This window comes from Aegilops tauschii, chromosome 3 (assembly GCF_002575655.3).
Source record: "Aegilops tauschii subsp. strangulata cultivar AL8/78 chromosome 3, Aet v6.0, whole genome shotgun sequence".
Lineage (NCBI taxonomy): Eukaryota > Viridiplantae > Streptophyta > Magnoliopsida > Poales > Poaceae > Aegilops > Aegilops tauschii.
This window is the reverse complement of record NC_053037.3, coordinates 450,522,429-450,594,517: the sequence shown is the minus strand read 5'-3', so window position 1 is coordinate 450,594,517 and position 72,089 is coordinate 450,522,429. Positions and strand designations below refer to the sequence as shown.

Below are 72,089 nucleotides of genomic sequence, written 5' to 3'. Positions count from 1 at the left end.
TATTTCCCTTCTTTCATTCATAAACATATCATTTTCATGGTCTAGCAAATATTGTTCTAAAGGATCACTAGGAGGCACGGCAATAGAATCAAGACCAATAATTTCATCCTTACTAGGCAATTCCTCTTCAAGGTGTTGTCTACGAAATTTAGAGAAATTAAACTCATGAGACATATCACCTAGACCAATAGTAACAACATGCTTTTCGCAGTCTATCCTAGCATTAACAGTGTTTAAGAAGGGTCTACCAAATATAATGGGACAAAAGCTATCTTGTGGGGAACCAAGAACAAGAAAATCAGCAGGATATTTAGTTTTCCCACACAAGACTTCAGCATCTCTAACAATTCCAATGGGTGATATGGTATCTCTATTAGCAAGCTTGATGGTAACATCAATATCTTCTATCTCAGCAGGTGCAATATCATGCATAATTTCTTTGTATAAGTCATGAGGTATAGCACTAGCACTAGCACCCATATCACATAAGCCATGATAACAATGATCTCCTACTTTAGCAGAAATAACAGGCATGCCTAACACAGGTCTATGTTTATCTTTAGCACAAGGTTTGGCAATTCTAGCAGTTTCATCACGGAAATGAATAACATGCCCATCAATATTCTCAGACAAGAGATCTTTAACAATAGCAATATTAGGTTCAACTTTAACTTGCTCAGGAGGTGTATAGGTTCTAATATTGCTTTTACGAACCACAATTGAAGCTTTATCATGATCTTTTATCCTAACAGGAAAAGGTGGTTCTCAACATAAGCAGTAAGAACAATAGGATCATTATAAGTGATAGTCTTTTCTTCAACTTTAATAGGTGCATCTAGTTTTACTTCTATGGGAGGATGATATTTAAACCACTTCTCCTTAGGGAGATCAACATGAGTAGCAAAAGATTCGCAGAAAGAAGCTACTATCTCAGAGTCAAGTCCATATTTAGTGCTGAATTTACGGAAAACATTGGTATCCATAAAAGATTTAACACAATCGAACTTAGGTGTCATACCTGACTCCTTACCTTCGTCGAGATCCCAATCTTCAGAGTTGCGTTTAATTCTTTCCAATAAATCCCATTTGAATTCAATAGTCTTCATCATAAAAGAGCCAGCACAGGAAGTATCGAGCATGGTGCGATTGTTATCAGAAAGCCGAGGATAAAAATTTTGAATAATAATTTCTCTTGGGAGCTCATGATTGGGGCATGAATATAACATTGATTTAAGCCTCCCCCAAGCTTGAGCGATGCTTTCTCCTTCGCGGGGCCAAAAATTATATATATAATTGCGATCACGATGAACAAGATGCATAGGATAAAACTTCTGATGAAATTCCAATTTCAATCGTTTGTAGTTCCATGATCCCGTATCATCACATAGCCTATACCATGTCAATGCATCTCCCTTCAAAGATAAAGGGAAGACCTTCTTATTAATAACATCATCGGGTATACCTGCAAGCTTAAATAATCCACAAACTTCATCCACATATATTAGGTGCTCATCAAGATGCATTGTTCCATCTCCTGCATAGGGATTAGCTAGCAGTTTTTCTAACATACCCGAAGGAATCTCAAAGTAGACATTTTCATTTTTAGTAGGTTCAGTAGGTTGAGGAGCAACTCTTTGCTCTACTGGAAGGGGTGAAGATACCCCGAACAAGCCCCTCATAGGATTACTTTCCATAGTAACAAGTGACAGTAAATTTCAACACACTATATAAATTTTTCCTTACCAAATTCCACCTACCAAAGACGCTTCACTTCCCGGAAACTGTGCCAGAAAAGAGTCTTGATGACCCACAAGTATAGGGGATCTATCGTAGTCCTTTCGATAAGTAAGAGTGTCGAACCCAACGAGGAGCAGAAGGAAATGATAAGCGGTTTTCAGCAAGGTATTCTCTGCAAGCACTGAAATTATAGGTAACAGATAGTTTTGTGATAAGATAATTTGTAACTAGCAATAAGTAACAAAAGTAAATAAAGTGCAGCAAGGTGGCCCAATCCTTTTTGTAGCAAAGGACAAGCCTGGACAAACTCTTATATAGAGAAAAGCGCTCCCGAGGACACATGGGAATTATCGTCAAGCTAGTATTCATCACGTTCATATGATTCGCGTTCGGTACTTTGATAATTTGATATGTGGGTGGACCGGTGCTTGGGTGCTGCCCTTACTTGGACAAGCATCCCACTTATGATTAACCTCTATTGCAAGCATCCGCAACTACAACAAAAGTATTAAGGTAAACCAAACCATAGCATGAAACATATGGATCCAAATCAGCCCCTTACGAAGCAATGCATAAACTAGGGTTTAAGCTTCTGTCACTCTAGCAACCCATCATCTACTTATTACTCCCCAATGCCTTCCTCTAGGCCCAAATAATGGTGAAGTGTCATGTAGTCGACGTTCACATAACACCACTAGAGGATAGACAACATACATCTCATCAAAATATCGAACGAATACCAAATTCACATGACTACTAATAGCAAGACTTCTCCCATGTCCTCAGGAACAAACGTAACTACTCACAAAGCATATTCATGTTCATAATCAGAGGAGTATTAATATGCATAAAGGATCTGAACATATGATCTTCCACCAAATAAACCAACTAGCATCAACTACAAGGAGTAATCAACACTACTAGCAACCCACAGGTACCAATCCCAGACTTGGAGACAAGAATTGGATACAAGAGATGAACTAGGGTTTGAGAGGAGATGGTGCTGGTGAAGATGTTGATGGAGATTGCCCTTTCCCGATGAGAGGATCGTTGGTGATGACGATGGCGATGATTTTTCCCTCCCAGAAGGAAGTGTCCCCGGCAGAACAGCTCTGCCGAAGCCCTAGATTGGTTTTGCCAAGGTTACGCCTTGTGGCGGCGGAGTCTCGTCCTGAAAGCTTGCTCATGATTTTTTCTTCGGACGAAAGACTTCATATAGTAGAAGATGGGCACCGAGGGGCCAACAGGGGGCCCACAAGGCAGGGTGCACGCCCCCACCCTCATGGCCAGGGTGTGGGCCCCCTCTGATATTTCTTCCGCTCAATATTTTTATTATTTCCAAAAATAACTTTTGTGGAGTTTCAGGACTTTTGGAGTTGTGCAGAATAGGTCTCTAATATTTGCTCCATTTCCAGCCCAGAATTCCAGCTGCCGGCATTCTCCCTCCTTATGTAAACCTTGTAAAATAAGAGAGAGTAGGCATAAGTATTGTGACATAATGTGTAATAACATCCCATAATGCAATAAATATCGATATAAAAGCATGATGCAAAATGGACGTATCATAGGCGGCCGCAGCCTCCGCCACCCGCATGCGGTACCGCCAGCGCTCGAGGCGGCCCTCGCGGGCGGAGCGGTACGAGTCGAGCAGCGCCTCCTGCTCCGCCCGCTCCGCGGCGATCTGCTCCTCCGCCTGCAGGTGCTCCTGGAGGAGATGGTGGTTGTAGGCAGCGTCGTCCTGCGCCTCCCGGAACTGCTCCTCACGCTTCTGCCTCATAATGTCCATATATTGGGCACGGGGCTCGCCGATGGTCATGATGCAATGCACCGGCGAGGATGGCGTGGATGAGGGGGTTGGCGCCGGATCGTCGACTACCATGTTCTCCATTGGGACGTCGTCGTCCTCCGGCTGCCTGCCGGCCAGCCAGTCGGCAACAATGGCTGCCATCTCCTTGTGGTCCGTCGTCCGCCCGTCCCGAAGAGCGCTGGAGCGCGAGGAAACCATGGTGGGCAGTAGTGGTGTGGGCACGAGAATAAGAACGGATGCGGATGACTGCGCCTATAGCCGGCGCATCAGTTTATATAGCAATGGTGGGCGAAGGAGGGACGGACGTGTGGCGCCGGAGTATCCGCCTCGGAACCCGCGTATCATTAATGTGGGCGGTAGAAGGACAGACGACACTTGTGTCGTTTGAAGGCGGAGCAATCGCATGCACCGGGAAGCGAGGCGGGCGGCGCTGACCATTTCGGGCCGAAAGCGCGCGCGGGCGAGGGAGGCGGTCTGGGTGGGTCAGGGCAGTCAGACTCGTGCTTGGCAGCGGGTCGGTCCAGCAGCCGGACATGCTGGCTCGCCAGCTACCTCGCCGAGCTGAGCAACGACAATCAGACGATGGACGTAGCTTCCGACCAGGAGCCGGCGCCACTGTCCAAGCCGGTTCATGCCGTGCTCACCATAGAGTAGGTGTGGCCGCACTTCAACACCCTAATGGAGGAAGAGCTACCAGCGCAGGAGGACCTGTGCTGCAACCTCCGTCTCCTCAACGAGCACCGGTGAACAAGCGAACGACAATGTCGTCGCGGACATGTGGCCCTATGATCCTGGCTTCCCGAATGAGCAGCGGGCGCTGTATCAGACCATCCGTAGGCCCGTGAGGCCCTCTCCGTCGTCCTTCGAGTTGTTGCGCTCGCCGTGGCGCCATCGTCTCGCGTTGTCAACATGGTCAACGGACATGAGGATGAGGAGATGACTTTACTTGGAGAGGATGACAGTGGGGACCCACCAGGGCCATAGCCGCACGTACGCAAGTGGCTTCGTATTAGTATATAAAACTATAATTTTTTTGCTTCCTCCTGGTTTCCTGACATCACGGTCCCACACAATTGTCAACCTATGTAGTCAATAAACGAGAGAATTGCACAAGAAGTGGCCTACAGCTGGGACCAAGCAGCTCGAGCAGTATTTGTGTTTTTGAGGTGTGAGCACTGCAGAGTTTTTCTTGAGCGATGTTTAGCCCAGATATTAATTTTTCTCCTCTGAACAACAACGAAAACATCGCTGCAGCTATTAACTGGGCGGGCTGTGGCCCGTCTAGCCCAGGCCAGATATCCAGCCCAGATATTAATTTTTTTTCAAGCTGAAAATGGCTAGCCCAGCTATACATTTTTAGGAATACCCAGGCAAGGTCAAGTTGTTATTCTCCGCCCCGCTGGGCTGCAAATCTTTCCTAGGAGGGATGCATTAGGCTTAACAAGAAAATTGGCTTTAAGAAATAATAAATGGGATGTAATTATAAAAACTGGGCAGTAACTATAAAAAATGTACCAAACACGTAATTACTTTATAAAATATTATTTTTGGATATTGAAAATTTTAATTTCATTAATTGTTGCGAGCGCAATGTTTAGTTGGATTTTTACGTAATATAAATTTATATTGAAATTGTATTTAATCTGACTAGAAATTTTGGGATAAAAATATTTCGGATCCCATTAAAATGTGGGAAATTTTATTGAATTCTGTTTTGAACGGTTGGTTGAAATGGGATGTACTTTTAACAAACTGTAAATGGGCTGTAGTAAATTCCATTAGAATTCAAAAATTGGCTGCACATTCTTACAAATCTCAAATGGGCTATAAGTTCTCTGCCACACACTTGTGGCCTTACTAAGTTGACGCGTCCCCTAAAAAAAGAGAGTTGACGCGTATGCAAGGCTTTGTCAACTTATAGTCAACACACGGTTCTAGCAGCAGTGGCCGTTGGATGTCCATCCAACGGATGCCGTGCTTCTTCTTCAATCTCGCTCTAGCTTCACCCGTCCAAAAAATGATTCCTCCCCCTGACATCTGGGGCGCACCGTTTCGGCAGCTGACCTGTGGGCCTACTAAGTTGACGCGTACCAAGGGCTTTGTTCACTTAGTCAATATAAACGATTCTAGCTGCAGTGACCGTATGATGTCCATCCAACGGCCGTCGTGCTTCTTCAACCTCTGGTCTTCTTGCTCCAGCCGCCCAAAGCAGCGTCGGTCGTGCCGCCTGCTCCTGCCTCCTGTGGCCGGCTGTGCTGCCGCGGAGGCCTCACCGCCCCCTACTACTCCCACCGCTGGCCAGGCCATCCCTCCACTCACCCACACCCCCTGTTATTCTGCGGCGAGGGCAGCCTCACACCGCAGCCGAACCAGTGAACGCTCGTACTCCTCTCCGCATGGGTATCCACTGCCGCGTCTTCCCCGGCTCCGCGTCGTCCCCTTCCTAGGCCTCGCCGTCGTCCACCGCCGTGGTGCTCTCGGCGCGGCGTGGTCAATGTGGTCAACGACTGACTTCCATCGGAAGAGTACTATACGTGGAGAGGCTGACAGCTGGGTCCACGGCCGCAGCAAGGAAGTGCCTCCTTATTACGCGCAAAATAATTATTCCTCCACCTGACAGCGGGGACCCACCGGACGGGCCACCATATTTCGCAAAAAAAACGTTTCCCCCTGACTACTGGGAGCCACCAGCTACATCTTCGCACGCAAGGAAGTGCATCCGGGCAAAAAAAAGATTCGCCCCCCTGACTGCTGGGACCCACCAGCTACATCTTCGCACGCAAGGAAGTGCCTGACAGTCGGGACCCACCTGGTCGAAGCGTACGTAGCGTTGTCATTTTGGTCCCGAACATGTACGTACATACTGGTCGATGTAGAGGCGCGCACGTGTCGTAGTAGAGGCGCGCATGTAGCATGTACACGTACGTACAGCGGCCAGGGTGCAAGAAAGTAAATACGGCCACGTACGTACATACGGGCGGGGTCTCGAACGCCTACTCGCGCGTACGTACAGCCAGGGCTCGTGTACATGGCTGGGTCGGAACGGAGAAACTGCGTCGTCCTCGTGTTCATGGGGAGGCAAAGGAATGTGTCGTGTTCATCGGGAGGCAACGGAACGCGTGGGAGCCAACCGGCTTGGACGAAACAACCGATGGAAACGAGGCCTGGCATACCGCAGAACGAAGGAAACGACCTTGTGTTCGACCGGCCACGTTCGAAACGGGATCCTGTTCATCGGGAGGGGTCTGGCGTACCACAAAACGGAGGAAACGGACCTCCTACGGTCGAAACAGGGGTCATGTTGATCGGGAGGGGTGTGGCGTACCACAAAACGGAGGAAACGGACTTGTGTTGGAGCGCTACGGTCGAAACGGGGGTCCTGTTCATCGGGAGAGGTGTGGCGTGCCACAAAATGGGACTCCACGGGATACTGTTCATCTCCACCGTCGACCCCCTCCAGCCTCCACGGGCTACTGTTCATCCACCGTCGACCTCCTCCAGCCTCCACCTGCGAATGTTCATCCATGGGCTCCTGTTCATCCAGCCTCCACCGCGCGCTACTCCACCGGCTACTGTTCAACCAGCCCTCTCCACGGGCTCCTGTTCAACCACCCCTCCATGGGCTACTATTCATCCAGCCCTCCGTCGCCTACTGTTCATCCAGCCCTCCACGGGGTGGTCCTATTCATCCAGCCCCAACCGGCTCGATCGATCGGGGTCCTGTTCATCCAGAGGCAACACCACGGGGTCCTATTCATCCACCCCCACCGGGAACTGTTCATCCAACCCCCCCCCCCCAGCAACACTCACTGTTCATCCAGAGGCAGCATCGATCGGCTTCAGTTAGCAGCAGTAGCAAAGGAATCACTCGATCGGGTTCAGTTAACAGCCATCGATCGATCGCTCGGGTTCAGTAACGCGTAGCCTGTAGTGCAATCGCTCGGGTTCAGTTAGAGCCCAACGCCTCGCACACACGCGCGTACGTGTACGATAGAAACGCGCATCGCTCGGCCCCCGACCACCCACTGTAACCGGGAACTCCCGAAAATTTTCCTCGCCCTCGCTTCTACCACGGTTTTTTCCGTCATGGACGGCCGAAAGAATGTCATGCAGCTGAGTCTCCGGCCCGCCCAGGATGAAAAGCCCATTTTCTGTCATGATTTTTTGTCATAGAAGTAGGAGCCCACCACATCTATGATGATACCGGGTTTTGTCACAATTATCGTCATAGAATTGTCATAAGTATGACAAAAAAAATTTGTTCGGCCCAAAATGTCACGGATGTGTCTTTTTTTTGTAGTGCCTAGGGTCCGTACTTTCGCTAGTGCAATCTCTCAACAGTGCTAATATAATTGGATCATATAACCATCCCTCAGCATGCAACGAAGAATCACTCCAAAGTTCCTATCTAGCGGAGAACATAAGAATAAATTTTTTGTAGGGTACGAAACCACCTCAAAGTTATTCTTTCCGTTTGATCTATTCAAGAGTTCGTACTAAAATAACACAAAGCTATTCTTTCCGTTTGATCTATCCTAGAGTTCGTACTAAAATAACACCAAAGCAAATTCATATTCATAATACTCAATCCAACACAAAGAACTTCAAAGTGTGCCCCAAGATTTCTACCGGAGAAACAAGGACAAGAACGTGCATCAACCCCTATGCATAGATTACCCCAATGTCACCTCGGGAATCCGCGAGTTGAGTGCCAAAACATATATCAAGTGAATCAATACGATACCCCATTGTCACCACGAGTATTCAATTGCAAGGCATATATCAAGTGTTCTCAAATCCATAAAGGTATTCAATCCGATAACAACGAAATCTCAAAGGGAAAAACTCAATTCATCACAACAAGATAGAGAGGGGAAAACACTGTATGATCCGACTATATTAACAAAGCCCGCGATACATCAAGATCGTGACATCTCAAGAACACGAGAGAGAGAGAGAGAGAGAGAGAGAGAGAGATTAAACACATAGGTACTGGTACAAACCCTCAGCCCCGAGGGTGGACTACTCCCTCCTCATCGTGGTGGCCGCCGGGATGATGAAAATGGCCACCGAAGATGATTCCACCCTCCGGCAGGGTGCCGGAACAGGGTCTAGATTGGTTTTCAGTGGCTACAGAGTCTTGCGGCGGTGGAACTTCTGATCTAGGGTAACCCTGAGGGTTTTTGGAATATTTGTGAATTTATAGGGTAAAGTTGGGGTGCGGGTGGCCACCGAGGTGGGCACAACCCACTTGGGCGCGCCTGGGCCCCCAGGCGCACCCTGGTGGGTTGTGCGCCGCTCGGGGCACCTCCCGGGTGCTGCTCTTGCCCATTGGTGGTCTTCTGGTCCATAAAAATCCACAAAAAGTTTCACGGTGTTTGGACTCCGTTTGATATTAATTTCCTGCGATGTAAAAAACAAGCAAAAACAGCAACTGGCACTGGGCATTGGGTCAATAGGTTAGTCCCAAAAATGATATAAAGTTGCTATAAAATGATTGTAAAACATCCAAGAATGATAAAATAACAGCATGAATACTTCATAAATTATAGATACATTGGAGACGTATCAACCTCCAGGAATGTAAAGCTCTAGCCCCGAATATTGTGCCACCACTTCATCAACCGCGACACGAGCATAGCCAGCTAAAATTGGATTGCAATGGAAGGTTGCTTCAGGGGGGTTTGTATAAGCAATGCCGCCCGCCACCTTCATGGATATGTTCTTCATTTTAAAGTGTAGCTCACAATTAGTCATATCTATGATGTCATCCACAGGGTGTCTATCCAGCAGTGCCTCATCGCCCGGGGCGGAACCCACGCTGCTTCTCGGCATGGATGGGACGGTGCTATCCAATGCTGGATCCGCTAGCTGCTGCCGCTGCTGAGACCCCCTTTCCTGGCTAAGTGAGTCGATTTGTTGCTGCTGCCACTAGAAAGCGGGTGCCAACTCCGTGTGCCTTGATTCTAGGCCTTGAAGGCGGTCTGCTTCCTGTTTCCTCTGATCCTCCTCCAGCTTCCTCTTCTTCTCCTCCTGCTACTTCTTTCTCGCACGACTTCTGTAGTCGGTGTTCCAGTCCGCAAACCCCTCAAACCACGGAACAACGCCTTTGCCTTGTGTTCTTCCCGGGTGTTCAGGATTTCCCAGGGCGCGCGTAAGCTCGTTGTTCTCTCGGTTGGGCGTGAACACCCCCGTTCGAGCCTCTTCTATTGCAACAAGTATACTGAGGTCGGCTCCTTTAAGACTTGCCCGCTCCAAAACCTCGCCTGTCTTTAGGACCAATGTCCCCCCATGCGCATAGAACCAAGTCCTGCACCTGGGGGGCCAGCTCAATGTAACTGGAGTGACCCCTGGATCCACCATCTGTTGCTCAGCGAGATCCAACTTAGGCCGGGCCACCTCGTAGCCACCTGTCCCCAGCTTATGGTGCCATATCTTTTTAGCGGCATTGATCTTGTTTATTCTCGACCGTTCCTTAGCTACTTCCGATTCATTAAATTTCACGAAGGCGTCCCAATGATCTCTTGCCTTCTCCAGTGGTCCCTTGAATTCTGCAGTCTGCTTTCCTGCATCGACATACGCGGCTAATATGTTTCCAATGTATCTATAATTTTTTATTGTACCATGCTGTTATATTATCATTCTTGCATGTTTTATAATCATTTTATAGTCATTTTATATCATTTTTTGGTACTAACCTATTGACATAGTGCTAAGTGCCAGTTGATGTTTTCTGCATGTTTTTACATTGCAGGAAATCAATACCAAACGGAGTCCAAACGCACGAAACTTTTTATGGATTTTTTGGCCCAGAAGACATCCAGTGGGCAGGGAACGCCCTGGTGGGTTGTGCCCACCTCAGGTGCCTCCCGAACCGAATCTTTGCTCTATAAATACCCCAATATTCCAGAAACCCTAGGGGAGTCGACGAAAATCAATTCCAGCCGCCGCAGAGTCCAGAACCACAAGATCCAATCTAGACACCATCATGGAGGGGTTTACCACTTCCATTGGTGCCTCTCTGATGATGCATGAGTAGTTCTGTGTAGACCTTCGGGTCCGTAGTTAGTGGCTAGATCGCTTCCTCTCTCTCATTTGATTCTCAATACAATGGTCTCTTGGAGATCCATATGATGTAATTCTTTTTGCGGTGTGTTTGTTGGGATCGGATGAACTTTGAGTTTATGATCAGATCTATCTTTTTATCCATGAAAGTTATTTGAGTTTCTTTGATCTCTTATATGCATGATTGCTTATAGCCTCGTATTTCTTCTCCGATATTTGGGGTTTGTTTGGCCAACTTGATCTATTTATCTTGCAATGGGAAGAGGTGCTTTGTAGTGGGTTCGATCTTACGGTGCTTGATCCCAGTGACATAAGGGGAACCGACACGTATGTATCGTTGCTACTAAGGATAAAACGATGGGGTCTATTTCTACATAAATAGATCTTGTCTACATCATGTCATCGTTCTTATTGCATTACTCCGTTTCTCCATGAACTTAATACACTAGATGCATGCTGGATAGCGGTCGATGTTTGGAGTAATAGTAGTAGATGCAGGCAGGAGTCGGTCTACTAATCTTGGATGTGATGCCTATATAATGATCATTGTCTGGATATCGTCGTGATTATTTGCAGTTCTATCAATTGCCCAACAGTAATTTGTTTACCCATCGTTTGCTTTTCTCTCGAGAGAAGCCACTAGTGAAACCTACGGCCTTCGGGTCTCTTTCTCGTATTATTTGCCTTTGCGATCTATTTTATTTGCCTTCTATTTTCATATCTATTGAACCCAAAATACAAAAATACCTTGCTGCACTTTATTTTATTTGGCGTTCGATCTATCAATATTTACAACTCTCTCACGTCCATTTGCCAATTTCTGGCGCTGCTACCTGAAAGGGGTTGACAACTCCTTTAATACGTCGGGTTGCGAGTATTTGTTATTTGTGTGCAGGTGTTTTTTACGTAGTGTTGCTTGGTTCTCCTACTAGTTCGATAACCTTGGTCTCATCACTGAGGGAAATACCTACCATCGCTGTGCTGCATCATCCCTTCCTCCTTGGGGAAATACCGACGTAGCTTCAAGCCGCATCAAAAGGAATTTCTGGCGCCGTTGCCGGGGAGACATCATCGTCCAATTCCCCCCTTGTTCCTCAGTAGCTCAGTGGTAGAGCGGTCGGCTGGGGAATCGGTCCTGCAGTTGTCCTACCATACCTTCCTTGCAATTTACATTATTTGCCATTTGCCTCTCGTTTTCCTCTCCCCCACTTCACAAAAAATTGCCGTTTTATTCGCCCTCTTTTTCGTTCGCCGTTTTCTTGCCGCATCTGTTTTTGAGTGCAATCTTGTTGAGTAGTCACAATGACTCAAGAGAACACCAAGTTGTGTGATTTCTCAAATACCAACAACAATGATTTTATTGGCACTCCTATTTCTCCCGCCACTAGTGCGGAATCTTGTGATATTAATACTGCTTTGCTGAATCTTGTTATGAAAGATCAATTTTCCAGTACTCCTAATGAGGATGTCGCATCCCATCTTAACACATTTGTGGAATTATGCGATATGCAAAAGAAAAAAGATGTGAACAATGATGTTCTGAAGATGAAATTATTTCCATTTTCTTTGCGAGATTCTGCAAAAAATTGGTTTTCTTCTTTGCCTCGCAATAGTATCAATTCTTGGAATAAGTGCAAAGATGCTTTTATCACTAAGTATTTTACGCCCGCAAAAATTATTTCTCTTAGAACCCAGATCATGAATTTCAAGCAAGTTGAACATGAGCATGTTGCACAATATTGAGAAAGGATGAAAATGATGCTAAGGAATTGCCCAAATCATGGGTTAAATCTTTGGATGATCATACAAATTTTTTATGCAGGGTTGAATTTTGTTTCTCGTAATCTTTTAGATTCCGCCGCGGGTAGTACTTTTATGGAAATTACTTTGGGTGAAGCCACCAAATTGCTTGATAATATTATGGCTAATTATTCACAATGGCATACCGAAAGAGCTCGTACTAGTAAAAAAGTTAATTCGGTTGAAGAAATTTCTTCTTTGAGTGAAAAAGTTGATGCTCTTATGAAATTGGTTGCTAGTAAAAGTGCTCCTGTTGATTTCAATGATATGCCTTTGTCTACTTTGATTGAGCAAAATAGTGACATCGTAGATGTGAATTTTATCTCTCGAAATAATTTCAATAACATTGCTTATAGAGGTAATTTTAATCCTAGGCCTTTTCCTAGTAATTCCTCTAAGAATTATGGTAATTCCTATGGTAATCAATCTTATAATAATAATAGGAACACCTCTGATCTTGAGAATAATATTAAAGAATTTATCAACACCCAAAAAGTTTTCAACACTGCAATGGAAGAAAAGTTGAATAAGACTGATGATTTGTCTAGAAGTGTTGATAGAATTTCTCATGATGTAGAAAATATCAAGATGAAAATTTGTGTGCCTAAGGTTGAGGAATCAATTGAAGCTCTTTATGTTTCTATGGATGAAAGTAAGAAAAGAACCACTATGCTTAGAGCTAGAAGAGAATTTTTAGAAAAAGCGTTTTCTAGTGATTACTTTCATAAAAATGATGAAGATCTTAAAATGATTGGTGTTTCTTCTATTGATTCCTTGTTTAGTAAAATTAAGATTGATGAAAAAGGGCTGGAGAAGAGTCAACTTTAGTTAGAAGGCGTCCCGATAATTCGGTGGGTGAAAATCTTGTTGAGAAAATTGATAAAAGTGGGTTTGAAGAGGTCAAAACTTTAACTAGTGATGTGCCCACTCTTTTGGATTACAAATACTTTAATTATGATAGTTGCTCTTTCATTGATTGTATTTATTTGTTGCAATCCATGATAAATTCAACCCATGCTTATGAACAAAATAAAGCTTTTACTAAACATATTGTTGATGCTATGATGAAAGCTTTGGAAGAAAAGTTGGACTTAGAAGTTTCAATTCCTAGAAAATTACATGATGAGTGGGAACCTATTATAAAAGTCAAGATTAAAAATTATGAGTGTTTTGATTTGTGTGACTTGGGTGCTAGTGTTTCTACAATTCCGAAATATTTATGTGATGTGCTTAGTCTTACCGATATTGAAGAATGTTCCTTAAATATGCACTTGGCAGATTCTACTATTAAAAAGCCTATGGGAAGAATTAATGATGTTCTTATTCTTGAAAATAGGAATCATGTGCCCATAGTTTTTATTGTTCTTGATATTGATTGCAATTCGTCTTGTCCAATTATTCTTGGTAGACCCTTTTTACGCACTATCGGTGCCGTGATTGGTATGAAAGAAGGCAATATTAAGTTCCAATTTCCTCTAAGGAAGGGAATGGAACACTTCCCTAGAACAAGAATTAGGCCACCATATGAATTAATCATGAGGGCATCCTATGGATCTCGAAACAAAGATGACAAAACTTAGATCCTTGCTTTATGCCTAGCTAAGGGCGTCAAACAATAGTGCTTGTTGGGAGGCAACCCAATGAATAAAATTTATTTTTGCTTTTTGCTTTCTGTTCTTGAGTGTTTGCACAATTATGCTACTGTTATGATTGTGTTTTTCATGTTTTAATTAGTTTTTGTGCCAAGTAGAGCCTTTAGGATCTTGTTGGGTGATAGTTGCTTTGATCTTGTTGGAACATAGAAACTTTTGCGTCCAGAAAAACAATTTTCAAAAATCACAGAATTGGTGAATGCTTCTGAATTTTTTACACAAGATTGATATAAAAATTACCTACATCTTCCTAATTTTTTAAAAAAATTGGAGTTACAGAAGTATTATAAGTTTTCAGATTGCTATAGACTGTTCTGTTTTTTACATATTCTGTTTTCTTTGCGTTGTGTGCTTATTTTGATGATTCTATGGTTTTTTTTATGAGTTTTTGCCATAGAAAAGTCGGAATACAGTAGATATAATGCAAGAATAAATATTAATTGGTTTGCTACAGTACTTATAGTAGTGATTTGCTTTCTTATACTAACGGATCTCACGAAGGTTTTGTTGAGTTTTGTGTGATTGAAGTTTTCAAGTTTTGGGTTATCTTATGATGGATGAAGGAATAAGGAGTAAGAAGAGCCTAAGCTTGGGGATGCCCATGGCACCCCAAGCTATTATCCAAAGAGAAGCAAGCAACTAAGCTTGGGGATGCCCCGAGTGGCATCCCCTCTTTCTTCTAACGACCATCCGTATTTTACTCAAAGATAAATTTTTATTCGTCACATACTATGAGTTTTGCTTGGAGCGTCTTGTATGATATGAGTCTTTTCTTGTTTTGTTTTGTGTTTTTAGTCTTGATTCCTTGCTGGACACACCTATTTAAGAGAGCCAAAATTATGCCATGACTTGTTAGAATTGCTCTCGATGCTTCACTTAAATTTTTATGTGGATTTGCTCTAGTGCTTCACTTATATCTTTTTGAGCACGGTGTGCTTTAGTATTTTTTTTTTGAAGAAATGCTCTCTTGCTTCACTTAGATTTATTTGAGAGTTAGTAAATTTTCAAGAAATTCTCTCTTGCTTCACTTAAATTAATTTGAGAGAAAGAAAATTTTTGCTCATGATCTTCACTTATATTTGTTTGAGCTTATAGAAAGAAACATATGAAAACTAGTTCCAAAGTGATAGATATCCAAGAAGAATATAATAAAAACTTCCATGAAGATCATTGGACAAAATAAACTTGATTCCTTGTAATAGTTTTGAGATATGATGATGTGATATGTGAGTCATGTTGATGAGTAATTGTGCTTTAGTAAGAATATTGGTGTTAAGGTTTGTGATTCCCTATGCAAGCACGAAAGTCAATAGTTGTGCAATGAAATTACATCCTACCTGTGGTGCATTATTCGGTGTTAATTATGCTTAATGATCGCTTATGAGATTATTCGTTTCTTGGTTGGTCGCTTCTCAATCTTTTGCTAGCCTTCATTCTGCACTAAGTATGATCAATACTTGTGCATCCAAAATCCTTTAAACCAGTTTTGCCACATGAGTCCACTATACCTACCTATATGCGGTATTCTTTTGCTATTCTAAGCAAATTTGTATGTGCCATCTCTAATAATAAAAATAAATTTCTCTTTTGTGTGCTCGTACCGCTCGCGAGACGGTGAGGGGTGGCTAATATTTTTCATGCTAGATGTGTTATTCTCACGATGAGTGTTTATTCACTTTTCATTGCACGAGAGTAAGGCAAAGGTATTAGGGATGCCCAGTCCCTAAATGAAAAATGAATTTACTTTATGTTGTCAAATAATAAATTCCTTGGAAAGTGTTGGTATGGAAGGCACCCGCGGATACGGTTAGCCAAGGAAAGTGAAAGTATGGTGGAAAAAGGAATAAACTTTAAATTTTTTTGGGAACCGCCTATGATATATCTAGCATGGAAAGTGTTGGGAACTCTAAGTCGTTTTCGTTGGTGGGAAAAGTATGCCTCTCAAAATGTTTTTATCTCTCAATTTTCGCTTTGAGCTCTGGCACCTCTACAAATCCCTACTTCCCTCTGTGAAGGGCCTTTCTTTTACTTTATGCAATTTTTATTTTGAGTCTCCATCTTCTCTTATAAAGCACCAACTAGGAGGCACTATGGTCGTACTTGAGCATTGGCTGTAGTTAATATGTGAGTGTGTTTCATGAATGGATCAATGATTGAGCATGATGGGCTAGGGATAACTTATTTTAGCATTGATATTTTGAAAGACATGGTTGCTTGTTGATATGCTTGAGTATTTAAGTTATCATGTCAAAACTACACTATTGCTTTGAACCATATAAAACTCCAAATATCCAAGCTATAGAGAAAAGAATATGAGATGGCATGTTAGGCAGCATTCCACATCAGAAATTCTATTTTTTCATTTACCTACTCGAGGACGAGCAGCAATTAAGCTTGGGGATGCTAATACGTCTCCAACGTATCTATAATTTTTTATTGTTCCATGCTATTATATTTTCATTCTTGGATGTTTTATAATCATTTTATATCATTTTTTGGTACTAACCTATTGACATAGTGCCAAGTGCTAGTTGCTATTTTCTGCATGTTTCTTACATCGCAGGAAATCAATACCAAACGGAGTCCTAACGCAGCGAAACTTTTTGTGGATTTTTTTGGACCAGAAGACATCCAGTGGGCCGGAGAAGCACCTGGGGGGTGCTCCGAGGCGAGCACAACCCACCAGGGCGCGCCAGGAGGCCCAGGCGCGGATGGGTTGTGCCCACCTCGGGTGCCTCCCGAACCGACTCTTTGCTCTATAAATACCCCAATATTCCAAAAACCCTAGGGGAGTCGACAAAAATCAATTCCAGCTGCCGCGGAGTGCAAAACCACTAGATCCAATCTAGACACCATCACGGAGGGGTTCACCACTTCCATTGGTTCCTCTCCGATGATGCGTGAGTAGTTCTTTGTAGACCTTTGGGTCCGTAGTTAGTAGCTAGATGGCTTCCTCTCTCTCGTTTGATTCTCAATACAATGGTCTCTTGGAGATCCATGTGATGTAATTCTTTCTACGGCGTGTTTGTTGGGATCGGATGAACTCTGAGTTTATGATCAGATATATCTTTTTATCCATGAAAGTTATTTGAGTTTCTTTGATGTCTTATATGCATGATTGCTTATAGCCTCGTATTTCTTCTCCTATATTTGGGTTTTGTTTGGCCAACTTGATCTATTTATCTTGTAATGGGAAGAGGTGCTTTGTAGTGGGTTCGATCTTATGGTGCTTGATCCCAGTGACAGAAGGGGAACCGACACGTATGTATCGTTGCTAGTAAGGATAAAACGATGGGGTCTATTTCTACATAAATAGATCTTGTCTACATCATGTCATCGTTCTTATTGCATTACTCTGTTTCTCCATGAACTTAATACACTAGATGCATGCTGGATAGCGGCCGATGTGTGGAGTAATAGTAGTAGATGCAGGCAGGAGTCGGTTTACTAATCTTGGACGTGATGCCTATATAATGATCATTGCCTGGATATCGTCATGATTATTTGAAGTTCTATCAATTGCCCAACAATAATTTGTTTACCCACCATTTGCTATGTTCCTCGAGAGAACCCACTAGTGAAACCTACGGCCCCCGGGTATCTTTCTCATATTATTTGCCTTTGCGATCTATTTTATTTGCCTTTTATTTTCAGATCTATTAAACCAAAAATACAAAAATACCTTGCTGCACTTTATTTTATTTGGTGTTCGATCTATCAATATTTACAACTCTCTCACGTCCGTTTGCCAATTTCTGGCGCCGCTACCCGAAAGGGATTGACAACCCCTTTAATACGTCGGGTTGCGAGTATTTGTTATTTGTGTGCAGGGGTTGTTTACATAGTGTTGCTCTATTCTCCTACTGGTTCGATAACCTTTGTCTCATCATTGAGGGAAATACCTACCGTCGCTGTGCTGCATCATCCCTTCCTCTTTGGTGAAATACCGACGTAGCTTCAAGCCGCATCAGCGGCCCATATATTTTTCTTGTAGTTGTTGAATGATATTGCCATCTTCCTAAGAGCAGTGTTCTTGACTTTCTCCACATCTGCATCTGTGAAATGATCTGGTAGGGTGATATGTGACATGAGAGATTCTTAAAGCTGATCTTTTGCTCTTTCCTCGACAAAAGTAACATTTGGACGATGTTCTTTTGCTGGCTTTTTCCATTCTTGAATGGAGATCGGGATTTGGTCCCTGACAATAACTCTGCATTGACGAATGAACTTGCCGGTATTCTTCTTAGGTTCGTGCGGTTCGCCATTAGGTTTGATGGCATCGACAACTTTTTGGCCGGGCCTCGAACTGTCCTGCTGCTTGTAGAAGATTTGCTCGATCCGAAGGGCTGTCAAAGGAAAGATCGATTCGTTAATATATATACAAATCAATTAAAACATGTGATGATCTCCAGATGCCTGCTTATATAAATATACATCGCCGGTCTTTGTTATTTCAAGAACAACATTTCCTTCGTCATCATAGTTCTCGACTTCATCTATTCGTTCATCTTCATCAAATATCATATCCTCACCGGTAGGGTTCAGATATTGCGAGTCGTCATCTTCTTCAAACTCATCTGGGCGAGGGGATGAGCGTATGATGTTGAACAGGTCCTCCTCTCCTTCTCTGTCGGTATTGCCCATAGCTTTTATTTAACTAATCAAGAAGAAATATAAAACAATTTAGTATTCAAATTAGAATGCATGCATGCAATCAATAAGGAAAAACTGAATCATAGTACATAATAGGCATCTCGAATAATCCAGATAATTAATATGCATCATCGAATATAATCTTGAATACATCGTCTCGAATAATATAATATCAAATACATCGTCTCGAATATTATCGAATAATATAATCTCGAATACATCGTCTCGAATACATCACTAGCTAATGCAGATCGAATACTATCGAATAATCTAGTTCACTCGCGGTGGATACCCAAAGAGAAGGAACCATCACAGGATCATAGCTCCAGTGAGATCCCTGAAGAACCTGCCAGGTATTGGAGAACCTGACATCCAACTCAACCATGTAGCGACGGACGTGTGAGGGAGACCTGGATTCGGGGGTCCTCATGTGTCCGGCCTATTCAATATGGGCCAGGCTGGTGGGCCGTGAAGATAAACCGGAAGGTCATTCCCCGTGTTCGGGTGGGACTCCTGGATGCGTGGATGGCAAGATTGGAGTCCGGATGTACTGTTTCCTTCCCTTGTAAACCGACTTTGTACCCCTCCGGTGTATATATAAACCGGAGGGTTTAGTCCGTAGGGTTCATCAGAATTCACATAGGTTAGACGGCTAGGGTTTAGCCATTGCGATCTCGAGGTAGATCAACTCTTGTAACCCCTATACCCATCAAAGATAATCAAGCAGGAAGTAGGGTTTTACCTCCATCAAGAGGGCCCGAACCTGGGTAAACATCGTGCCCCCCTGTCTCCTGTTACCTTTGATCCTCAGACGCACAGTTCGGGACCCCATACCCGAGATCGGCCGGTTTTGACACCGACATTGGTGCTTTCATTGAGAGTTCCTTTGTGTTGTCGATAGAAGGATCAATGGCTCACCTTGTCATTAATGATGATATTACTGCTGGAAGGGCCCTGACTCTAGGACAGGTCCTCCAGCTTGGTGGTTTTACCATGGGCGCTCGCTCGGCCGTCAAGCCAACGACGGCCCCCACAATCACCAAACATCATCTCCACATCAGCCTCGAACACTCCGAAAAGATGGATCCGACAGATGTCTCGTCCTTGAACGAGCTGCTAGATCGCATCGTCGCCCTGGGGGTCGCAATAGACTATGATCGGATCGGGCTTAAACCCGATCAGAGGGAAATCAAGTCCCCGCAGATCACCCATCTGGTAGCGGTCGTTGAGGAACAAGACGATAATGCCTCTCCCCCTAAGTTAAGCACTAGCTATGTTCGGATTTCCGAGCCCTGCGAGCCGGATACCCATCCTCGGGAAGGGACCTCATGTCCCCTGAACATAGAATCAGGCATTAAGCCCGGAAGTCTTCAGGGCCTTACTGATTCTGAACTGGTGACCTCGGAGATTCTTCAAACTCCGGATCCAATCGTGGGTCAGGGTCCGGATTCTATCCCGCCCACCCACCACAAGCAATATTCCCCAAGCAATTCAAGGCCTCCAGACATATGTGACCTAATGTATGTATGGCAGCAACCTCAGGAAATGGTCCATCACTTCTGGGCCAGGTTCCTCCTTGTTAAAAACAAGATTAAAGACTGCTGCGACGACGACGCGGTTTTAGTTTTTTGCCACAACTGTACGGACGAGGGAATTCTCAATGCCCTCGACCGTCGCCGCATACTGCACTTTGCAGATTTGGTACACATAGTACAGAAGTACTGTGTGATGGAAAGTGCCTGGAAAACCCAGACAGCCCATTGGGAACCTCGTGCCATTAAGCAGCCCACCGGACGGGCAAAATGGATGCACCCTTACAGGGCATCCGATCATAAGCCTATTGACAAGAAAAACAAGCCCTTCAAGGGATATAAAACCGTCCTTGACGAACTGCTCGACAAGCCATGTCAGATACATATGACGCTGAGCACCGAACCAACGCATAGCCTTCGGGCATGTTGGGTACTCCGGCAAGTGGCTAAGAGCGGTGAGGCTATCCTCACCAATACTACCCCAGAGAAGTACTATTCGGAGGACGACGATCTCAACGTCTTTATGGTCTTCGAGACCTTTTCCTCAAATAATCATCACAAAAGGGTGCTCCGCGACCTCACCGAATTCAACCAAGTAACCACAATAAACCCTTGGAACGATACGGCAATAACTTTCACCGCCGACGACGAACCAAGGGCCCGATCAGTCCGAGCACTAGTTGCCTTGGTCTTAAACCCAATTGTGGATGGCTTTCGAGTCTCCAAAGTGCTCATGGACGGCGGCAACGGACCTAACCTCAGCTATGAAGATACGCTCGACAAAATGCAAATGGAAAAGAGTCGCATCAAGCAAAGCAGTACAACCTTTCGAGGTATTATCCCCAGTCGAGAAGCGCGATGCTCGAGAAAAATTAAACTCGACATAGTATTCGGCACGCCTGATAACTACATGTCTGAAGAGTTGCTCTTCCACGTGGCCCCTTTCAATAGCGGATATCACGCCCTTTTGGGGCGGGACGCCTTCGCACGCTTCCAAGCCATCCCCCATTACGGGTACAGGAAGCTTAAAATGCCAGGGCCCAATGGAGTAATCACTATGACCAGCGATCCAGATATAGCACTCCGTGCCGAAAAGAAAACCGCATCCTTGGCCCTCGAGGCACTATCCGAGGCCCTCGCGGCCGAAGAACTAACCACTCTGCGTTCCACAGTGGACAAAGAGGATGTAATCCTCGACAAGAGGCCCAAATCCACATCTTTCAAACCAGCAGATGAAATAGTCAAATTTCAAGTGCACCCGACGGATCCAAACAAAACAACATCCATTGGAGCACAGCTGGATCCGACGGTCGACGCTGCCCTATGAGCATTCCTGCGCGAAAATTGGGACATTTTTGCCTGGCATCCTTCGGACATGCCCGGAATCCCACGCAGACTGGCCGAACACAGCCTCAACTTAATAAAAGGGTTCAAACCAGTCCAGCAAACGCTACGGCGATTTTCCGAACCCAAACGACAAGCTATGGGGGAAGAGCTAGCCAAACTACTTGAGGCCGGGTTCATTAGAGAAATCAAGCACCCGGACTAGCTAGCCAACCTGGTCATGGTGCCGAAGAAGGACAAATCCTGGCGCCTTTGCGTCGATTTCAAAGACCTCAATAAGGCTTGCCCTAAGGACCCCTTCCCGCTGTCCCGCATCGACCAAATCATTGACGCAACCACAGGACACGACTCATTGTGTTTCCTCGACGCCTACTCCGGATACCATCAGATCAAGATGAAGGAGTCTGACCAGGCCGCAACGGCATTCATTACCCCGTACGGGCCTTTCTGCTTCAACACTATGCCCTTCGGGCTCAAAAACGCTGGCGCCACTTACCAACGCATGATTCAAACATGCCTGGAAAAACAAAATTGGCAAAACAGTGGAGGCATATGTGGATGACGTGGTCATCAAGACTAAACACGTTGAATCATTGGTGGATGATCTACTCCTCACATTCGACAACCTCCGAACATATGACATACGGCTCAATCCGGAAAAATGTGTCTTCGGCGTTCCAGTCAGAAAACTACTCGGGTTCATTGTCTCCAATAGAGGAATCAAAGCAAACCCAGCCAAAATCCGAGCCCTGTCACAATTGGCAACGCCAACAGACTTAAAGCAGGTCCAAAAACTAGCTGGGTGCGTGCCAGCCTTGAGCCGCTTTATCTCCAGATTGGGAGAAAAAGCGCTACCACTTTATCGACTGCTCCGATGCACCGACCACTTTGAATGGACGGATGCGGCTACCGCAGGATTGGAAGTAATAAAGACTTTGTTAGCAAGCAACCCAATCCTTTACCGCACCAAGTGTTGGCGAGCCTATGTTGCTCTACATATCTACAACTCACCAGGTGGTGAGCGCCGTACTCGTCGTCGAACGAGAGGAAGAGGGACACAGATTCCCACTCCAGAAACCAGCGTACTATGTATAGGCGGTCCTTACACCATGCAAATCTTGATACCCACACTATCAGAAGATAGCATATCGGTCTCCATGGCATCCCAGAAGCTGCGGCACTACTTTCAAGAGTGTTCAATCACGGTGGCATCCGAGGTACCACTCAATGACATCGTAAATAATCGGGACGCCACCGGCCGCATAGCCAAATGGGACATCGAGCTCTTACCATTTTAAATAACATACAAGCCACGCCGAGATATTAATAAATCTCAGGTGTTGGCCGACTTTGTCACTGAGTGGACGGAAGCCGAACTCCCTAAAGAATAAAGCACATACTCCAACTGGACAATGTACTTCGATGGCTCTAAAATGTTAGCCGGATTGGGGGCTGGTGTCATATTAACATCCCTTACAGGGGACACATTCCGCTACGTGCTACAAATCATGCATACGGACTCCAACAACGCGGCCGAATATGAGGCACTACTACATGGTCTCTGAATGGCTGTCTCTATGGGCATACAACGCCTAGAGGTGTGGGGGGATTCGAACCTCGCAATATCCCAAATAAATGGAGAATTTGATGCAAAAGATCCAAAGATGGCGGCATACCGAAACACCGTACTCAAAATATCAGCTCGGTTTGAGGGGCTCGAGTTCCATCACATTGCTCGAGACAGTAATCAGGCAGCGAACATCCTTGCTCGAATGGGCGCTAAACGCGATCCTGTCCCGCCTAACACCTTTGTGGAAATGCTTTTCAAACCATCCGTGGTATGGCAGGACAAGAGCGGAAATACTAGTCCGGAGCCAATCATACCCCCAGATGCCGAACACAATTCTGATATCATCGGGGGTTCGGGCACCGAAATGACACCTTCCCGCCAGGTAATCATGGTTGTCATTGCGCCATGGACCGAACCCTTCCTAGCCTACCTTAATAGGCAGGAGATCCCTGATGACCGGAATGAGGCCCGTCACATAGTTCGACGCTCTAAAGCCTACAAAGTGCATGAAGGTGAACTCAACAAGAAAAGTATTCCTGGAGTCCTTCAAAGATGCATCTCCGAAGAGGAGGGATGGTAGCTCTTAGCCGAAATACATGTTGGCCTTGGTAGCCATCACGCCGCAACTAGGGCCCTCGTAAGCAAGGCCTTCCGTACAGGTTTCTTTTGGCCAACGGCCCGAGCAGATGCACAGGCCCTTGTACAGCGCTGTGTAGGATGTCAGCTTTTTGCCAATCAAAATCATATGCCGCCCACTGCCTTAAGAACAATCCCCATTACTTGGCCTTTTGTGGTCTGGGGGCTTGATATGGTCAGACCCCTTAAAGGGGGAAGCCACAAGAAGAAATATTTACTGGTTATGGTGGATAAATTCACTAAGTGGATAGAGGCCAAACCAGTAAAAACAAATGAAGCTGGGCCGGTGATCGACTTTATATCTGGCGTGGTACACCATTATGGTGTCCCGCACAGTATCATCACTGACAATGGCTCTAACTTCACAGCCGATGAGGTGAAAACTTGGTGTGCTAATCTGGGCATTAAGCTCGATTACGCCTCCGTATATCACCATCAAACAAACGGTCAGGTCGAACAGGCTAATGGCCTGATAATGAGCGGCATCAAACCCAGACTAGTGCGATCCCTATGGGAGTCAGATAAACACTGGGTCGAGGAACTCGATTCCGTACTCTGGGGACTGCGGACTACGCCCAATCGCATGACCGGATACGCACTCTTTTTATGGTGTACGATGTAGAGGCTGTCTTGCCCTATGACATTATTCATGACTCACCTCCAGTGCGCATGTATGAAGAGAGAGAGAGGCCGAGCTCAATCGGCAGGATGACCTAGATGGCCTGGAGGAGGAGCATGATATTGCAAAAGCCCGTTCGGCATTTTATCAACAACAGGCTCGGCGATACCAAAGCAGAGAAGTGCGGGCCAAGACTTATAATGTCAGCGAACTCGTTCTACGCCTCCCTGAGAAGAAGAAGGACAAGCTCAAACCAAAATGGGAGGGCCCCTTCATTATAGATGAAATTCTCACAGAAGGGGCCTATCGCCTTCGTAATGCATCGAATAATCGCCTAGAGCCGAATCCATGGCACGTTGCGCGGCTCCAAAAATTCTACGCATCAGTTTGGCCATGTTTCTTTTTCGTTTTTCCTCCTCTTCATTTCTTTTTATTTCCTCATTTCTGTCCAGTTCCCAGGGTATATTCGGATAGTCCGAACACTTAAGGGGTACACATCCTAAAATGTACACACCCCATGACGCCTGGGGGCTTCTTTAACTGAAGCTTATTATTATTCAGAGCCTGGAGCTCACAATGTACACGTCGTTTGTTCATATACAATCTTTTTGCCATTATATGCACCTCTATGACTTAAGTTTTTGCCAAGCTGGGTTGCCTTGCTCCTGTGTTTATGCCCTGCGTTCCCGATTGTTCGGCTAGGGCGTAAAGGGAGCACCTCTGCGATTGTTATAACCAGGTAATCCGGACCTGTACCTCAGACAGGTGAAGCCGAAAGCTAGCATTCTTAAGAGAATAATTGGTCGGCAATCAAACGACATATTGTTACATTCTACTCTTCAAACATACAGGACAACTTTTTCCGTATTGCGGACAAAAGCCCAGGCGAGCATGCCAACCTAAGGAAAGGAACCCTTAACAGAACTATTCTCCTTGGAAGATGTTTCTTACATATGTAATATAACATACATCCCGAACTCAAATTTTTGTCTGGTCGAGCACAATGACTGGGTTGCCTGGTTTCCGGACATAGTGAATGCTTCTTTTTATTCCAAAATAGTATCCGGAAACAGTCCACCATTTTGGTTTGGAGGTTAAAGCCGAAAGCCTGCGATGACAAACTTTCCACATGTTTAGATAAAGGTACATGTTGATCATAAAGTACATTAATACATTGAATCAAATGCCTATTCCTTATCTATTCCATCTATAAGAATGTCCAACCTACAGTCTTCCTGCGAATACTTCGCAGCTATCATTACTTGGTCATACACTCAATGGAATTTCTTTCCCGTCTGGTCCCTGCGGTCCCACTCGAGCCATATGCTTTGGATCTAGCTTGGTGAAGCGAGTTTTCACCATAGCCCAGGCTTCTCATGCACCTTCACGGCAGGCGGATGTCTTCCATAGCTCAAAGTGGCACCGGGCACCTTTGAACAGGTTTGCCAAGCCCTCCATACTTTCTGGAGGGGTATCGGATGGCCATAACGCCTTGACCATACTCCTCATGGCTTTCCGGGCCCGAGCATGTACCACAGACAGTTCCTTCAGCACGTCGCCTTGGAATCTGGATACTTCTTCTTCTGGCCGACCAGTTAACAGACCTGCAGCAACAGTGTTATGAAATTCCAAACTATGGACTAAACGTGAGCCCCTATGGTGGTTTTAAATGTACCGAACATGCCGCCCTTCAACTTCTCATTTTCTTTCTGAGCGGCTGATAACTGAGCCTTTAAGCTCTCTATCTCTTGGGATTGTTTGTCCTTTTCCCCCTCGTGTTTTTTCTTCTCGGACGTACTCACTGTGGCCTTTTTCATTTCCGCCAGTTCGGCGGTGATGACATTCAGCTGCGTCTGGTTTATTTTTAGCTCCTGGGAGGGCGCGGTATTCTTATCTTTGAGAACCTGCGGGTCATATCGATCCTTAAATCGGTTTACCTCACCGCTTCAAGTCTCGGGGGCAGCTGGCATGCGACTATGAAAACTGCATAAACTCTTACCTGCATATCCTTTGAGAACAGCTGAGTGACTCTGGCAAGTCTGTCTCAAGTGGCTTGGATATATGCATCCACCGAGCCGAGTGCGGTAAATTCTTGCTCGGAAAAGGCCGCAGCACGCATGGCCTCTTTCAATCGACGGTGATTCATCACGCTCTCTACCTCAGAATTGGTGACAGATACGTCATCTGAATCCTCATGAGGCGGCGGAACTGGCATTGCATCGGACCTCGTCCTAGTAGACGAGTCCGGCACCGGATTGGCTGACATTCGGCTAGCATGGCGTTTTCCCACCGCCTGCCGCGCGTTTCTCCTTAAATCAAGGATACAAAGAGACTTTAAACAATCTGAACTCATGCCGAGGCATGTATTAAGTGGACATATCTCTTGGAAGAATGTGAGGTTCCTACAGCGCTCCCGGTCTCCTTTCGTTTTGAATGATTGCCCAGCATAGGGGGCGCCCTCGAGGAAGTACGGTCCCCCGAGCACCGATCCTATTAAGTACGGATTAGTAAAATGGATAAAAGTGCAAGTAGGGACTTCTTTTTGAAAGCTCTTCGAATACTTACGATGGAGAAGGGATAGGGGCGGGGGTAGTCGGTGGTGATAGCCACTTCCGAGTCATCAAGGATCGCTTGATAAAATAACCCATCGTCGAACTCTATGTATATATCCGGATCCTCGCAGAAGCCAGGGTCTTTGTCGCGATTGTGATCCTCTGACTGTGGAGCGGGACAAAGAACATCTTCGATCATTTTCCTCCATGACTATTTTGTGACCGCAAAGAACAAACTTGATTAGTATACCGTGGCAGCAATAAAGCAACACAGGTAATCGAAATCTTACCCATTCAATGGGGTTGTACATGGAGTAACCCTCCCTGCAGTTCAAGCAGAGGAAGTCTTCCTTTTCGCCCTTGTATAGATCGGTCAAGATCACGGCCAGTTCAGCTGGGGTATCCGGACCCTTGCGTCTGTAACGAGATGCGTTGTCTTCTCTGTTGTAGCACCATAAAAGAGTTACTCTGGACTGGGGAGGCTGGACGCACCTTTTTATTGCAATGGCCATAACCTCGATTATCGAAACCTTGGTATTGGCCAATAATCTGACCTTGCTGACTAATCTTTTTATTTCTGCACTGTCCTCCTCCTTGGGACTTCGGGGGCGCCATTGAGGCGCTTCCTTAGAGGAGTGCTAGAAAATTCTGGAAGGCCGCGCCGAACTGGGTCCAGTAGTGGGACGTCGTCCATATAAAACTACTCTGAAGACCACTATGGGTATATCTCTTTGGGAGTTCCCACGAGGTATCCAGATCCGGCTATACACCATACTTCGGCACCGCCCACTTCAAATATAGAGCCTCCTCGATGGCGGGGAAAGAGGCAAAAGAACTTCCTCCATAGTTCAAAATGGGCCTCGATGCCTAAGAACAGTTCGCAGAGGGCAACGAAACCCGAGATGTGCATAATCAAACCTGGGGTAAGATTGTGCAGTTGGATGCCGTAAAATTCCAATAGGCCCCTGAGGAAGGGATGGATTGGAAATCCTAGGCCTCGCAACAGGAAAGGGACGAAGCACACCCTCTCCTCCTTATTGGGGTTGGGGAAATTTTCAGCCATCACGTCGTTTCCGATTGAGGCCAATCCCGCTCGAACAGAGACTAGATCTGCGAGGGAAGATAGCCTTGCGTCTGGAGTCGACTCAACTGAAGATGAGGCACTGAGCAGCTCTGCCAATCACCCTCTTGAGGGCCATGGGGGCGCGAAGAAGAGCCTGGGGCGCTGGCCATGTTGGAAGACTTTTTCGTTGCTAATCTTGACATTTTCTTTTTGCACGATGTGAGATGGCATTTGGGGATCTAACCTCCTTATATAGATGCCGCCCGAGCATGATAAGTGGCTTCTTTGCAAAACATCATGGACCGTTCGCATTCGCTCGGCGCATGGAAATCGAGGCGACAACAGGAAGGAATCATGAAGGCAGAACACAGAGGTCAAAACCGGACTGTTGTCCATCCGAAGTATAATGAAGAACCCGCCTTGCAAAGCTGAGGATATAAGCCGGATATTACGTGGTCATTGAAGGCAAGTTCGGGGGCTACTGAGGGAGACCTGGATTCGGGGGTCCTCGGGTGTCCGGCCTATTCGATATGGCCGGGCTGGTGGGCCGTGAAGATAAACCGGAAGGTCATTCCCCGTGTTCGGGTGGGACTCCTGGATGCGTGGACGGCAAGATTGGAGTCCGGATGTACTGTTTCCTTCCCTTGTAAACCGACTCTGTACCCCTCCGGTGTATATATAAACCGGAGGGTTTAGACCGTAGGGTTCATCAGAATTCACACAGGCTAGACGGCTAGGGTTTAGCCATTGTGATCTCGAGGTAGATCAACTCTTGTAACCCCTATACCCATCAAATACAATCAAGCAGGAAGTAGGGTTTACCTCCATCAAGAGGGCCCGAACCTGGGTAAACATCATGCCCCCTTTGTCTTCTATTACCTTCGATCCTCAGACGCATAGTTCGGGACCCCCTACGTGAGATCGGCCGGTTTTGACACCGACAACATGCTCGTCCTCCTCCCTGACACGATGACGTACCACCTCCGCGGGGGATGCCAGCCTCCGCACCGAATGTGGCCCACGCGCCCGCCACCAAAGAAGCTCCGGGTCGATGATGGGACCCGGGTTCCTCACCAAGATGCGCGCCCCTGAAGGTAGCACCTCCCAGTGCCAGCCCGGCGGAGCCCAGTCCCAGACATGGCGCCTCTGAAGTAGGACGTCGTCGCGAACAGGTCGACGATGAGGATGCGGGTCGGGCATCGTTGACGCCGGAACAAATTCTATGCAAATGTAACATTTTTTTAAATGCTTGGATTGTGATTTCTTATATACGAGAAAAACCTTTAGTCCCTGGCTATAGGAACGGGATTCAGATTCATGACGGATTCTCTTAACCTTTAAGGGATTTAACAAAATGGCGCCATTCTGGATGCGCAGAAAATGGTCCATATTTTTCCTAATATCATCTACCCTTCTATATGTCACGTTGTCTAGTGTCAAATGATTCAAGAAAACCATGGCTTCATCATTAGCCGGAAGTAACAGGCGCATGATGGTACGAAGCTCTCCAAAGTTGTTTTGGAACGGAGTCCCGGATAGGATAATTAGCTTTTTGGTACAAAGTTCAGCAAGAGCCTTCCAAATATCGCTATTTGAAAGGCCTTTACTGAACTTCGTACCAAAAAGCGAATTATCCTATCAGGAACTCCGTTCCAAAATAACTTTGGAGAGCTTCGTACCATCATGCGTCTGTTACTTCCGGCTAATAATGAAATCATGGATTTCTTCAATACTTTGACACAAGACAACGTGACATATAGAAGCTAGGGTACGTCGATGAGATCAGGAAAAAATTGGATCAACTTATGCACATCCATAATGGGGGCATTCCTGATAAATCCCTTATTATTAAAGGACTAAGAGAATCTATTGTACTATACATACATATACTAATTAATTGCAAATACATAACAAACTTTTGCAAATACAACTTTAAAATAATATGCAACTTTTACAAATACTAATTGTTATACATTGGATCAAATGTCAAAATTCTAGTGACATTTGGATGTCAAAATTCAAACTTCCTCTCAAATGTACATCTATGTCATTCTTGCATCTATGTCAAAATTCAAACTTTGACATATGATCAAATGCTGCATATGTCAAAATTCAAACTTTGACATATGTCAAATGTTGCATCTGTCAAAATTCAAACTCTGACATAATTCAAACTTTGACATATGATCAAATGTTGCATTTGTTAAAATTCAAACATTGACATATGTCAAATGTTGCATATGTCAAAATTCAAACTTTGACATATGATCAAACTTTGACATATGTCAAAATTCTTGCATCTAGTTACATTGTATCAAATGTTGCATCGTGAAATATGCAACATTCAAAATTTTTTCAATATACATCTAATCATCTAGTGAAAAAAATGTCAAAATTCATCTAATTAACATTTATATATCTAAAATTCATCTAACATTTCTATATAACTAAAAGTATAAAAACTAAAAAAACATTTATATATCTAATTCATATAACATTTCTATAACTAAAAGTAAAAAAACTAAAAAAACAGAAAATAAGAAAATGTATGTGTGTGTGCGTGTGTGTGCGGCGAGGCGAGGCGAAGGCGACGACGACGACACGAGCTCAAGGAGGAGGCGGCGCGCGACGGGGGCGGCACGTCAGGGGACGGCGTGGGTGGCGACGGTGTCGGGGCAGGCGGTGCATCGGGGGCGGCGGTGATCTCCTCTGTCATAGTGGTCGCGCGGAGAAGAAGCAGAGAGGGATGTGAAATTTTTTCAAGTGTTGTATATATATGCGAGGACCTTTAGTCCCGGTTGGAGCCACCAACTGGGACTAAAGGCCAATTTTGGCCAGGCGAAGCGGCGGGAAGCGCAGGCATTTAGTCCCGGTTGGTGGCTCCAACCGGGACTAAAGACCCCGCCCCCCTTTAGTGGCGGTTGGAGCCACCAACCGGGACTAAAGGCCTATGCTTCCTATGTGCGCGGTGCAGGAAGTTTAGTCCCACCTCGCCGAGCGAAGGGCAGCCGCATTGGTTTATAAACCCAACCGCGGCTGCTCCTTCGAGCTCCTCTCCAAAGCAGGCCTTCTGGGCCTACATGTGTTGTGCTGCCCTGTGGGCCTACTGGGTCTTGCGGGCCTGCATCCTGGCCCAACTACAGGTTAGGTTTCTAGTCGTATGCAGGCCGTTGTGGTCCAGTAGGCGGGCTTTTTTATTTATTTTTTCATTTTTTCTGCTTTATTTTTATTTATTCCTGAGTTGTTTTTTTGCTTTATTTAGAGTTTCTTTGTGAATCTTTTTGCTTTAGGTAAGAAAATTATAATCTTTCTGTTAGTGCGAGTAGTTTTCAAATTTGAATAGTTTAAATTTGAATTATTTGAAATTTGTGTGAATCACTAGTTTGTGAATAACTTTACTTTAAAAATAGATTTTTCAGTGATTCTTTTTTCTTCTGTTTAATATTAGTGTGTTTTATCATTATATTCAATTTGGTAATACTTAGGTTATTTAAAAAATGAAATGCCTTTGTAATAGATGAGTTTTCGTCCGAAACCCTGATACTTCGAAAGAGATTGTCCATTTTGTACACGAAGTGGATCCAGTTTTTTCTGTAACCCTCTCAACCCTTTAGCACATGCTATGTGGGTGAAATAATGATACCATGACAACTTTCAACCTTTTCAGAGTTCATTTGTAGTGCTTTTCAATTTCAGGGTCATTTAGCTCAAAACAATAAGTAAATGCATGAAAAATAGCAGATGAAGTCAGAAAGGGTTGAAAATTGATGGCGTGGCTTTGAATAGTGCATATTGAACGCATAAAAAGTCTGTAGTTGAAATAAGTTTATAAAATGAAATGCCTTTGTAACAGATGAGTTTTCGTCCAAAACCCTGATACTTCGAAAGAGATTGTCCATTTTGTATACGAAATGCATCCTGTTTTGCCGTAACCCTCTTAACTTTTTTGCACATGCTATGTGGGTGAAATGATGATATCATGCCAACTTTCAACCTTTTCAGAGTTCATTTTGTAGTGCTTTTCAATTGCAGGGTCATTTAGCTCAAAAAAAATCAGTAAACGAGATGAAAAATAGCAACTGAAGTCAGAAAGGGTTGAAAATTGATAACGTTTGTCCAAAGCACAAAAGTACACGTTTCAAATGCCAAAACACATAAGCACCCTAACTATTACAAAGATTCACTACGGTTTGTCCAAAGTGGGACTTTTCAAATATAAGTCCGGAAACTCACTAGAGAAGAAAGTGATGACAGTGAAGCCGGTCACATCCTAGAGTGGGATCTTTGGGTGTGAAACTTTTTCTTCGCGTCTATCTCGTTGCGCCGTAACCATGGACAATCTTCATCATTTAACTGGATGCTCGGGTCAATATTCACTGTGAAGGGAGCAATTTCATGAAACTTTTCATAATCTTCTGACATATCTGTCTTGTCATCCACTCCCACGATGTTTCTTTTCCCAGAAAGAACTATGTGGCACTTTGGCTCATCGTATGATGTATTCACTTCCTTATCTTTTCTTTATCTCGGCTTGGTAGACATGTCCTTCACATAGAAAACCTGCACGACATCATTGGCTAGGACGAATGGTTCGTCTGCGTACGCAAGATTGTTGAGATCCACTGTTGTCATTCCGTACTGCGGGTCTTCCGTTATCCCACCTCGTGTCAGATTGACCCATTTGCACCGAAACAAAGGGACCTTCAAACCACGTCCATAGTAAAGTTCCCATATCTCCTCTATATAACCATAATATGTGTCCTTTCCCCTCTTGGTTGCTGCATCAAAGCGGACACCACTGTTTTGGTTGGTGCTCCTTTTATCTTGGGCGATCGTGTAAAATGTATTCTCATTTATCTTGTACCCTTTGAAAGTCATTATATTCGAAGATGGTAACTGGGACAACAAGTACATGTCATCTTCAATAGCGTCGTCATGCATGGCACGTGTCTGCAACCAACCGGCGAATGTCCCCATTTGTTCACGTGTAATCCAGTCGTCAGACTGCTCCGGGTGTTTGGAGCGTAGAATATTCTTGTGTTCCTCGATATACGAAGCCACGAAGGCGGAATTTGGTAGAACTGTGTAGTGTGCTTGAGTGAGAGAATGCATGTGCCTACATATTATTTGTTTTGGTCCGAGCGTGCCATTTCCACCCAGTCTGCCCTTATGCCGCGATTCAGGAACACCAATCGGCTTAAGGTCAGGAATAAAGTCAACACAAAACTCAATGACCTCCTCATTTTCATGGCCCTTGGAGATGCTTCCTTCTGGCCTAGCACGGTTATGAACATATTTCTTTTAAGACTCCCATGAACCTCTCAAAGGGGAACATATTGTGTAGAAATACAGGACCCAGAACGGAAATCTCTTCGCATAGGTGAACTAGGACATGCGTCATGATATTGAAGAAGGATGGTGGGAACACCAACTCGAAACTAACAAGACATTGCACCAAATCATTCTCTAACCTTGGTATGATTTCTGGATCGATTACCTTCTGAGAGATTGCATTGAGGAACGCACATAGCTTCACAATGGCTAATCAAACGTTTTCTGGTAGAAGCCCCCTCAATGCAACCGAAAGCAGTTGCGTTATAATCACCTGGCAGTCATGAGACTTTAGGTTCTGGAACTTTTTCTCTGTCATATTTATTATTCCCTTTATATTCAACGAGAAGCCAGACGGGACCTTCATACTGAGCAGGCATTCAAAGAAGATTTCCTTCTCTTCTTTGGTAAGAGCGTAGCTGGCATGACCCTGATGTATGTCGTCTTTTCCGTGCATACGTTGCTGGTCCTCCCGTGCCTTCGGTGTATCTTTTGTCTTCCCATACACGCCCAAGAAGCCAAGCAGGATCACGCAAAGATTCTTCGTCACGTGCATCACGTCGATTGCAGAGCGGACCTCTAGGTCTTTCCAATAGGGTAGGTCTCAAAATATAGATTTCTTCTTCCACATGGGTGTGTGTCCGTCAGCGTCATTCAGAACAGATTGTCCGCCAGGACCCTATCCAAAGATTACCTTTAAATCCTTGACCATATCATGTACATCATCACTAGTACGGTGGCGAGGCTTCGTCCGGTGATCTGCCTCACATTTGAAATGCTTGCCTTTCTTTCTTACGGGATGCTTGCTTGAAAGAAATCGATGATGTCCCAGGTACACATTCTTCTTACAATTATCCAAATATATATTGTCGGTATCATCCAAACAGTGTGTGCATGCGCGGTATCCCTTGTTTGTTTGTCCTGAAAGGTTACTGAGAGCAGGCCAATCATTGATGGTCACAAACAGCAACGCATGTAGGTCAAATTCTTCCTGATCGAGCTCATCCCACGCACATACACATTTTCCATTCCACAGCTGTAAGAGTTCTTCAACTAATGGCCTTAGGTACACATCAATGTCGTTGTCGGGTTGCTTAGGGCCTTGGATGAGCATTGGCATCATAATGTACTTCCGCTTCATGCACAACCAAGGAGGAAGGTTATACATACATAGAGTCACAAGGGCAGGTGCTATGATTGCTGCTCTGCTCCCCAAAAGGATTAATGCCATCTGCGCTTAGACCAAACCATACGTTCCTTGCGTCATCTGCAAAGTCCCTCCACTTCCTCTCGATTTTTCTCCACTTCGACCCGTCAGCGGGTACTCTCAACTTCCCGTCTTTCCTGCGGTCCTCTTTGTGCCATCGCATCAACTTGGCATGCTCTTTGTTTTGGAACAAACCTTTCAACCGTGGTATTATACGAGCATACCACATCAACTTGGCAGGAATCTTCTTCCTGGGGCGCTCGCCCTCGACATCACCAGGGTCATCGCGGATGATCTTATAGCGCAATGCACCGCATACCGGGCATGCATTCAAATCTTCGTACTCACCGCGATAGAGGATGCAGTCATTAGGGCATGCATGTATCTTCTGCACCTCTAATCCTAGAGGGCAGACAGCCTTCTTTGCTTCGTACATACTCTCGGGCAATTCGTTGTTCTCTGGAAGCATCTTCTTTAACATTATCAGCAACTTTCCAAATCCCTTGTCAGATACACCACTCTCTGCCTTCCATTGCAGCAATTCCAGTGTGGTGCCCAGCTTTTTCTTGTCAGCTTCGCAATTTGGGTACAACGATTTCTTGTGATCCTCTAGCATGCACTACAACTTCAGCCTCTCCTTTTCACTTGCGCAGTTTCTCTTTGCATCGGCAATGGCCCGACCTAGATCATCAGCAGGCTCATCTGATGCCTCTTCTTCAGCTTCTTCCCGCATTGCTGGCTCAGCTTCTTCCCACATTGTTGTACCATCGTATTCAGGGAACCCATGGCCAGGATAGTTGTCGTCGTCCTCTTCTTCTTCATTGTCTTCCATCATAACCCCTTTTTCTCCGTGCTTGGTCCAAACATTATAGTGGGACATGAAACTGGACTCAAACAAGTGCTAGTGAATGGTTTTTGACTTAAGAGTAATTCCGATCATTCTTACAACCAACACATGGACAACACATAAAACCATCCGCCCGCTTGTTTGCCTTACCCGCAAGCAGAAAAGTATGCACTCTATTAACGAACTGGGGAGAGCATCAGTCATCGTACATCTATTTCCGGCTCATCTTCATTACACAACACCGAAAAGACCAAATTAATACAAGTTCATACACACTTATTCTCATAAAACAACATACAAACTCTCTAGCTAAAGCATTTAAATGCAACAACAAATGCGATCAAGATCACAACTAAGGTAACAATTGATCCAACAGCATAATGATACCAAGCCTCACTATCAATGGCATATTTTCTAATCTTTCTAATCTTCAAGCACATTTTCTCCATCTTGATCTTGTGATCATCGACGACATCGGCAACATGCAACTCAATTCCATCTTCTCCTCCTCAATTCTTTTCAATTTTTCTTTCAAATACTCATTTTCTTTTTCAACTAAATTTAACCTCTCGACAATAGGGTCGGTTGGAATTTTCGGTTCACATACCTCCTAGATAAAAATATCTATGTCGACTTGATGGGCATAATTTGTCATAAACACGAAATGCAACAAATAGTTATAAAAGAGAATATACCACATCTGAATCATAAACCGGGCGAGGGCCGACGGGGACGGATATCAAAACCATGGCACTATGTATAACAAACAATGTACGTGTAAGAAAATTATACAAGTAACTATATATCTAAATCACACAAACATGATTTTTTTTTATATAAAAAAGATAAGCACAATAGGCTCACCACAAGGTGGTGCCGGCGACGGGACGGTGCGGGCGATTGACGGTGGTTAGGAGGAGACGGGAAGGCACTAAGTAAACCACACCTACATATGCAAACTAAGAGTTATTTTGAGCTCAGAGTGCATATAAAGCAAATAAACTACCACATATAATTCCTCCAAACTAAAACCTACAAATCACTATACTTATAGAGCATTGCAAGAGCTAATCTAGCAATGAGAGATGAAAGGACAAAGTTGCTAACCTTTGTGATCACTTGGATGGATGGGGGCCTTCAAATCTTGACAAAATTTGGGCAAAATGAATGATGAGCTCGAGGAAGAGGGGAAGAACAGAGAGGAGAGGAAAGGGTAAGAACAGAGAGTTCGGGCTCGACGAAGGGTTTATATAGAATGATTTTTAGTCCCGGTTGGTTATACAAACCTGGACTAAAGGTGCATCTCTAGTCCCGGTTCGTGCCGTGAACCGGGACTAAAGGTGTTGGTGGGGCCCCAGCCTGGCACCAACCTGCCACCACCTCTTTAGTCCCGGTTTGTGGCACGAACGGAGACTAGAGGTTCAACACGAACAGGGACTAATGAGTACCGTCCGCCTAGCCGTTGAAACCATTAATGCCGGTTCATTTACAAACTGAGACTAATGAGCTGAACATTAGGTTGTTTTTCTACTAGTGCAATCATCCCAGATCTAGCCAGACGGAATCGAGAGGCCTTACAGAACTAGCTTCCCAAGGAAGCCAAAGATGGTTGTACGGAGAAAAAGCCCAAAGAAACACAAACCGTCGCCGATCACTCCACCGAACGATGTTGTCCAAGACCACCCAAACAAAACATAAGGCAAAGATGAAGCCCTTACGAGGTTCCCCGGGGCACCGGCAGCCACTCGGAGGCAGTGGGAAGCGGCCATTATCGTACGACTACCTGCCAGCTAGATGCGCTCTACAGTAGTACTCCCTCCGTTTTTAAATATAAGTTTTTGTATAGATTTCACTATAAACTACATACGAAGCAAAATGAGTGAATCTACACTCTAAAATACATCTGTATGTGATTCATAATGAAATCTCTATAAAGACTTATATTTATGAACGGAGGGAGTATCATGCATGCATGCGTCATCGCAACGGTGTCCAGACCACCGAGACCAGGCGCTTAGGTCTTCTCATGTGGGTGTTTTCGAATGAAAATAATCATTCGGCCAATCATCCCATGTATTCAGCTGAGAGCTTAAACTAGGACGCGTTCTGCTTTGTTTGATGCTCATGCTGGATGTACAGGATCCAAACCATCCAACAACCGTCCGGTATGTATGTATATTCAACAGGATCTTCTTCTTTCCTAACCACGCGCGTTCAACACGCTCGTCATTACGCTGACAATACAAACCTGGCCAGGTCCCGTCTATGGAGAAAAGAAGGGGCGGAGGGTGACGCGTCGTCCCCGTCTCGTTCACACGGGCTCGCGCATACGTCCATCCCGCTTTGGGTTAAAAAACATCGCACAATAGTGTCAAGAAAAGCATTCCTTCTCTCTTATATCAGCTCAGTTTGGTCATGCTGGGATTTGGTCTTGGGACTTTATCTTTCATTTTGTCTTCTATATTACCGTAGCCTGTTTCAGTAAGAGTGTCATCTGCACTGGATACATACTGGAGGGTTGGGAAATCATGGCAAGAATAAAATCTCACAGGTGGTTGTATGAGCTGCCTTTGCATGGCGTCACTTAAGATGGTTTGAAGAAAATCAGTAGCCACAACAAACAACAATGGAGAGAGAGGATCGCCCTGCCATATATACCCCTCTTCTACATTTAACGTTTGGCCCTGGGACACTATTAAGGACAACCCATGTGTTGAAAATAAATTTGTGGTCTACCCCCTGTTTCCTCTGCACTTATCCGTGGTGCCGCTCACAATTCGCATGTCTGAGGCTAAGGGGTAGGGACCTTTTCCAAAGAGTTCACCTCTTATACAGATATAAGATTCCTAGTCTTTTCCACTAGTTTTCGGGATAGAGTCCAGATCAAATTACCAACCACGATCATATTTGTCTGTTAACGGATTCTACCCGTTATGACCCCGGAGCACGCGCTTGTGAGCAACGCGTCATAATAAAGTGTAAATTCCTCTAATTATGTAGATCAACATTAGGGCTGTAATCTAACTATATGATCTAGCTCCTTCCAATCATCAGTGTACCCGGGTATTCTTTCCAATATAAATAGTATATTGTATTCCACTAATAATCGACCAGCTTCCTTAAGCATATATTACTTAAGTACATTCCAGCAAGTAACAATTCCATGCTAAACATGTAAATCAATTCCATGTATAAATACATGTACAGTTCCATAATGAGGTATTCCGAATATTAACAATTCCAAGCAATTTAAATATAGTTGCAGGACACATAATTCCAACATCTCCCACTTGTCCAAAACGATCATTCAAATATTCGTAAACCCGTAGCCATAAAATGCTTACCAAATACCTCATGACTCATAGGCTTAGTCAAGGGGTCAGCAACCAGATTAACACTACGTTGAAAATCCAAAGAAATATATAGTCATACCTACCCTCAGTATGTTTCCTTGTTGTGATACTTAAGATCACCAGAGACCTTTTGTTTCCGCCTAATTATTCCAGCATAATTGTTCTTGGCGCTTCGAGTATTATTTCCTCGAGTGTAATTCCACCTTTATAGGCACCTTGAGTATTTTATTTCCTCAAGTGAAATTCCGCATCAATTATTTTCCATCACATGTATAATAATATGATTAATTCCACATCGATTCAAGTATAAGATAGCCATGTTGAATAAATTTTCAAAACCACATAAATATCAAATCCAGTCAGTAAATGAAGTTCCATAATTAACCATATGTTGAAAGAAATTCCTGACTTCGGTCAGTGAACCTGCACCATTTTAGTACTACAAAAAAATGAATATGCGTACCTGGACTTATTTCTCATCTTGTAGATAGAGTAATAGTTTCCTCAATGTGTTTACCTTTAATATAAATTTCAAAACAAGTGACACGTTGTGATGCACTTTCCACAATCTTAAATGATGTGTGAGATTCCCTCAGCTACTCGTCTTATTTCCTTCCACTACTTGAATGCAGCATAAATTCCGGTAGCTAAGGTATGATAATATAATGAAGATACATACGAATTCCAATACCATTTATTATCCATTTTTCCTCAGGAGTTCAAATATAATTTCTCACTGAGTATGATTCCCTTTATCAAAGGTATATTAACAGATTTGCAATTTTCCATAGAAAAACACTTCAAAATATTTTCTATGTATTTCAACCCGTAAAGCATAGGATGTCTAAAATGTTCCTTTCATATGAAAGTTAAAAGATGACCAAGCTTTCAATTCCATCAATGTGACTTATCATTGCAAACAACAAAACAATGTTAACGCATAGAATAATAATGGAAAATTCTTTACACTTACATTTGTAGATGACTGCCTTGCTTCATTTAGAAAACCATATGACGTGCTATTCCATTGATGTGAAGCTTGTTATAAGACCATACATTAATATACTCAATTAGCAAACCATGTCTTTAGTTCCTCTTTCCCAAATTTCCAGGAGAGAGAGTTTCCACAAAGTATATTTCCCTCTGTGTGAATAGTTGAATAACAAGAGTGATATTATAATATTCCAGTGAGCCAAATATCCTTAAAAACACATTTCTAGACATAAGGCTTGCGGTTATTTGGTATGATATTAAGTTCCCAAACTATGCTCTTCCTCATTTGAGTTTATTCCTTCCCGCAATTCTTCCACCCATAGTTGATATTGATTAAAAAATTAAGAGAATGTAGTGATTCCTCTAAAATTTAGAGTGACATCCACCAACAACACATAAAAATTATCCAGACATGATATTCCAAGCTTATTCCTCCCACTTATCCTAAGCATGTCATGTCAGGAGTGTCACTTGTAGTTTCCATGGGTCAAGATTATAATCTAGTATGATTGTCAATAATTCCACCCAGGTCATAAAAATGATTGTGTTCCTATTTTCCACCAGTATCCTTTTTCCAGATAACTAAGGAAACACCCTTTGATCCACTAGAATAACCATAAAAAATTCCTGGTGCGCGCTTTCTAATAACTGAGAATTTCATCTCAAAATAGAAGATTTTCTTCCAGTCAAGTGACTGTACTAGATGGAGAATGATATCAACAAATGATAGTATGCAATGCTTCTTTCCGAAGAAACAAGGGAGTATACAAGATAGTCAATTCCTCCATTGAATTGTGGAGTGTATGGTATATTACAATGGTGAATAGTTTCATGCTCTTTACATACAAACGATATATTCCTGAAGTGTAATTCCCCCACCATCAGTGGTTAAAACTATGATATTATTTAATCAACTGATTTTTCCACTTCAGTATAACATGTGACCAACACAATAAAACATTCCGACTTGTATAATAAAATATAAGCATAACCCGTCATCGAAGAGTGAGATGAAATAAATAATCTGACCTCTAGTGGGGATGTCCAAAGAAATACCATAAGCATGTCAAAAAGAAACGATGTGAAGCCCTTTCATCTCCTTCCACCTTAATAAACAAGGTGTATCAAACAATCATATATGCTTCACATGTACCATAGTCCTCCCACTAAAGTTTAAAATTCCAGAATCAATAAGCCTCTTGATCCAGTTCCAAGATATGTGACCAAGTCATTGATGACGTAGATAATAAGATTCCAAGCATGTGTTCCCATTGTCGATATTCCTCCATATGGAGTTATCTTCGCCAAATATAAAAACTATTTTGGTTTTCCAACTTCCAATGGACATCAAGAAAGATAGATCATTGTGTGAAAATCCATAATGCACTAATTTAACCATTGAGCAATATTTTCACTCTTCCTTTTCCAAATAGTATGTCATAATCAATAGATTCCAAGATATATCAACAAAGCAAATCCGTTCTCACTGAGTTGCACAGAGTGTCCTATAACAATAATATTTTTCCTCCACAACGGAGTTTCATGGCATTATTTAAGATGCAAAGTACATCAATTTTCCTTTGAAATTGTTGCATGCCAATAAAGTAGTGACAAATGAAGGTCAGATTTCCTTGTCCTTGGAGTGACCCCTATCTTCCTCCGTAAACAAGTGATGCTCAATAAAAGACACTTCAATGAATTCCTTTTATGCAAAGTTGGTATAACAACGTATTCATCAATAACTATTTTCCTCCACAACGGAGTTTGAGGGCATAATTTCCAATTCCAAGTTTATTAATTTTAGCATTTCCTTGAAATTGTTTGCATGGAAGTAAAACCTTGCTACTAATATTTGATATATATAACCAGAATGCGCAACACAACTATTTTGAAAAAAATAGTGGTAAATGCAAGATTCCATGCAGACAAATTATAGACATACCTTCCTCTTTGCCAATTGCATTGATAAAATATTATATCTTCCTCTCTGAGATGCAACCAATAATATTTGGTCAGATCCTTCCCTCGGTGAGTTTCTTTCGTCCTCCATAGAGCAAACAACATCCCATATCATGTATGAAACGAAGTTAAATTGGAAATTCAATTATTTCAATCAATTGGGCACAGAGTTAAAAATAACCAATATATAGCCAGCAATATGTATTTCCTGACAGATGTCGCAAAAAATATGTTCCAGATTGCACTAATTTTCCATGCAATTTGTTCACTAAGATTTTCACAGCACCCCATTCAATTGGTAGAATTTGGCGATGCGACGAAAACTGGAGTAGACTTTGACGCGTACATCATCATCTGACGAATCTGAGAAGTCATGACGCGTAGAGTTGAGCGTAGACACGCCTAAGAAATTTGGGACATCAAGAAATTCATCTGGTCCTTCGGCGATCCAAGTGCTTGATGTTTGACAGCAGAATTACTTAGCCAAGTGAATAGTAATTTACTAGTAGTCTTCCTCCTTGATCAACGTGAGTTGCTAGTAGTACTTAAATCCATCAGACCTCGTATCAAGACAACCGATCCAACAAAAGGACCAGTACTCGTTGCTTTTTCAGATAATTTTGTACTCTTTCCGTCCGGAAATACTTGTCGAAGAAATGAATGTACCTAGACGTATTTTAGTTCTAGATATATCCATTTTTATCCATTTCTTCGACAAGTATTTCGGGACGGAGGGAGTATTATAGTCTGCCCCGATCCATGTGCTTGTAGATAAAATAATCAAGCCTGCCGCTAGCTGTGCCATCAATCCACGCTCGCTAATCAGATTTCAGCACGCAGATGTTGTACTCGATCGGACAGATCAAAACAACGACAGCAGAGGTGCACGGAGTAGTATAGAAAATCAGCAGAATGGCCGACGAAGATTTGGGATGCACACGCGGAACCCAACTGCAAGCTCTTTTCCTGGCTGATGCTCCATGGAAAGATCCTCACGGCCGACATGCTCGCTATTCGCGGATGGCCGCACGATCCTACATGCCGCTGTGTCTGGGAGCACCGGAGACGCCAACTCACCTCTGCAAGGACTGCCCATTTGCGATTGCGGTTTGGTCGCATGTTCAGGCATGGACCAGGGAGGCGCCGACGAATATGATGACAATTCCGCCTCCCATGGGAGTCTCCGACTGGTGGGATCGGCTCATCTGTCCCCTGTCCAAGGACGATAGACGCCGGCGTAGCGGTCACTTCCTCTACACCATTTGAAATATCTGAAAGGAGCGCAACCGCCGGATATTCATCGGCACCCGCCTCACTCACCTGGAGGTGGCGACCATCGCGCTCGACGACATAAGAATGCGGGCTTGCGCCTTTGGCAGGGCACAAGTGGCGACCGGCATTGGGTGATTTGGTTCACTTAGCATACCACAACGGTTCTTATAAGGGTTTTGTCAGGTTTTCCCGGACAAACCTGTCATCTTTGTACATAAACCCTCTTTTTCGTCTGAAATGAAAAGGCAGTGCTCCTGCCGATTCCTCGAAAAAAAGAAAATCAGCAGAATCATAGAGCAGATCCAAGTGCACACGGGCCGACTGCAAGCGTGCGACGCGGCGTCCAGCATAGCAGGACCGATCCACCTAATGAAGGCGAGTACGCAGCGGAATCAATGGGATCGGCGGCCACCACGACTGCAGAGTTGGACTTGGGTTATAGCGCGACCGAACCTTGCGCTGATGCCAATGTTGAAAATAAATTTGTGGTCTACCCCCTATTTCCTCTGCGCTTATCCGTGGTGCCGCTCACAATTCGCATGTCTGAGGCTAAGGGGTAGGGACCTTCTTATCCTGTCTTTCCAAAGAGTTCACCTCTTATACAGATATAAGATTCCTAGTCTTTTCCACTAGTTTCCGGGATAGAGTCCAGATCAAATTACCAACCACGATCATATTTGTCTGTTAACGGATTCTACCCGTTCTGTCCCCGGAGCACGCGCTTGTGAGCAACGCGTCATAATAAAGTGTAAATTCCTCTAATTATGTAGATCAACATTAGGGTTGTAGTCTAACTATATGATCTAGCTCCTTCCAATCATCAATGTACCCGGGTAGTCTTTCCAATATAAATAGTATATTGTATTCCACTAATAATCGACCAGCTTCCTTATGCATATATTACTTAAGTACATTCCAGCAAGTAACAATTCCATGCTAAACATGTAAATCAATTCCATGTATAAATACATGTACAGCCATAATGAGGTATTCCGAATATTAACAATTCCAAGCAATTTGAATATAGTTGCCGGACACATAATTCCAACACCATGTAGCTATAGATAAACTTTGTTCTATCCATGAACACCAATTGGTACCAAACCCCTTCTCGCTCAAAATAGCTAAGATCATTCCATGTTCAAGCTCGTCAAAAGCTTTTTCAAAGTCAATTTTTAAGTACAACAGTAGGCAGCTTGCTTTGTGACATTGGAAAAGATACCCATAAGCCCAAGCAATGCAGTCCTGAATGGCCCTGGATTTAATAAAGCCAGCCATATACTGATTAATACAAACAAGCTCCATTATGACCGCCTGCAGTCTATTGGCAAGTACTAGCTTAGTTGGTAGCTTGATAGTGCAGTTTCTGCCTTGTTCGATGTTCATGCTGGGATGCGAGTTTGGCAAACAAGCAAGCCATCCAACAACCGGCCGGTGTGTGTGTAGAATCTAGTGTACCTGGGTGGGTGTTCTTCTTCTTCCTACCCACGTACAGTCAACACGCCGGGTCGTTCATTACGCCGACAATATAAATCCAGGTCTTGCCTGGGGAGAAAAGAAGGGGGCTGAGGGTGCTGCGTCGTCCTCGTCCACACTGCCCCGCCGTGCAGACGTCCATGTCCATCTCCGCTTTGGGTTAAAAACTCGCATAATAATGTCAAGAAAAGCATTCATACCTTCATTACATCAGCTCGGTTTGGGAATGCACCTCAGCTTGGTCACGCTTGGATTTGGTCTTGCAAATTGGCTTTCTTCTTTGTGTCTTCTTTCCAATGTAACTGTAGCTTCTTCCACTTCTTTATTCTCGCACAGCGAGGGGACTGGTTCAAAAGAAAGATCAGCGTGCGTTCAAGGAGCGAGCTGCAGGTAGGGCCTCGTTATCTCGCTGACGGGCAGTTGATTCTGGCAGAGATTATCGAACTGAACCCCATGGCAAGTCTTACCTTTAGACTAATGCAAGTAGCAGTTCACCTACTGATGGACAAAGCTTTCGTTTTCTTTATTATCACACCGCGCCGATTGAGCTTGAGTCACTAAAAATACCACTAAACCGGCCGCGTTAGCTGGTTTCATCTGCCATATAAGTGCACAGGTTGCTCTGTGGATGCCTCTCGCTTGCAACGCCTTGCAAAAATCCAAGAGTGCCATGGCGATCATCAGCTCGGCGAGTACAAAACTGACATGGATCCTGGCACCGCTGCTCGTCCTGGCCACAGCGACGATTCGAGTCCATGGCCAGCCTCCTTCTACCTCTGGTAATGAAATCCGTGTCGTCCTGGCTTTTACCTTCTAGATAGATCCATGCACCTCTTGTCCTCTTTGACCTCTGCTCCATCTGCATGCACAGCTCAGTTTACTTCAGTGCAACTTAAGAAATTTCAATTCACTGAGATCTTAATACTCATACTTTTGCTATTAGATATCTATAAATGGACAGGTTATATATGGTCTTTCAGCATATCTTAAACCTGAAACACAAGAAACCGACACATATTCTCCGTTATGCAGGGTTCATAAGCCTCGACTGTGGAAACAGAAACACTACTCCCTACACCGACAGCAGCATACGAGGAATACAGCACCAGTCCGACGTTGGATTCGTCGAGGGCGGTTTGACCCACCAAATAGCAGCAGTGTACATGGCTGGTGCCCCATATGAGAGCCAAAAAACCTTGAGGAGCTTCCCCAACGGCTCAAGGAATTGCTACACACTGCCATCCACCCCTGGTAAAAAGCTGGTGAGGGCCTTGTTTACTTACGGCGACTACGACGGGTTGAACCGGACCATGGACGGGTCACCATTTTTATTTGGGCTCCATATCGGCGCCAATTTCTGGGAGGCGGTAAACTTGACAAGTTGGGATCCATCAAGCACAATATGGAAGGAGGTGCTCACCGTTGCTCCGGGCGGCTCGGTGTCGGTCTGTCTGATAAACTTCGGTACAGGGACTCCATTCGTGTCTGCGTTGGAGCTGAGGCCACTGCAAGATTCAATGTACCCTTTTGTGAATTCTTCGGTGTCAATCAGCTACTTTCGCCGGATCAGATTTGGTCAAGCCACTGACTTCATCACAAGGTGAGACAAGGCTGACATCCATAATAATTTTGGATTTGATCTTAATTGTGCCTGACAACGGTTTTGAAGTTGGCTAGCACGGAACATTTGAAGTGTTTGCTCCTTAATCTGTTTCCTGAATCTTGCAATTGCTTCTAACAAAAACTAATGTCATCCCAAGGTGACAAGAAGTTTGGCTGGCGAGTTGTCACAGCTATTGCCTTCAAGTTAAAAAAAAAAGTTTATTGGCTAGCTATTTACCTGTTTTCTCCTTGTCTTTGTGTGCGGTGAAGATATCCATTGGACCCTTACGACCGGTTCTGGGAGGGCTGGTCTTTCTCCTATAACACCTACCCCTGGATGACTCTAAACACTAGCAGTCCAGTGAGGAGGCTACCCGGCGACAACACCTTCCAGGTACCAGAGGGCATCCTCCAGCAGGCCAGCACCCTAGACACAAACTACTCCTTCTTCGAGATCAATGTGGCAGTGGGTCCCAACCTGGACGCCAAGAACCTGCAGCTTCTCCCGATCTTCCACTTTGCCGAGATCAACATCAGCAACCAGAACAGGAGGTTCGACATCTACAGCGACAATGACTTGCTGTTTCCAGACTTCTCGCCGTCAAGATTCCAGGCGGACAGCATGCACGAGAACGGGCAGTTCTTGCACAACCCTACTGCAACCTTCCTGCTGAACAAGACACGCAGCTCAAGGCTCCCGCCGCTCATCAATGCGTTCGAGGTGTACTCGCTGGTGCGGATGGATAACCTCACCACTGACGCCGACGATGGTAAGATTAATGTATATACTGCATGTGCATTACACTTTTGTCATGTATATGTGGCAGATTCACATGATCATCATGCAGTTTATTCAGTTGGTGGAACAGCACCTCCAGCTCCCTGCATTTAAACAATTCTTAATTACCAAGATCTCACTGTGTAGACTCCCGAAGATCCTCAACTCCATTTGACATTGTCAGTATCCACATTATGGTAATAGAAACAAGTGTATCAACCAGCTGATTCAGTAGTAACTCCTTAGTAAGCAACCTTCTAAAGTTCAATTACCAATGAGCCATGGCCAAGACCGTAGTAGATAAATAGATTAATACAATTTATTCACTTCTATTAAACAGATAAAACTTGCATATGAAATAACTTTGCAACTAGTTAAGTTAATGTTTACATTCTTTTTAATACATATGAGGGCCCATACCCAACATATACAGCATTCTTTATTCTGTTCATATTTATTTCCATTGTTTTTTTCGGTGTTGTAGTCAATTACATGAAAGAAGTCAAGAAACACTACAATTTGGCGCGGATAAACTGGAATGGAGATCCATGCTCCCCAAGAGAATATTCCTGGGAAGGTTTGACTTGCGACTACTCTAAGAGAAACCAGAATCCAAGGATTGTTGCAGTGTAAGAACATAACCAGGACTTGTACCATATACATTTTGGAACATAAACATCACAATTCATATTTTTAACCTTTGAAGTATATTGCATTTTTATATGGTAAGAAAAACTTGTCACGTGTCTTGCTAGCTATTATCTTGAAAACACAGTTAATTTAGTTGAAAGCTTGAAAACATATGCAATTTAGTGTAAAGAACCACAGAAAGATACTTAAATAATCTTAAAGAAACATGTTAGCTCAATACTACGGCTAAGTTAATAGACTTGTACTAAAATGAGTTGTTTTGCAGAGATCTGTCTACTAGTGGACTGAAAGGTGGATTAGTCATATCATTCATGAACATGGCATCACTGGAGAACTTGTAAGTGGTGCCTACCACTAAATATTAATGGGCTAAATGGGATTATTTGTGACATTTTTTATGACCCTAAGCACAAAACATATGTAGGGATTTATCACACAACAATTTGACAGGAGCTATTCCAGACTACCAAATAAAGTCACTTAAAGTTCTGTAAGTCTCTCCTTAATATAATATTTGGTTGATGATATAAAATTTAGAGAATAATTTTAACTTCATTTTACAGCGATTTGTCATATAACCAGCTCGATGGACCAATCCCTAATTCTATTCTTCAAAGATCTCAGGCCGGTCTGCTTGACTTAAGGTTTGCAAGCTCTGTTGCACAATTCCTTTTCTTTTAACTGAATGTTTCGCAATTTCTGACTACAGAAAAAATAGATCAAATTAAACAACTACACTCAAAAGGAACAGGGTTGAGCTTCATAGAAGAATCAAGGTTTAGCAACAGCCTTTGAAAATACAATGTAAATACGCCACACTTCACGAAACAAGAGTTACACAAGTTTGACTTTATATGGCCACAGTTTAGTTGGTGTTATATTTTGTGTCGTGCCACACTTTTCTAACGTCATGCTGCAGCAGCACCATGGCTGTGTGCATCGCTTGATGCAGAGGCCGGGGGTAATCCTCCTTTCCCAAAAAAAAATAAATGCCGCAGCAGCACCACTTGTGGTACATGTGAACAGTTATCGAATTTGACGAAGTTGTGATGGCCAATTCAGGTGCCACAAGAAGTGTGTGAAGCAACACGTTTGCAGAGCATTACATTGATTCAAGCATGCCCTCAGTTACATGTACTAGCATCTAGTAACTATAAAAGCTTTATTGTCTATGGGCACTCAAGATGAGAAATAGATAAGGACCTTAGTAACTGCACATGATTTACAAACCATGAAGTTTATTCTTTTAGAGTGCATATATGAGAAACCATGAAGTTTATTCGTTCAGAGTGCGTACATGTCTACCATGTTAGTCGTGTTAGAACATGGAGGCATCTTCTAATCATAATTTTGTAGAGCTGTTGTAGCTAACATCGTACTAATTCATTTTTTCCTATATGTTGTGTAATGGTGCCACTAGGTTAGAAGGCAATCCCGTATGCTCAAAAGTCAAAGATACGTACTGTTCAAATAAGAAGAACACCAAATCTACCATGCTCATCGCAGTGATAGTTCCTGTAGTACTGGTATCCCTCCTAGTAGTGATGTGCATACTCTGGAAACTGTGCTGGAAAGGTAAAATAAAATTTTCCGCTCTTAAACTCTCTTTCATCAATGGAATAGGTGGTAGACATTAAACAGCAGCTTCACCCAAAACTTTCATGTAACACACTACTTTATGATTCTGCAGGGAAGTCAGGAGACAATGAGGATTATGCTATGTATGAAGAGGAAACACCCCTACATATTGATATCAGACGGTTCACGTACGCAGACCTGAAACACATAACAAACGACTTCAAACAAATCGTTGGAAAAGGAGGTTTTGGTACTGTTTACCATGGCACAATGGAAAATGGTGATGAAGTAGCTGTTAAGGTGCTTATGGAGACATCAATAGCGGAGTCAACAGATTTCCTCCCTGAGGTATACCACAAAACCAACTAGGTCAAATCAATAATTTCTTCAATAGAAAGTAAACTATAAGTGTGCAAGATATCAACCCTTTTCAGAGTCCATATCCAATGAAATGATGCAATTGTCTTCAGCTCTAGGATGATTGGTAACTATATCTGTTGCTGCAGGTGCAAACCTTGTCCAAAGTTCATCACAAGAATCTCGTGACTCTACAAGGATATTGCCAGAACACGAAGTGCCTAGCCCTCGTTTATGACTTCATGCCCAGAGGAAATCTTCAACAGCTTTTAAGAGAAGGTTTTCCCTCCACTATTTGAAATTTTCTATCAAACATAGTTTACTTAGGTAATGTTTTACTTCATTCAAAATCAATAACTACACAGGGACCGACATGCCAATAGCTTTCATTAACCACTTGGAAACTACCTACCCGCCAAACTTTATATTGTGCGTTGTAGCATAATATAAAAATTGGCAGGACCTAGCATAATAAAAAAAACGAGTTTTTTTTAATAAACCTGATTTCCTTGTCAAAGGTTTAGTTGATTGCATAGACTGTTATTGCTGCTGCTAATCAATACACTTGAGTTGGTGGACCTAGTTCTTCTTGGAGCTTTTCCTTTTTGGAAATTTTTCTTAGTATTGTCCATTGCCAAATTCATAAGCATGGTATAGTCATAGATACTTGGCTAACAAATTGGGGCACCACAGTTACATACCTCTACTCAGTCATAATTATGACTCGATAGTTAGATATTTAAAATCAGTAAGAAACAAAGCAACGACAGAGGTACATATTCAAAGAATACTTCAATGGACCATAATATTTATTAAAGAGAACCAAAAGCAGTGACCTCTCAAAGATCAAGTGCCTATTTATGCCGGGTTTAGACCATAATAGACCAATTGATAACATGCTTGATCATTGTGGTTTAAACATCAATCTGAAGTTAAATGTGCAAAAATTATAAAGCTAGCATGTATGCTACCATGCATGTATCTTGTGGCACTTGCATTAACTTTGGTACGTCTTGATGCAGGAGATGACTACAATTTGACTTGGGAACAGCGACTTCATATTGCACTTGATTCGGCACAAGGTTCGCATTTCATTTACATGCTTTCTTTTAGGTGATGTATGTATGTATGCATCTGTTGACAAATTAAACTACAGGACTGGAATATCTACATGAGTCATGCACCCCATCAATAGTTCACAGAGATGTCAAGACAGCCAACATCCTTCTGGACAAGAACCTGGTGGGGATAATAGCTGATTTTGGGCTTTCGCGGGCTTTCAATGATGCGCACACACATATATCTACAGTTGCTGCTGGCACTCTCGGCTACCTCGACCCTGAGTACCATGCAACTTTCCAGCTCACCATCAAGACAGACGTTTACAGCTTCGGCATCGTGCTCTTGGAGATCATCACTGGCAAGCCCCCGGTATTGATGGACCCTCACACCTACCACCTACCAAACTGGGTACGCCAAAAGATTGCAAAAGGCAGTATTCAAGATATCGTGGACAAGAGGCTGTTGGATCAGTACGACGCCAATTCCCTGCAGAGCGTGGTGGACCTTGCCATGAACTGCGTGGAGAGTGCAGCCATCGACAGGCCGAGCATGACCGAGGTTGTGTCAAGGCTAAAAGTGTTGTTGCCAACGACTCCAAGCCAGAAACAGTATGCTTCCCCGTCCTCCACGAAGTCCATGAATGATGAAATGCGAAAGCAGTTCCAGCTGTTGATTTCTGGAGAGGTCAACGAGGAGAGCTCCAGCTCCTTCCAGTCTGGCTATACCAGTCGGATGACACAACTGATCCCCTTATCTGGACGGTGAAAGGAAAATGGCCACCGAGTTATTGTTGCGTCTGCTTAGATAAAGTTTGGTAGTTTGCTCAACTTGTGATGATTGGTTGTAGATAAACAGAAATCCAGTCATTTTGTTTCCATTTTGCGATCTTGCTTGTTATTTGGATGAGGGGTATAAAAAAAATTGTGCGAACTTTGGTATTTTTGTTCAAGTGATTTTCAAACAGGGAGCTTCTACTTCCATGTGAGAACTCGGTGATCTGTTAATTGGCACTCGCACATTACCCCGAATCCCTCATTCCAGACCAAATCCAAAATAAGTGGTCTGCTTAAGAACTCCGCAGTTCCATTACCCACAATCCCTCATTCCCTCTTGCAATGCTGCTGGATTAGATTAAAATTCGTGCTCCTACTACCAAATCCTCTGAGCATTTCTCGAGTTGGAGCCACTACGACTTTAGAATGAGCGAGTTAGCACCTGAGGTACGAAGAGGCTGATGCTAATGCAGGGGAAAAATGCAACCGATGACATACCTAACCTCGTCGCCGGTCGCCCGCAGGCGGCTCCTCTATTCGGCCGCTTACTGCTGCGCCTCCAGGCGGAGACCCGAGATGTTGTGGCGGTGGCCTTGTGGGAGAGAAGGGGGGCGGGGCAACCCCGCGGCGCGCGTGAACCCACGGCCGCCACCCCCGACGGCGACGGCAGAGGGGAGGGCCTTGCCTGCTCCGTGTAATGCAATCTGGTCCCTCAAAACGAAAACGTTGTGCAATCTGGTCCCCCGATCCCCGGGAGCGCGGTCTACCGCTGTAGGAAACGCATGCGAAGCGCAGCTGTGCATTTTGGCCCCGTGCCCGTGCGCCGTCATTTCGCGGTGACCAAAATGACGGCGTTGCAGCCCGCCGGGACGGCTTGTGCTTGTCGATAACTTGCTCGCTTCGCTGAGGCGCAGAGCTGATTGACGCGGTTCTCGACGTAAGCGGGACAGGAACTAGATTGAAACCAAGTTCGAATCCCGAATATACATACAGTCGCCGCTCGCTGATGAACTCTACCTGCCCTGCCCTTTGTTTGTGACAATTCGACGCGCGACCAAGTGCCATCCTCCACGTACGTGCTGCTGATGAAGCTTGATATTCATCATGGTAATAAAAATAATAAGAATCCTATTGACATTTGAGACCGACCGGCCGGCGGACATGCGTCCTCCAAGCTCACACCCGGTCGTTCTTATATCACCCCAGCGAATCGGTCGGGCTCGCTGCAACTTGCTCCTTTCTTTTATCTGGCGACTGCAGGTCGTAATACTTGTTTTATTTGGCATGCCAGACTGGTTCAGAGAACCATCAACGTCCGTGGCTTTAGATATGGGCGACATGCAGGCCCGATTCGCCCGCCCACACAAACAATTGTGCCCGAGTTGGGACTTGGCTATCAGGCTGACGAGCGGTTCGTTGGCCGCATACGGAAGACTGCAGAGCACCGTGACATTTGGCGTGCGGCCTATCCTCCATGCCAAGTTGGATTTTCTTTTCTTTAGATGAATGCAAGTTGCATCAATTTCTATCACCACAAGGTTTACCTCCCGATGAGAAAAACATATTGTTAATCCATAGCTAAGGCCAAGTCAATCCAAACACTGAAAACACCAAATAAATCATAAAAAAAGGGATCGAGAGACTAGACCGTGTTTGTTGTCTTCTCTGCTGTATAAATTCACAAGCCATTTGCAGTTTCTTGCTTCCAAAAATTGCACAAACCGGATAGAACCATGGCAATCAGCCATTGCTCGGCAAGTACAAAACTGGCATGGATCTTGGCGCTGCTGCTCATCCTGGTTACGACGACGATTCAAGTCCACTGCCAGTCTCCTCCTGGTAATATATACAAGCCATGCCCTCCTATCTTTTTCCCTTCTTGATCCTGCACCCCTTTAAGCCCTGCTCCATCTGCACTTTACTGAAATCTTCGGAGATTATCCTGAACACCTGCATAGCCGCACAAGTCATGATCTTTGCATACATCTTAGGTTCCTGAAACACATGAGATTGATACATATTGCCGTTGTGCAGGGTTTATAAGCATTGATTGTGGATTCACAAACACTAGCGCCTACAATGACAGCATCACAGGAATACAGTTCGACCCTGACAGTCGATTTGTTGAAGGTGGCTTGAGCAACAAAATATCAGCAGAGTTTATAGCTGGTTCAGATGAGCAACAGAAAACCCTGAGGAGCTTCCCTAATGGCTCGCGGAATTGCTATACGCTGCCATCCACCACCGGTACGAAGTATATGCTGAGGGCCACATTTACTTACGGCAACTACGATGGGTTGAACAAAACTCGGGACGGCTCGCTGTTTCTGTTTGGGCTTCATATCGGCGTCAATTTCTGGGAGGCTGTGAACATGACAAATTGGGATCCATCAAGCACAATATGGAAGGAGATAATCACCGTTGCTCCAGCCAACTCGGTGTCAGTTTGTCTGATAAACTTCGGTTCAGGGACACCGTTTGTGTCTGCTCTGGAGTTGAGGCCGCTTCAAGATTTGATGTACCCTTTTGTGAATACTTCAGTGTCAATCAGCTACTTTAGAAGGATCAGATTTGGTGCCGCAACAGACTTTATCACAAGGTGAGACAGGGCTAACATCCCTAGTAATTTTGGATCTGATCTTAATAATGCCTGGCGATGGTTTTAAATTCGGCTGGCTAGCTCGGCACGATTAAAGTGATTGCTCCTTAATCCGTTTCCTGTTACCTGAAATTGCTCCTAACACAAATTAATGCAATCTCAAGGTGACAAGAAGTTGGGCTTGCTAGTTGTAATAGCTATTGTCTTTTAAGTACTGTACAAACCAAAAGGTAGTTTATTGGGCTAGCTATTTACCTGTTTTTCCTTTCTCTTTGTGTCTGATTAAGATTTTCATTGGACCCGTACGACCGGTTCTGGGAGGGCTGGCCTTTCACCTACCCTTGGATCCCCCTGAACACTAGCAGTCGAGTGAGGAGGCTACCCGGTGACAACACCTTCCAGGTACCAGAGGGTATCCTCCAGGGGGCCACAACACTAGACACAAACTACTCTTTCCTCGAGATCAGCGTGGGAGTGGGTCCCAACCTAGATGCCAAGAACCTGCAGCTTCTTCCCATCTTCCATTTTGCCGAGATCAACAGCAGCAACCCCAGCAGGAGGTTTGACATCTACAGCAACGACGAATTGCTATTCGCAGACTTCTCGCCGTCACGATTCCAGGCGGACAGCATGCACCAGAACGGGCGGTTCTTGCACAACCCTACCGCGACCTTCCGCCTGAGCAAGACACGCAGGTCGAGGCTCCCTCCGCTCATCAACGCGTTTGAGCTGTACTCGCTCGTTCGGATGGATAACCTCACCACTGACTCCGACGATGGTGAGTTCAATGTATACACTGCATGTGCATTATACGCGTATATGTGGCAGATTCACATGGTCATCATGCAGTTTATTCACTTCTGTTAAATAGATAAAACTTGGATATGAAATAACTTGCAACTAGTTAGGTTAATGTTTATAATCTTTTTAATACATATATATGAGCGCCCATAGCCAGCATATACAGCTTTCTTTATTCTGTTCATATTTGTTTCCATTGTCTTTTGGGTGTTGTAGTCAACTACATTAAGGAAGTCACGAAACACTACAATTTGGCACGAATAAACTGGAACGGAGATCCATGCTCCCCAAGAGAGTATTCCTGGGAAGGTTTGACTTGCGACTACTCTAAGAGCAACCAGAATCCAAGGATTGTCGCAGTGTAAGAACATAACCAGGACTGTACCATATTTACATTTTGGAACCTAAACATCACAATTCAATATTTTTAACCTTTGAAGCACATTACATTAGTAAGAGACACTCAGTCACATATCTTACTGGCTAATATCTAGAAAACATAGTTAATTTAGTTGAAATCTTGAAAACATATGTAATTTAGTTTAAACCTGAACCACAGAATGATACTTTAATAATCTTTAAAAAACAAGTTAGCTGAATGCTATCACTAAATTAATAGACCTATATTAGAGTTGTTTTGCAGAAATCTGTCTACCAGTGGACTGAAAGGTGGATTAGTCATATCATTCATGAACATGGTATCACTGGAAAACTTGTAAGTGGTGCCTACCACAAAATATCAATGGGCTAAATGTTATTATTTTGACATCCTTGTGACCTAAGCAGATAACATATGTAGGGATTTATCACACAACAATTTGACAGGAGCTATTCCAGACTACCAAATAAAGTCACTCAAAGTTCTGTAAGTCTCTGTGCTGAATATAATATTTGGTTGATGATATAAGTTTTAGAGAATGATTTTAACTATTATTTTACAGCGATTTGTCATATAACCAGCTTGATGGGCCAATTCCGGATTCTATTCTTCAAAGATCTCAGGCTGGTCTGCTTGACTTAAGGTTTGCATGCACTGTTGCGCAATTCCTTTTGTTTTAACTGTGTTGCACAATTTATTACCCCCTCCGATCCATATTACTTGCGCTCAAAAGAATGTATCTAGCACAGAAATACATCTAGATACATCCATTTGAGCGACAAGTAATATGGATCGGAGGGAGTGCTACCTAAAAAAAAGATCAAACCAAAAAAACAAAACTGCAAACAAACAGGGTTGAGTCTCATAGAAGAAATTCAAGGTTTAGCAACAGTCTTTGCGCATATAATAAATATGCCACACTTTACCAGACTAGAGTTACGCAAGTTTGACTTTCTCTGGCCACAGTTTAGTTAGTGTCATACTTGTGGCCTACCACACTAACATCTTATGAGTTCATTTTTCTATATGTTGTCTAATTGTGCACCTAGATTAGAAGGCAATCCCATATGCTCAAAAGTCAAAGATACGTACTGTTCAAATAAGAAGAAGAAGACATCTACGGTGCTCATCGCAGTGATAGTTCCTGTGGTACTGGTATCCCTCCTAGTAGTGATGGGCATACTCTGGAAGTTATACTGGAAAGGTAAAACAAAATTATATGCTCTAAATTTCCCTTTCATCAATGCAATAGGTGGCAGACATAAGAGAGCAGCTTTGTACCTAAACTTTCATGTTAAACACAACTTCTTGACTCTGCAGGGAAGTCGGGAGACGATGAAGATTATGCTATGTATGAAGAGGAAACTCCCCTACATATTGATATCAGACGGTTCACATACGCAGAGCTGAAACTCATAACTAACAACTTCCAATCAATCATCGGAAAAGGAGGTTTTGGTATTGTTTATCATGGCACACTGGAAAATGGTGATGAGGTAGCTGTCAAGGTGCTTATGGAGACATCAATAGCAGAGTCAACAGACTTCCTCCCTGAGGTAAAAACACAAAACCAACTAGGCCACAACATAACATTCTTCAATAGAAACTTTTTTTCTGAAACTGGAAGCTTTTATTACCGCCATCCTCTGCATCATACTAGATGCATACAGCCTCAATTATTCCAACGTTTTTTACAAGTCATCCAAAAGTAAACTATAAGTCGGCACGACATCTAAAACCATTTCCACAGTATGTATTGAATAAAATGACGCAACTGGCTTCAGCTCTAGGATGTTTGGTAACTATATCTATTGCCGCAGGTGCAAACATTGTCCAAAGTTCATCACAAGAATCTCGTGACTTTGCAAGGATATTGCCAGAACAAGAAGTGCCTTGCACTTGTTTATGATTTCATGCCCAGAGGAAATCTTCAACAGCTTCTAAAAGGAGGTTTCTCTCTTAACTTTTCTAAATGTATCTATCAAGCATAATTGACTATGTTTAACCAATCCAACTTGCAGTTTGTTATTATCACCAACTTGCATTCGGTTTCTACCGAGGCATTTGTACTTTAACTCAATAAAATTGAATGTTCAATCAAACCTAAACCTGTTCAATCTAAAAAGTAAGTTGACCAATTCAGGGTTTTACTTCTTGAGAATCCAACAACTACACGGAGACCCAGATGCCAGCAGCTTTGGTTAAGAACTTGGGGATCACCTACTTCTCAAATTTTACGAATATATTGTGCTTCACAGTATAAAAATAAATTTTGACAGGACCTAGTCATAAGTATAAAAAATAAATTCTAAAACTATTCTGGCTTTGACACGGTACTGCAGTCAGGATTTTCAAAACTGAATTTTCTTGTTAAAGGTGTAGTTTGATCGCCTAAACTGTTATTGCTGCTGCTAGTCAATACAGTTGAGTTGGTAGCCCTAATTTACTCTGTATATATAATGGACTACTAACAAGTGAGGCAACCGTAGCTGCATTCTTACAGCTGCACATTCCAAGTCTGAACCATGGCATGGTCATAGATATTTGGTTAACAAATTGGGGCTACCACAATTAAATTCTTAAGTCATAACCATGGCATGATAGTCACAAATTAGAAACATGTACATCTTTCAAAATCCAGTAAGAAAAAATAACTAAGAGATCTATACTAAAAGAATAATTCCAATATCTTGGTCCGTTTGTTAATTGGAACTGTATATAAAAATGCTCTGATAACAGAATGAAAAGCAGTGATATCAAAGTTCCTGTTTATACAGGTCTTAGATCTTAATGCAGCAGTTGATTCTATAGTTAATCATTTGTGTGTGTAACCATCATTTGTTGGCTTAAATATGTGCAAAGAGTCGATCCAAAAAAATATGTACAAGGATTGCAAAACTGGAATTTATGCTAACATGCAGGTATCAGATGGCCCTTACATTAACTTGGTACATCTTGATTGCAGGAGATGATTATAGTTTGACTTGGGAACAGCGACTTTATATTGCCCTTGATGCTGCACAAGGTCCGAATTTCAATTACGTGTTTACCTTTAAGTCGTGTACGTATGTGTGTATTCATAAAGTATGAGTTCTAATAAACTACAGGACTGGAGTATCTACACGAGTCATGCACCCCATCAATAGTGCACAGAGATGTGAAGACCCCAAACATCCTTCTGGACAAGAATCTGGTGGGGGTAATATCTGATTTTGGGCTTTCGCGAGCTTTTAACGATGCTCACACACACATATCTACTGTTGCTGCTGGCACTCTTGGCTACCTCGACCCTGAGTACCATGCAACTTTCCAACTCACTGTCAAGACAGACGTTTACAGCTTCGGAATCGTGCTCTTGGAGATCATCACCGGCCAATCTCCAGTATTTATGGACCCTCAAACCGTCCACCTACCGAATTGGGTGCGGCAAAAGATAGCTAAAGGCAGCATTCACGATGTCGTAGACAAGAGGCTGCTGGATCAGTACGATGCCAGTTCCCTGCAGGGTGCGGTGGACCTTGCCCTGAACTGCGTCGAAAACGCAGCCATCGACAGGCCCACCATGACAGAGGTTGTTTCAAGGCTCAAAACGTGGTTACCAGCGGTTTCAAGCGACAAGCAGTCTACTTCCGGGACTCCTCGACGCAAGTACTCCATGAATACCGAAATGCCAAAGCAGTTCAAGTTGATGATTTCAGGAGTAAGTGACGCGGAGAGTTCCTTCCAGTCGTCTGGCTATACCGATGGGAATGGGATGTCACAAGCAACCATCTTTTCCGGACGGTGAAAAGGAAACGCCTATCATGATATCGGTGATCATGTTACTATTACATCTTGGTTAGATAAAGTAGGGCTGCATTGTCATCGATCGTCTATATACTGCAACTTTTAGTAATTTTCGTTTTCAGTTTGTAAACATTGCTTGTGTACTACTAGTGGCTTTAAATTATGAAGCATCCTATCCCATCTGAGACCTCGGTGGTCCATTAATCAGTACGCGTACATTAAGTCCAAACAAATCCTAAGACAGGTTGTCTGCTTACACACTGCCGCTTAAGAATTCCACCTTTTATTCCCCAATCTCTCTTGCAAGGCTGTGGATTCAGACCAAAATACGCGTTTCGATCAAATCCTCTGAGCATTTCCGGAGTTTATCTAACACAGAATCATAAGCCACGGCGCGCAAGTTGGCGCAGCTAAGAAAGGACAGAAACGCAAGGATTGACATACCTAACCCTCGTCGCCCGCCGCGGGCAGCTCCTCGACTCTGCGGCGCGCTGCAATTCCTCCTCCATCTCCGCGACTGCGGCGGCGGCCTGGTGGGAGTGGGGGGCACCGGGAGATTGCTTGTTTCCTATTCTGATCAGATACGCAGCTGCAGGCTTGTCCGCCGCCAATACAACATCAATCAGATCGAGAATTGCTCATGGACGAGCAACCGGAACAATGTCCTCCACGCGATGCAACTAGCCGCCAGTTCCTTGGCCCGAGGCTTACTGCAGCAGGCGGAACGATAGCCATGTCCTCCGGCCGTCCAAACACGTCCTCTCCCTTGCATGACCGGATCGTGTTGTCACAGTCTGAAGCAGAACTACAATCGAGGAGGTCGGGAGTGGCCATGCCGGACGCGACGACATGCACCATGGACTTGCCGCCGCCGCAAGTCATGTCAACAGAAGGCCAGCAAGATGACGCGGGCGCCGATGATCGTGGAGCCGGCGAAGAGCAAACACTACAGGTGCAGCGGTCTCCCGGCTCAAATTTGAAGAAAAATCATCTTTCGCATTGCATTGTGCTAATATAAAATTTAACTGTGAATTATGTGCATCGCAGGTTAATAAAGATGGGCAAACGTTGATTGTTCCTGAAGTTGGAAAGACTTACGATTCAGAGGAAGCTGCTTATGACATGTACAACACATATGCAGGCAAAGTTGGATTTAGTATTAGAAAGAACCAGACAAAGCGTCGGCATGATGGTAGCATATATCAAAAATATATTATTTGTAGTAACGAAGGTCATCGAGAAACCGCGTCGTCGAAGGACACTACAAGGCGGGTTGCAATGCCCGTATTCAGTTTAGTGTTAGCAGAGAGGGGGTTTGGACGGTGCAAAAGGTTGTAACCGATCATAATCATTATCTTGCTAGTCCCAATAAGGTGCACAAACTGAGGTCCCAACGACGTGTTATAGAGGCGGACAAACATCTAAATGGCCAAATACGGGAAGCCGGGATGAAGTAGCGTTTTACAAAGGACCAGACAAAGTGCCATTCTCAAAGATGGATTGCAATAACGAGATTGGTCGTGAGCGCAAAAAATACTTAGAATCAAATGATTCGCAAACACTTTTGAAATACTTGAAAAATAAGCAGAGAGAGGATCCAACATTTTTTTATGCCATTCAAGTAGATGAGAAAGATGGTCGGATTGCTAATTTCTTTTGGGCAGATGGCCAGTCTATCATGGATTACGCATGTTTTGGAGATGCTGTATCATTTGACACTACGTTTCAAACTAATAAGTTTGAAATGCCTTTTGCTCCAATCCTTGGAACCAACCATCACAAGCAGACTATAATTTTTGGGGCAGCGCTGTTATTTAATGAGACCATTGAGTAATTTGTTTGGCTGTTTGAAACCTTTCTAATTGCAATGTCGGGTAAGCATCCAAGCACAATTTTCACTGATCAGGATGCGGCCATGGCAGGAGCAGTTGCATATGTGTTTCGAAATACTAGTCATCGACTTTGTCTATGGCACATTTATCTTAATGCTGCTAAACATCTCGGACATGTAATTCATAAGCATCCTGAGAAGTTTCTACCCGATTTCAAGAGATGTGTCTATGAAGATAGATCAGAGTATAAGTTCAACAAGAAGTGGTTTAAATTGTTGGACCAGTACAACCTCCAGGACAACGAATGGATGGCAAAGCTATATGAGTTGAGGGAAAAGTGGGCTGTTGTCTATCGTGACTCATTTACAGCTGATATGAACTCGACTCAAAGGAGTGAAGGTATGAATAATGTTTTCAAGCAAAGATTTCGTAGGAGACTCGGTCTCTCAGAACTCCTTGTAGTCTTCGCGAAAATGAGTTGTTTGCAGATTTTAGTTCACGCCGAAAGAACCCGATTACTTACTCATCTAAGTTGCCTTTGCTGAAGACCGCATCTGAATCATATACAAGAAGGATGTATTCAGAGTTCGAGGAAGAATTTACAGGACAATTTTCAATGTCTTGTAAATTGTTACAAACTGAGGGGTCAGTCATGACATATATGGTTACACATATGAAGAGTGAGTCTGGAACAAAAGTTATATTCAATACTGAGGATAGTACCATTACATGTTGTTGCAGAAAGTACGAATCCGTAGGTATGTATGCTCTATTTAATTTGCAATTTACTAGTTTCTAATACAAATTGATGAAATATGGCATCCATATTTTGCAGGTATATTGTGCAAGCATGCTTTCAAAGTTTTCAATGTGAACGATGTTTTCATTTTGCCATCACAATATATACTAAAAAGATGGACAAAATATGCAAAGAGAGGATATTATGTTGAAAAACTAGGTACCGAGGAGGAAAGTTTGAAAACGCATGTCGCACGTGTCTCACGGAAGGCCACGTCTGTTGCATTGAAGTGTACACGATCAAAGGAACTTCTTATTGATTTTGAGAAAGTTATAGATAAGTTTGACGTACAAGCAGATAACTCTCTCAGCAAGATCGAGGAAAAATCAAATGAGGTTCCGCTAATTTCAACTACCGACACACTAAAAGGTACAATATCAAATAGAGTTCCTCAGGTGGTAAAAGGTGCAAAGAGTAAACGGTCAAAAATCTCATTTGAGAAGAAGAAAGGAAAGAAAAAGAATAGTTCTAAAAAGAAAGGTACTGGTCCTACACATTCAGCAAGCCTTTTCTATTATATACTTCTATAGTTAGTGTTCAATTTATTTTTCAATTTATTTTTCTGAAAATAGGAGACCCAAAAGATGCAGTAGGAAATAGGGATGATGGCATTCATCCACAGGAATTGATGGTAAAACATATGACTTGGATTCGGTATTACATTTTCATATTTTTCTTACATATTTGTATGAACAATTTCATATTATATCACACAGGATGTTACTACTGCTACCATTGACGTTTCTAGTATGGCTGCTCCGTTGATCCAAGGCGGATTTACTAATGCCGCAATTCCAACCTTTGCAAATGATGCGTACGGGCAACCTTCAGCCATGTATGCTCCTTTCATCCAAGGCGAATATACAAGTCTGTTGCTTGGAGTTCATCAGGATGCCACATTGTCCTCATCTGCTAAAAAGTTACATTTTGATGAATAGTATTTGGCGCAACCTACGAGTATGATCCTTTGGATGTAATTTGGTTTACCCATGATTTGTTATTGATGTACTGTAGCACACTGGATTTTGTCTTCATTTGCAATGTTTGAGTTTTTGATGAGTTTGTACGACAAGCTGCTAAAGAAGTTATAGAATTTATGAACTGCTGTATTAGAATATAAGCATTTTCCAAATTGCAGTCTAAATAGTTGTCAGATTTCATAGTAAAAATTTGAGCCTCACACTGAAGTTTAGGCCTACTTAATGACAGTAAAATATAGCAGCTTCGCTACAGTGCATAGCAAATCAGAGAAACACTCACATTTTTTTAACACATCCATCAAAATGAAGATTTTATATTATCCATATGTATTGTCAGGGAGAACAATCAGCTATAGGCTGGTACAAAGTTGTCATGAATTCAACATCACATTTGCAAGATTTGACATTCCTAGTCTAAGTCTGCTCCATTAGCAACCATTGCGTCTTCTTCAACGGTTTTTTCAGCAGTTGTGTTATTCCAACATTATACTTGAGAGCCTTTGGATAGAACGACGACGGAGTGTAGCTATTGCGCGAGTAGGTGGCCTCCAGTTCGCTCTTCGCTCCCTCATGTTGATGCCTACCACATCCTTTTACTTCGGTTAGGATTCTAGGCATCTTGCACCTGTACAAGGCATCATCCCTGTTTGAAGCACCAATGCTTTGCAGTGCCATCTTGACTGAAGCTCTTCAAGCATGCAGGGGGGAGAAGCTTATGCCTTTTTAATGTTCTACTATAACACTCTGCCAGCAGCAATCCAGTTGACTCTAGTCTTGTACAAACAGTTAAGAAGCTTTGGTTTCCTAGCCCTCCACTTCTTCAGATTGTAGCAAACAGATAATGCTACCTGGATTAATCAGAAGTCCAAGACCATGGATTAGAAATTATCCATACAAGGTAAGGTTGAAAAACAAATTCAGTACATGTAAATCATCATGTCACAAAGGAGGCACATGCTTACACAGTTACACTATCAATTGATAACTAGGTAGTACTGACTAAGGGACCGATACATATCTCTTTTCTTTCAGACTTGAGAGATTTGTTAATCATTAATCAGGATTAGAATCAAACTACAAAGCATCAGATACTTTTTTTTGAAACAAAGTTCATCCACCTCCATTTGCTTCTCTCCCGATGCAATCAACAGTGAAAGAAGCATTCAGCTCTTTTACCTCCCTGCATACAGCCATCGCTTATGATCTGTGATAGGTATATTCATTCGGCCATCTCGTCCTCGTCTAACTACTGAGTAGTTTAAGAGAAGAATTAGCAAAGCACTGCACGAGCTGGCCGGGGAAATTACCTCTTGCCGACGCAAGTTTGGGTGACTCCCAGCAGCGGCGTGGAGGCAACTCCCAGCGGCGGCGATGCGATTCCCGGTGGCGGCGCGGAGGCAACTCCCGGCGGCGGCGAGGCGATTCCCAGTGGCGGCGCTAAAGCGAATCCCGGCGGCGACGAGGCGATTCCCGACGACGGTGGCGGCGGTGGGGCTGAATCCCGGCGGCGCAGGATCTGGAGTCGGGGACTGCTCTGTTCTGTGTGGAGCCGAGCCGCGCATAGCCTACGAGTCAGACATCGCACGAAAAAGAGCCGAGGGTGGCGTGGCTGCAGCGATTGGAGCCGAGCTGCGTCTTGCGTGGGGCAAACGTGAGGAGGCCGTACGATGTCCAGCTGTACACGTGGTAGCAGATGACGTCCGGGTTGCAAAGGATGAAGTTTGCAACCGGTATGCACGGAATTTTTTCCCGTGGTGGGGACTACTAGGATCTGACGGGGCAGGGCTGAGAAATTGGATCGCCCCATTTTTCTTCTAACTTTGATCATTTGCCCCTTTGAGAATGATGGGTGGGGCCGGGACCACCTGCCATTGAAAGAAGCATGGGAAAATCATCAAACCCCAAATAAAATAGGGCAAAAGATCCAATCCCAAGGCAGGGCCACCTTGTAGGGTCCGCGAGCCGTGTCTGCCCAGCCTATAAGACAGCCCAACAGCTGTAATAATATATTTTTAGTACAGCAACTGTAATAATTTGAAGAAGTATATTTGCTTCTCTTAAAAAGTGTCATTTCTAATTGATCCTCTAATTTAACGAATATGAAAAAAGCCAAACCTTTCTAATTTTAGCTCACATAGTACATTTTAACCACATATTTACACACATATTAAATCCAAACATAAAAATTAAGGTTCACACAATTCACGAATATTATAAAGGCATAGTTTTCTTGGTGTGGGTATGAATTTCTCAGTTCTTGAAGCTAGGAATCTCTGTATCCTATTTGCATTGTGCTCCGGCTCAACAGGATCTCCATTGGAGATGCACAGAAAGTTCTAAGGCATGCCTCTCTTATCTTCAATGATCATGTTATATGCAACATGATGCAACATGTCATGATTTGCCATAGGATCTTGGGGTTCCAATACTTGGCATGGCCACGAATGATGGCAAAGTGCTTCTGAAGCACACCAAAAGCTATCTTCACATCGTTGTCGACTCTTGACGCGTTGCAAAGTGAGATATCTTGTTACCTTTAGGACGCACGGTTGTCTTGACAAATGTGACCCATGGAGGATATATGTCATCTGCGAGGTTCAATTGACAAAAGAAAAAATGAGATGAAAAAGCAAAAAAAAAACTCACCTAGGCAAAACCATTGAACACTTGCAAGGCGGAGGAGGTGTCACGGCCGCCTGACAGCGTTGAGAAGATACTAGCGGTCGATGGGGCTTCGAGATGGCGGGCGGTGGACGGTGAGGCTAGAAGGAAGAAGATTTGAACCTACTTCCAGCGACGAGATCGATGCAGAGGCGGCGTTTGAGCTCGATTTCGATGACGGAAGAAGGTGGGTAGTCGCCCGAAGCAACATTGGCGACGACGCAGCGCATGGTGAGGAGGTGGCTAGGGGCGCACCAGGATGCACGCCAAAGTCTCCCACGGCCGCCCCCTTGTTGCTCGCGCCTCTCTCTTCGATTTAGATCTAATCACACTGCTAGGCTAATTCTTCCCTGACTCTTCATGCTGGTTCCACGGAGGGTTGTGGTACTTCTAGTTTGTTATGCTTGGATATCTCGGAGGTGTCGTCTCCTTTGACACTAGATTGGGCGGATCGTTTCAGAGAAAATTCTCGCAGCTAGGTATAGCCTAGTTGCAGGAATAGGCGAGAATCATCAACTTTTCTTCCTCTTATGATGCATTGATTATTGGTGAGATCATCATTACATGTAATCTCCATAGTGTTCCTACGCATGTTCGTGCATGATATTTTGTTGTTGCGTGATGTCGCTTGAAGCTACATCGGTATTTCCCCAAAGAGGAAGGGATGATGTAGCACAGCGACGGTAGGTATTTCCCCCAGATATGAAACCAAGGTTATCGAACCAGTAGGAGAACCAAGCAACACAACGTAAACAGCCCCTGCACATAAATAACAACACCTCGCAACCCGACGTGTTAAAGGGGTTGTCAATCCCTTTCGGGTAACGGCGCCAGAAAGGCACGTGGAAAATTGTAATAGATTGACAATTGGATCACAAATAGAATAAATTGCAGCAAAGTATTTTTGGGTTTTTGGATAAATAGATCTGAAAATAAAAGGCAAATAAAATAGATCGCAAAGCAAATATAAGAGAAAGAAGACCCGGGGGCCGTAGATTTCACTAGTGGCTTCTCTCGAGAAAGATATCAAACAGTGGGTGAACAAATTACTGTTGGGCAATTGATAGAATCTCAAATAATTATGATGATATCTAGGCAATGATCAGTACATAGGCATCACGTCCAAGATTAGTAAACCGACTCCTGCCATTACTCCGCACATCGACCGTTATCCAGCATGCATCTTGTGTATTAAGTTCATGGAAAAACGGAGTAATGCAATAAGAACGATGACATGATGTAGACAAGATCTATCTATGTAGAGATAGACCCCATCGTTTTATCCTTAGTAGCAATGATACATACATGTCGTTTTCCTTTCTGTCATTGGGATCAAGCACCGTAAGATCGAACCCACTACCGGGCACCTCTTCCCATTGCAAGATAAATAGATCAAGTTGGCAACACAAAACCCAAATATCGGAGAAGAAATACGAGGCTATAAGAGATCATGCATAAAAGAGATCAAAAAAACTCAAATACTTTCATGGATATAAAAAGATAGATCTGATCATAAACTCAAAGTTCGTCGATCCCAACAAACACACCGCAAAAAGAGTTACATCATATGGATCTCCAAGAGACCATTGTATTGAGAATCAAGAGAGAGAGAGATGAAGCCATCTAGCTACTAACTACGGACCCAAAGGTCTACAAAGAACTACTCACGCATCATCGGAGAGGCACCAATGGAGGTGGTGAACCCCATCCGAGATGGTGTCTAGATTGGATCTGGTGGTTCTGGACTCTGCGGCGGCTGGATGAATATGTCGTCGACTCCCCTAGGGTTCTGGAATTTTTGGGTTATTTATAGAGCAAAGAGGCGGTCCGGGGGCACCCGAGGTGGGCACAACGCACCAGGGAGCGCCAGGGCCTCATGGCGCGCCCTGGTGGGTTGTCCCCTCCTCGGGACTCCCCCCAGGTGCAACCAGGGCCCAACTTCTTCCTTCTGGCCCATAAAAAATCTCTGTAAACTTTCGTTCCATTTGGACTCCGTTTGATATTGATTTCCTGCGATGTAAAAAACATGGAAAAAACAGGAACTGGCACTGGGCACTATGTCAATAGGTTAGTACCAAAAAATGATATAAAATGACTATAAAATGATTATAAAACATCCAAGATTGATAATAAAACAGCGTGGAACAATAAAAAATTATAGATACATTGGAGACGTATCAGCATCCCCAAGCTTAACTCCTACTCGTCCTCGAGTAGGTAAGTGATGAAAACAGAATTTTTGATGTGGAGTGTTGTTTATTATGTCATATCATATTCTTTTCTTTATAGCATGGACATTTGGACTTTTATGTGATTGTAGCGACCCGATCCCAATGGATCGAAGTCTCTGTGCTTAAGTGTCATCCCTGGATCGGTATGCTGACACACACAGTACTCGAGGAATTATAACATAGTTCAACCACACACTTATTACATCGAATGTCTCAATAAGAGTACTTATTACAATAATATGGCTGAAGGCCATCTAAATAACTCGCGGAAGCATCGAAGAATAATGAGTCCATCAACTCCACGGCAAAACTGAGTGCATGACAACGACCTATCGCACCTTACTCTTCGTCTGAAAATTCTGCAACATGATACGTTGCAGCCGTGTAGGTTAGCACATGGAATATGCTGGCAAGATAACACTATAGAGCAATGAACAGATAACAGTTGTCACTACATGCATATTTGGCTGGTGGAGGCTCTAAGTTTATCATTTGCATAAACCTAATTTTTCCCTGCAACAAAGGAATAGATTTTGTTTAACTACAAAGTTTATGACATTATTGAGAAGGTTCTTCCAACTCAATCCCAAAATAATCATTATAACCCAACAAATTCATTAAGTAAAGTGATGAGATCAAATCAATAATTCAAGTACCAGATACTCAAGATGTCCATAACCGGGAACACGGCTAACCATGATTAGTTTATACACTCTGCAGAGGTTTGCGCACTTTTCCCCACAAGACTCGATCTCCTCCATTTAATTTCTCGCACTACATGATGTTTGAGAAACGGATGACCGAGACACAGTCTTTCAGAAGCATTAACTCTTTACTCTGGGTAGACAGTACCACCTACTTTCCCCTACATCTGCTAGCCTACCACTGAAAGAGGTTACACAACATACTCAACTATGCCAGAGACCATAATGGCTTGTGGCTGCACACAGAAGTTTCTAGCATGAATAATCTTATGATCCCTTTGAGCCTGGGTGGCATTCCATAGGATGATCTCACGGGTACTCCGGGATATCCTAGGACAACACTGGATTGCTTCAGGTGCCCGCAACCAATCCACCCATATGTGTATTAAATTAGCCACCTTAAGTTTCCCTTAGTTATAAACTCTCACAACTTGCATGAATCACACATACCAATCCATGTCTACTAGCATAGCAAAGCAGTATGAGCATAACGTATATTCCCGGGGTTGATAAAAGACAATTGGTTCCTACCTCATCAACTACTAACCACAACCACATGTTTCTCAATCCTACTCATGCAATGTTTGAGGGTTGTAACTAATGCATAAAAACTGGGTAATAAAGGGATATGATCAAAGTGTAACTTGCTTTGCTGACGATCGGAAAACCCTAGAGATTCGTAGTAGCAAGCTTCCACTCCGGAAACTCTATCATAAACAAACAATAGCATACATAAGCACCCAAGCATAAGATGCAAAAGTAAAACAAAATAAAATGAATCTAAATAGAAAGTTCAAGTGAAGAGCTTCGATTTGCAAAAAGAATCAATCAAATCGGAGTTACGAAACTCAAGTTACGATCAAAAGAAGTACAAATTCAAATCTGCTTGAAACCAAATTTTCAATTTTCAAAAACATGTTCAGGTTGATTATCTGGACACAGGGGAACAAGACGAAGAATTTGGCATTGGTTTCGTTGGATTTGGATAAATGAGCAAAAAGTTATGACCGTTAAAAGATCAGGGACTAATCTGCAAAGAAAATAATCACGAATAGGTCCCTGGTCGAAATTAAACTAAAAAGAAAAATCTAACGAACGAACGTTCGCTAAAAGAAACTAACGAACGAAAACGTTCACTAACAGATCTAAGTGAGCGAACGTTCGCTAATTAAACTAACCTAATAAAATAAATCGGGTAAAAAGAAAAACCGAAAACTAAAAAAACTGGATCGGGTTTTCGACGATTTATACCGGTTCGGCGGTCGGTCGAAGAAAACCGACGGCGGCGGCGGATCGGGCGGCAGCGCGGGTAGGGTTCCGGCGGCGCGGATCGTGCGACGGCAGCGAGCTCCGGCGGCGGCGCGGGGCTAGCGGCGGGTGGCGCGGACAGCAGCGGCAGCGACGAGCGGGCGGCGGCAGCAAGCGGCAGCGGCGCGGCACGATGCGGCGTCGAGTGGCGGCGGCAGGCGGCTTGGTGGAGGAGCGGGGGGGGGGGGGGGATGGCGGCGGCTTATAAGAGGGCCCCATTGGGGTCCGAATTGGGGAGGGGGTCGGCTGGAGGCGTCCGGCCTCAGCACGGCGGGGATGTCGGGCGGTAGCGAGGCGGCGCGCTGCTGGGCCGGCTGGGCCTTCGGCCCAGTTCGGTCCGGAACTTTTTTTTTAAATAGTGCCGCGAAGAAAAAATCCAAATAAAGTAAAAATCCTAAAAATTCCAGAAATAATTTTCACCATTCCCTCCTAATATTTGGGATAATGTGAACATTTTTCTGGACTAAATGCAATTTTTAAAAATGCATATTTTTCCCTAATTTAATAAAATTCAACCGAATAAAATTTCAAATAAAAATCAATAAAATAAATTTTTTATTCAAAATTAATTTCTAATATTTCCTAGCTGTTTTGAAGAAGTCATATTGTCTTCTCTCATTAATTTATTTATTTTGAAATAATTGGAAAAAAATTGAATAAAAATCACTTTGATCCAATTTACCAATTTTGAAAATTCGAAAATGGATTTTTATGAAAACCTCCAACTCTCTCAATTGGTCCTTGAGTTGCTTAAGGTCTTAGGATCAAAATGTCCAAATAAAACAAATTCAAAATCCACAAATAATGAATGCATATGATGACCTAATGATTAACATCCAAATTGAAAATTGGGATGTTACAAACCTACCCCCCTTAAGATGAATCTCGCCCTCGAGATTCGGGTTGGCTAGAAAAAAGGTGTGGGTGGTCTTTTCGAAGGTCTTCTTCTCGCTCCCAGGTGGCTTGGAACTTTGCAAAACTTGATGATCTTGCTGCGTGTAACTCGGTTAGCGAACTCGAGAATCTTGACGGGTTTCTCCTCGTAGGTTAGGTCACTCTCCAACTGAATTGCTTCCAGGGGCATTGTATCTCTCAGAGGAATATCATCCATCTCTGCATGGCACTTCTTCAACTGGGAAACGTGAAACACATCATGAACTCCTGATAATCCTTTGGGTAACTCCAACTTGTAGGCGACTTCACCCATACATTCAAAAACTTGGTATGGTCCTACAAATCGTGGTGCTAACTTTCCTTTGACTCCAAATCGTTTAACTCCTTGAAGTGGTGACACACGAAGGTATGCTCTGTCTCCGACTTCATAGGCTACCTCCTTGCGTTTAGTCTCGGCACAACTCTTCTGCCTGGACTGAGCTACCTTGAATCTATCACAAATCAACTTGACTTTCTCCTCAGACTCTCTGATTAAGTCTGGCCCGAACAATTGTCGGTCTCCAACTTCATCCCACATAGGTGGTGTCCTACACCTCCTTCCATACAAAGCTTCGAAAGGGGCCATCTTCAAACTAGCTTGGTAGCTATTGTTGTACGAGAACTCTGCGTAAGGCAAATTATCATCCCAACTAGATCCATAATCTAGCGCACAAGCTCTCAACATGTCCTCCAGAATCTGGTTGACTCTCTTGGTCTGTCCATCTGTCTGCGGATGAAAGGCTGTACTGAACTCTAGCCTGGTACCCAAAGTCTGGTGTAACTGATTCCAAAACTTCAAGGTAAACTATGTTCCTCTATCTGATACGATGGTCCTCGGAACTCCATGCAGACATACGATCCTGGTCATATATATCTTGGCCAACTTCATGCTCGTATAAGTGGTTTTCACGTGGATAAAGTGAGCCACTTTGGTCAAGCGATCAACTACTACCCAGATGGAGTCATATCCTGATCGTGTCCTGGGTAATCCGGTGATGAAATCCATGCCAAGCTTATCCCACTTCCATTCGGGTATCGGCAAAGGCTGAAGTAATCCTGCTGGCTTCTGATGCTCTGCCTTAACTCTCTGACATATGTCACATACTGCTACATACTCGGCAATAACCTTCTTCATACCTGTCCACCAGAAATGTTCCTTCAAATCTAGATACATCTTGGTGTTTCCTGGGTGAATCGAGTATGGCGAATCATGAGCTTCCTGAAGAATTAACTTCCTGATCTCTGGATCATTTGGCAGATAGATATGATCCTCAAACCATAAAGTTCCGTGTTCATCCTCACGAAAACCTTTGGCCTTTCCTTTACTCATCCTTTCCTTTATCTCCGCAATCTCCTTATCGGTCTTCTGAGCTTCTCGAATCTTTCCCGACAACATGGAATGAACTTCTAACGCTGCAAAAAAACCTCTCGGAACTATATCCTAAGAAATTCTCTGAGATCGTCGGCTAACTCCTGAGGTAATCCTCCAGTTATGAGGGTGTTAACATAACTCTTGCGGCTCAAAGAGTCTGCTACAACATTGGCCTTTCCTAGATGATAATGCAGTTTCATATCATAATCTTTTATGAGCTCCAACCATCTCCTCTGCCTGAGATTCAACTCCTTCTGCGTGAAGATGTACTTCAAACTCTTATGATCCGTGTATACATCACAACGGTTTCCAATAAGAAAATGTCTCCAGGTCTTGAGCGCATGCACTACGGCTACTAACTCCAAATCATGTGTGGCATAATTCAACTCATGAGGTCGAAGCTGACGTGAGGCATATGAAACAACTCTTCCTTCT

The 72,089-nt window shown here is 43.7% G+C and overlaps 2 protein-coding genes, 1 long non-coding RNA gene and 1 pseudogene across 5 annotated transcripts; 3 read left to right on the top strand and 1 right to left on the bottom strand.

The window, feature by feature from the left end:
- Positions 1-44,100: 44,100 nt before the first annotated feature.
- On the bottom strand, positions 44,101-52,045 carry LOC109731568 (uncharacterized). 3 transcript variants are annotated; one of them, XR_002225143.3, is made up of 3 exons: positions 51,768-52,015; positions 49,339-49,420; positions 44,101-45,327 (listed from the first exon to the last, which is right to left on the bottom strand). It is a non-coding gene; the product is annotated as an uncharacterized lncRNA (long non-coding RNA). The 3 variants fall into 3 exon arrangements; XR_005773324.3 differs by lacking the exon at positions 49,339-49,420 and having other exon boundaries at positions 51,768-52,045; XR_012205312.1 differs by lacking the exons at positions 49,339-49,420; positions 51,768-52,015 and adding an exon at positions 45,889-46,142.
- Positions 45,050-51,737, top strand: LOC109731567 (probable LRR receptor-like serine/threonine-protein kinase At2g28960). The gene is made up of 12 exons (XM_020290745.4): positions 45,050-45,247; positions 45,501-46,068; positions 46,341-46,840; positions 47,333-47,477; positions 47,765-47,836; positions 47,924-47,989; positions 48,063-48,143; positions 48,920-49,074; positions 49,190-49,425; positions 49,584-49,713; positions 50,457-50,516; positions 50,591-51,737. Exons 1-12 carry the CDS (start codon positions 45,097-45,099, stop codon positions 51,259-51,261), a joined length of 2,835 nt encoding a protein of 944 aa, XP_020146334.3. The 5' UTR covers positions 45,050-45,096; the 3' UTR covers positions 51,262-51,737.
- Positions 52,046-52,860: 815 nt separating the features above from the next.
- LOC109731562 (probable LRR receptor-like serine/threonine-protein kinase At1g51810) lies at positions 52,861-59,012 on the top strand. Its single transcript, XM_020290742.4, has 12 exons — positions 52,861-53,108; positions 53,304-53,868; positions 54,156-54,646; positions 54,886-55,030; positions 55,313-55,384; positions 55,469-55,534; positions 55,611-55,691; positions 56,098-56,252; positions 56,369-56,604; positions 56,869-56,998; positions 58,014-58,073; positions 58,156-59,012. The coding sequence occupies exons 1-12, from the start codon at positions 53,003-53,005 to the stop codon at positions 58,833-58,835; spliced, it is 2,787 nt and encodes a 928-aa protein (XP_020146331.1). The 5' UTR covers positions 52,861-53,002; the 3' UTR covers positions 58,836-59,012.
- Positions 59,013-59,666: 654 nt separating this feature from the next.
- On the top strand, positions 59,667-61,635 carry LOC141043023 (protein FAR1-RELATED SEQUENCE 5-like; annotated as a pseudogene).
- Positions 61,636-72,089: the final 10,454 nt, after the last annotated feature.

Coding starts and splice junctions, on each gene's coding strand:
- LOC109731567 (XM_020290745.4), top strand. CDS start 45,097: ATGCCTCTCGCTTGCAACGCCTTGCAAAAATCCAAGAGTGCCATGGCG. Junction 45,248..45,500: donor CCAGCCTCCTTCTACCTCTG/GTAATGAAATCC, acceptor TCCGTTATGCAG/GGTTCATAAGCCTCGACTGT. Junction 46,069..46,340: donor GCCACTGACTTCATCACAAG/GTGAGACAAGGC, acceptor TGTGCGGTGAAG/ATATCCATTGGACCCTTACG.
- LOC109731562 (XM_020290742.4), top strand. CDS start 53,003: ATGGCAATCAGCCATTGCTCGGCAAGTACAAAACTGGCATGGATCTTG. Junction 56,605..56,868: donor CAACAGACTTCCTCCCTGAG/GTAAAAACACAA, acceptor CTATTGCCGCAG/GTGCAAACATTGTCCAAAGT. Junction 58,074..58,155: donor TGCCCTTGATGCTGCACAAG/GTCCGAATTTCA, acceptor AATAAACTACAG/GACTGGAGTATCTACACGAG.